The 69,956-nt window shown below is 44.4% G+C and overlaps 9 protein-coding genes across 9 annotated transcripts; 4 read left to right on the top strand and 5 right to left on the bottom strand.

Annotated features, from left to right (window-relative positions):
- Window positions 1–39,656: 39,656 nt before the first annotated feature.
- Window positions 39,657–41,829, top strand: LOC102452489 (uncharacterized). The gene has a single exon (XM_006125915.5). It carries the CDS (start codon window positions 39,708–39,710, stop codon window positions 40,371–40,373), a length of 666 nt encoding a protein of 221 aa, XP_006125977.3. The 5' UTR covers window positions 39,657–39,707; the 3' UTR covers window positions 40,374–41,829.
- Window positions 41,830–41,980: 151 nt separating this feature from the next.
- LOC102454723 (histone H3) lies at window positions 41,981–42,500 on the bottom strand. Its single transcript, XM_075934928.2, has one exon. It carries the CDS (start codon window positions 42,449–42,451, stop codon window positions 42,041–42,043), a length of 411 nt encoding a protein of 136 aa, XP_075791043.1. The 5' UTR covers window positions 42,452–42,500; the 3' UTR covers window positions 41,981–42,040.
- A 5,022-nt stretch (window positions 42,501–47,522) lies between these two features.
- LOC102452232 (histone H2A.J) lies at window positions 47,523–49,771 on the bottom strand. Its single transcript, XM_006125914.5, has one exon. The coding sequence runs from the start codon at window positions 49,489–49,491 to the stop codon at window positions 49,102–49,104; it is 390 nt and encodes a 129-aa protein (XP_006125976.1). The 5' UTR covers window positions 49,492–49,771; the 3' UTR covers window positions 47,523–49,101.
- A 614-nt stretch (window positions 49,772–50,385) lies between these two features.
- Window positions 50,386–50,899, bottom strand: LOC142830393 (histone H3). Its single transcript, XM_075934921.2, has one exon. It carries the CDS (start codon window positions 50,854–50,856, stop codon window positions 50,446–50,448), a length of 411 nt encoding a protein of 136 aa, XP_075791036.1. The 5' UTR covers window positions 50,857–50,899; the 3' UTR covers window positions 50,386–50,445.
- Window positions 50,900–54,861: 3,962 nt separating this feature from the next.
- Window positions 54,862–55,383, top strand: LOC102451988 (histone H2B 8-like). The gene has a single exon (XM_006125913.5). The coding sequence runs from the start codon at window positions 54,951–54,953 to the stop codon at window positions 55,329–55,331; it is 381 nt and encodes a 126-aa protein (XP_006125975.1). The 5' UTR covers window positions 54,862–54,950; the 3' UTR covers window positions 55,332–55,383.
- A 7,567-nt stretch (window positions 55,384–62,950) lies between these two features.
- Window positions 62,951–63,719, bottom strand: LOC102451747 (histone H2B 1/2/3/4/6). Its single transcript, XM_025186055.3, has one exon. The coding sequence runs from the start codon at window positions 63,639–63,641 to the stop codon at window positions 63,261–63,263; it is 381 nt and encodes a 126-aa protein (XP_025041840.1). The 5' UTR covers window positions 63,642–63,719; the 3' UTR covers window positions 62,951–63,260.
- A 203-nt stretch (window positions 63,720–63,922) lies between these two features.
- On the top strand, window positions 63,923–64,430 carry LOC102451028 (histone H2A type 2-C). The gene has a single exon (XM_006125909.5). It carries the CDS (start codon window positions 63,980–63,982, stop codon window positions 64,367–64,369), a length of 390 nt encoding a protein of 129 aa, XP_006125971.1. The 5' UTR covers window positions 63,923–63,979; the 3' UTR covers window positions 64,370–64,430.
- Window positions 64,431–64,787: 357 nt separating this feature from the next.
- On the bottom strand, window positions 64,788–65,670 carry LOC102451269 (histone H1.01-like). The gene has a single exon (XM_075934867.2). It carries the CDS (start codon window positions 65,625–65,627, stop codon window positions 64,974–64,976), a length of 654 nt encoding a protein of 217 aa, XP_075790982.2. The 5' UTR covers window positions 65,628–65,670; the 3' UTR covers window positions 64,788–64,973.
- A 2,783-nt stretch (window positions 65,671–68,453) lies between these two features.
- Window positions 68,454–69,147, top strand: LOC102451513 (histone H3). The gene has a single exon (XM_006125911.4). The coding sequence runs from the start codon at window positions 68,664–68,666 to the stop codon at window positions 69,072–69,074; it is 411 nt and encodes a 136-aa protein (XP_006125973.1). The 5' UTR covers window positions 68,454–68,663; the 3' UTR covers window positions 69,075–69,147.
- Window positions 69,148–69,956: the final 809 nt, after the last annotated feature.

Below are 69,956 nucleotides of genomic sequence, written 5' to 3'. Positions count from 1 at the left end.
CTGCCAAAGCACATCAAAGAAGCGATTTGCTTTCTCAAAAGATAGCACCCACACTGAATGGACACTATCTCGCATGTAAGCTGTGATTACTATGGACAGAGGGGCCACCAGAGCATCTGTGCTTTTTCCTCTTTCCTCTTCTTTCGAAAGAACTCCCTCTTCCCCATCCACACACACCTTTTCGGGAAAGAACTCTTTTGGAAAAAGGCTTCTTCCTTGTAGAAAGAGGTTTACAAATGTCAGAAACTCCTCTGTACTTTCGATTTTTTGTTTGTGAAAGAACACGATTGTAGTGTGGACGTAAGTGAAGTTTTTTTTTGGGAAAACAGCCATTTTTCTGAAGAAACTCTATAGTGTAGACATAGCCTTATATGTCATAATCATCCAGGAACCCACCCCTGCAATCAGCCTTGGTGCCAACTCTGCCCACACATCTATACAAGCGATTTCATCACTGGACCCAACCACATCAGTAACTACCACATCATAATGACTTAACCAACCAACCAAGGGAGGTGCTAATTATTCTTATTAGCCTCTGGTAACTACTTCAACTATCTACTCACTATCTCTCCCCCCCTTTTTTCTCTTCCTCCTTTTTTTCCCCTTATTTATTTTTGGATCTGGACTTCTAATACTCCAGTGATCTGAAGAAGTGGGTTGTGCCCATGGAAGCTCATGACACCATTTACATGTTTTGTTAGTCTATAAGGTGCTAACTTTTTGTTGTTTTTTTAAGTTTTTCCTGTTACAGACTAACTCGGCTACCCCTCTGAAAGATATGTAGACAGAGAGACTAAATTAGAAGCTCCACTTGATGGCAGCATTGCACAACAAATGCTAAAAGAATCCCTGAGTTAAAGAGGATTGCGGAATGGCTTTAATATTCTGTCACTTGTCTACAGGTTGCTTCAGATCAGGATTCAGATAAAGCTGCAGAACTGGAGGTAGAAGCAACAGGTACTGCAGTAAACTTCACACTATAGCATGTTTACATCTGACCTCTAGGACTGTATTTGAAGCCCATATTCTCTCCTCCTCTCACAAGATGGCTGCCAGTCTAGTTACTGTGTTGGTTGTAGTGTGACATGATTTAACCCCTTGCTTTGAACCATCATATCCTACCAACTTCATTAAAATGCCATTCTGCCCTGAGAATACATGTATGAACATAACCCTTACTCAAGAGATCTGCCCCTTTATAAATTGAATTGTTACTTTAATGACTAAATTTGTGTTTCTTTAACAGATTTTTACTCCTTAACCACCAAGTTCTGTTGATCCCACATGTCACTGAGGGATTGCTATGAGGTAATAAATATGAATAATTGGGCTCATTTTCTGGCTGAACTTTTATTGCTGGTGATGTGAAAGAAACGAAGAGTCCAGCTTGATTCTCAGATCCCAGGCTGAGTTTGAAGGTTTGGAAATTTGGTGTGGAGAAGGGGTAGTGTTTTTACTTGTAAATTAATCCATTTTTCTCTGGAAATGACACCTGAAAGCCCATGTTGTCAGCTGCACAGTAACTCAGAATACAAGTACATTTTAAGGTTGTGGTCAGTAGTGTTTTGCAGGGGATATGCTGGAAAGGTGTGCTAAAGGCCAGTGTGATGAGTGCTAATCTCTAAGGGTATGTCTACACTACCCTCCTAGTTCGAACATTCCATGAGGAGTAACGGTAGTTCGAACTAGGAAGCCTAGTTTGAACTACCTAGTTCGTGCCCCGTGTAGCCGCGCTGCACGGGGTTCGAACGAGCAGGGTTTTAAAAATGGCGGCGCCCGCTTATGCAAATGAAGCCCGGGAAATTCAAATCCCGGGCTTCATTTGCAAGTGTGGTATGCCTACATTACCCCGCTAGTTTGAACTAGCGGGGTAGTGTAGACATACCCAAAGGCTGTGTCTAGACTGCATCCCTTTTCTGTAAAAGGGAGGCAGATTAGACACATCGCAATTGCAAATGAAGCGGGGATTTAAATCTCCCACATTTCATTTGCATAAACATGGCTGCCACTTTTTTCCGTCTCAGAGCTTTGCCAGAAAAAAGCGCCAGTCTAGACGCGGATCTTTCGGAAAATAAAGCCTTTTCTGAAAGATCCCTTATTCCTCTTAAAATAAGGGATAAGGAATCTTTCGGAAAAGGCTTTATTTTCCGAAAGATCCGCGTCTAGACTGGTGCTTTTTTCCGGCAAAGCTCCGAGCTGGAAAAAAGCAGCAACTACGTTTATGCAAATGAAGCGGAGGGGATTTAAATCCCCGCTTCATTTGCAATTGCGATGTGTCTAATTTGCATCCCATTTACGGAAAAGGGATGCAGTCTAGACACAGCCTAAGGGTACGTCTACACTACAACGTTAATTCAAGTTAGGTTAATTTGAATTATTTCAAATTAATCTAACTCGAATTAACGCATTTACACAGAAAACCTATTTCAAAATAGCGTTTTGCTATTTCAAAATAGAGCTTCCACACTGAGTGGACCCTGAACCGAAGCTAAGGCTTGCCGGAACCAGTGCTGGCAGGGCATCAGGTTAGGACTTAGTGTGTGGGGCTGCTGCCTGAGGCTAACTGAGCTCCGTGCTTAAAGGGACCCTACCCTCACCCCGGACAGTCAGTTCTCAGGATTCCCTGCTTGCTTGTCTACCTCAATGAGGGACAGCAAAGCAGTCCTGGCTTAGAGTGCCCTGAGTGCCCGCACTTGGGACACTACAGCATTCAGCCACATGGAGCCAGAGCTGCCCCTGGGCACGGCAGTGCATATCGTGGGGTCATTGCTATCAGCCTGGCTGCACTTGCTGCAGGCTGCCATCCAGGGGGTCCATCGCAGGGCTGTCAGGATCCAAAAGGCCCTGCGGGAGAGCGTCCACCCTGACGAGCCCTCAGAGCCACCTCTGTCCTCCCCACTGGGGGCTCGTGCCCCATTCCTCCCTCACATCCTTCAACTTACCCCTCCCTAACCCCCCTTCCTGATGTCAAACAAAAGACACATGTTCAAAAATAGAAACTGGGTTTATTGAACAAAACTGGCGAGGATGAACCTCTGGGGAGACTGGGAAAAGGAGGTGGGAGAGGGGAAAAGAGAGGGTGGGAGAGGGGAGGGGGAAACCTGTGAGGAGGAAGCTAGAAGGGGGAAAGAAGGGGAAGAAGCGGGAGGGGAAGCTCAGGGCCCAGGGTTCAGGGTCTCGCCGGACCAACTTGATTTTCATGCAAACTGGCTCCTGGATTTGCATGTGGCCTTAGGTGGCCAGGCTGGCAGCTATCCTGCCATAGACAGCCTCATTCCTCCATCTTGTGCGGACATCATGGACATTGGGGGCATCTACCCCAAGCCTGAATGAGGTCCATGATCTCCACCCTGGACCAGGTAGGCGCCCACCTTCTCCAGCTTGTCAGGCTTCTGGGAGCTGGCAGACTGCTCCTGGGGAGCGGTGGAGGGCTGGCTGCCAGTGGCTTGCTGGCTCATGGTTTGGGGCCACTGGATCAGGTGCCCCGGTGGCCACTACTGGCTGTGGGCTGGCAGGCTTGGAGCTGGCACAGGCACTGTGGCCATGGTCTATCCCTTTAATGGCTCTGGGGCTGGGGGAGAGGAGAGTAAGTTTTCCTGGTTGTGCCCAGAGTGGCCAGCCACCAGGGCTCCCTGGGAAGGGCTGGAGGCCCCCTATTTCGAATTAAGTGTCTACACAGCACTTAATTCGAAATAGCTATTTCAAATTTGGCATTACTCCTCGTAGAAAGAGGTTTACCAAATTCGAATTAAGTGCTCCGCTATTTTGAATTAATTTTGAAATAGCGGTTTGCATGTATAGACGCTATTAAAGTTAATTCGAAATAATGCCTGTTATTTCAAATTAACTTTGCAGTGTAGACATACCCTGAGGCTTTGTCTACACTCACTTTGTCTACATTATATTTTATAAAATATAAAGTGTGTGTGTGTGTGTGTGTGTGTGTGTGTGTGTGTGTGTGTGGGAGGAGGAATGGTGCCAGAGACATATGACCCCCTGTGACGGGGCAGCCAGCCTCGCCACGCTGCCCTGTACTGTCAGGAGCGGCGGGGGAACCGCGGGGGAGCCCGGGGCTGCTCTGACCACGGCGGGCGCGGCCATGGTGGTGGGGCCACAGCCCGGGCCAGCGCGCCTGGATGACGTCCCCCTTGACGTCACCCCGGGACTCCCGGGGAGCCGGATGACGTGGCCGGGGGCGGAGCCAGCAGGAGACGCTGAATGGCGGCCCTTTTGAAAGGGCCGAGAGGGACAGGCGGGGGGGGGGGGGGGGGGCGGAAGACGGAGGAGCCAAAAACCCCTGCTGTGGCTCAGAGGAGGCAGCGTGCGGTGAGTCTCTCCCCACGGTGGGGGGTGAACTAGTTCGGACCGGGGAGAGAAGGCCCAGGGCAGGGCCGTGGACCCCGTGAATGGAGGGTTAAGGGGTCTCAACCCCCTCCATTGGCAAGGGAGAGCTTCCCCTGCCTTAGGGCCCTGGGCTGGGACTCGGAGAGAGGGAGGACCCGAGTCCCCTCCCCGGTCTCCCCGTCCGACCCGCCTTGTGACCGATCTCGGCAGCTATGACAAAAGGCTGGCCAGGGGCCCCGCGATACGAGGGGACCGTATTGCCTCCTCCCGGACTTGGGTGGGGTGCGAGAGACTAATCAGTTACACCCCCCCACACACTTTTTAACATGGGCGTTGTTTGGAGGCCTCTTGGTTAAGATACAACCTGGTGATGTGAGGGCTAGTCATTGTGGCAAACAGCATGGCAGAAGGTCATGGGTGCATCGGGAAAGTGACGTAGGACCAAGCAGCACACCTCTGTTGTAGGGAGCCCCACTGAGCTGGAACTCCCACCTCTGGATTTCCTGGTTCTGTGCCAGTGCCAGGGATCAAAGATCTGTGAGGCTGTTAGCCTTATTGTAGTGATGGACTCCCCTTAATAGAAGGTCACATTGTAGGCACTGGGAATTCAGCTAATGGGGCTGGTCACTGGGACATGATTGACAGACCAGCTATTTCCACCTCCTTGGCTATTTGCATATCCAATTAGCTAGAGTTAAAATGTTACCAATACAGGTGATTGCAAATCTTTGCACCACAAGTCTGCACAGCATCTTTGGTCTGAAGGTGTCTAAAGATAATACATTAAATACAAGCCTGGTGTCAACATATTTGGGTATGGAGCTAGCCTGCCTATAAGGGCTCTGCCATCTCTAATATCTATCTTGTAAAAAATACCCACACGTTTCTAGAGTGTTTCACTCTATTTCTTGTTCTGTTTTATTTCACATGCTTTTATAGGAGAAATGAAAGGTTGGCACATCAGAAGCCTCTTTGTTCACATTACACATCACATCACTCCACAATCACATTTCCTGTACATTCATATGATAACGATTGCCAGTCAAAAATATTTGCCTTGGGAAACGAGTGGTCAAGGAACACATGCTGGATAATGCAGGGTGATAACACATGGTCCCACATACAAAGGTTGCTGATTTCTCCCACAAAGCTTTGGACCTTCTCAAAACTACATAAGAAAGAATCTGGATCTTGTCCCAGTATAACAGTGCCCTGTGGTGAGATCCTGTGTCCTGGCCTCAAGAATTTTCTTACACTCCTTTTACCATTTACCCAAAGGGCCGTGTGACCGGATTTGGAATCCCATGTCACACAGATATGGCTCCCAAAGGTGTTGAGTCCTGGGACAGTGAAGTGCACCCCTGGACTGCTCAGGTACAAACTGAAGGTACCATTAAACTCTTGCCACACATTGAGTTCATCCTAGTCCTTGGTGCGGTAGGCAAAAAGAATGACTTCCCGATTGGATGATAACTCTGAGGCCACCTTCATGCAAAGTGTAAATGCTTCAAGATTCAAGGGATGATCCGGAGACAGGACAACATAGCTAGTATCTGTTTCCTCTGGGAAAATAAAGGCTTTGCCAAAGAGATCTAGAGCAGAAATTATAGCTAGTTATAATCAAACCCATCCCATAGTGACTGTACTTTACTCATCATTTGAAGACAATGTGTGTGTTTGAGTCAGAATAGAATCAGGAAAGAAGACAGGAAGTGATTAAGGCAAAAGTAATGAAAGACCACTCCACAAATATTTGTCTAAGGAATCCATGTCTTCCACAATCTCTCTGACAGACAGGCAGCCTTACTTTAAGATTCACACCTTTCCTCAGGCTCAGAGTTTCAGTGAGTGCGAAGGACTGAGTTACAGGAGTTGGAGTCAGAAGTCTTCCAGCTTGACAGTATTTTGACATTATTTCAAAAGAACTGCCTGCTGTGTAGACATGGACTGTTCTTTTGAAATAATGTTGCCATGTAGATGAACCCTAAGGTGTCACAGGAATACTCATTTCAGAACCTGGAATACTGTATGTCATGGCTATGAGGGTTAGCCAGCAGCCTGGGGATTAAGGGGTTAACTACACCTAGCCAGGTGGAGTGACCAGTAGGAATGTAGGTGGGACTTTCAAACTGGGACAAAGGAATTTGGGTTTTTTCCTTTCTCCCTTTTGTCTCTCTGGGTGTGTTCTCTACAGCTACAGAGAGGGACAAGCATGTCTCTCTCTCTCCAAGACACCATTCTTCATTTTCTGTAAGTAGGGTAAAGTTTAGGTAGTTTCGTTAGGCTTTATTGTTTTAAGGGTTGGGTATGGGATCTGATGTCTGGCACTGCTTAAAAGATGTTTTGGCTTTTCTTTGTAACTAAGGGTATGTCTACACTACCCTCCTAGTTCGAACTAGGAGGGTAATGTAGGCATACCGCACTTGCAAATGAAGCCCGGGATTTGAATTTCCCGGGTTTCATTTGCATAAGCGGGGAGCCGCCATTTTTAAAACCCCGCTGGTTCGAACCCCGTGTGTGTGTGTGTGTGTGTGTGTGTGTGTGTGTGTGTGTGTGTGTGTGTGTGCGTGTGTGTGGTGGGACTCAGGGGCCAAGTCTGAGGGAAGCTGTTTCATGACCCACCCATTCTTCTAAGTTCCTGCAGTGTATGGGGAACAACTCTGTGTTTGAGAAAGAGGAGGAAGTAAACAGGGGCACCCTCATTTAGGATTTGATTCAGATCAGCAAGGATAAAATGGATAGTGAATCTGAAGGTAGAAAGCAACATGGGTGAAAACAATCATGAAATACATTTCAAGATTCTGAGACCATGTCTCTTTTGTGGGATGATCGACATTGCGGCGGTCGATCTTTCAGCAGTTGATTTAGCAGGTCTAGTAAAGAACTGCTAAATTGAACGCTGACAGTATCCTCATTGGCACAGGTACTCCTACTCCCAGGGGCAGATGACTGTTTTGCGGGGCCCTGGGCAGCATAACTCTTCAGGGCACCCCCTTTGCCACGGCGCATGTGCCGTGACGCCATGAGCATGCGCGGTGGCGCCACGGCACATGCACGGGGCTTTTTTAAGTGCGGGGCCCGGGGCGGCCGCCCCGTTCGCCCTGCCCTATATCCGCCCCTGCCTACTCCTCGTGAGTACAAGTACCTCCCATCAATCTCCCACTGTGAGGTTTGCACCAAAGTTTGGCTTAAGGTACATCAACTCCAGCTATGTTTTTTATGTAGCTGGAACTGCATATCTTAAGTTAACCCTCCCCTGTAGTGTCGACCTGGCCTATGGAAAGAAAGGAGAGAGGGTAACAGAATATAAAAAAATGGTCTTCAGCTAACTCAGAGAACTAGTAGACGAGGTCCCATGGAAAGACAATCTTAAGGCAGATGTGGACAAAGTTTTTTGCAGGAGACTACTCCAAGAATATTGGTAAGTGATCACAGGCTGCACTTTTCTTTTATATTAAAAGAGGAGATGTGGATCTGGGATGGAGTTTGAGTGCAGGAGGAAGATCCAGGCAGGGGATTGTTGTGTAGGAGGGGGTACAGGACCTGGGAGTAAGTTTGAGTGCAGGAGAGAGGCAGAAAGTTGGAGAGCAGAAGTGGGTGCGAGGTGCAGGCTCTGGCCCTGGTTGTGAGGGCCTTACCACAGGCAGCTCCCAACCAGTTGTTACCAGCAAAGGCGCACTAGTAAACTAATTTAGGATGGGCTGACTAGATGGTGAATGCCTTTGTCTCAGAAGGTGGTCCGACCTGGAACCCACCGTATCTGTCACCAGCAGATTTCTCAGATGGAAACAAACAGACTCTGATTTCAATTTTAAAAGGTGTATTGAATACAACAGATAACCAATAAATTGAATAACCCCAAACACAACACTATATAACCAACCCTACACCCTTGAAATAATAAGGTGTTAAGCAGTGCGTAAAGAAAATTATACTCAGTCTATCCAGAGATGGTAGACGGCAGCCGAGGCTCAGGACCTACGACCCTTTAGCCCAGACAGCCTCAGGGGAGGAACACTGAGGAATCCTTGGTGTTGCTTCGTCGACGATATGACAGTCAGTTCGTGAACGGAACACACACAAGAAGGTTTTCCCAGCTCTGGAGTAAAGGGTATTCACTGTGGGAGAAAAATCAAATAACTCCAATTGTGTCTAATGGGGGACTGTGCAGGAAATCAAAACTCTCTAAAAGAAAACTGCTGTAAGGGTTAAAAGTTTTCCAGACCTCTCTCCCTGTAACAGAGAGAAATCAAATTAACTCTAATCAAGACCCTTACAATGCCTATCTCAAGTTCATGGATACTCCTAGTCTGTCACAATTTGTCATGTAAACCCTTATCTTTGTCACAGTTTGCCTTGTAGACTCCTCTACTCAAGTTCTCATGTGGCTTTGTACTGTAAAACTTACTTCTAGCACTCCTGGGGTACGTCTAGACTACAGGCTTCTGTCGACAGAAGTTTTGTCGACAGATACTGTCGACAAAACTTCTGTCGACAAAGAGCGTCTAGACTACATTGAGTTCTGTCGACAACGCAAGCTGCTTTGTCGACATGGTAGTGTAGACGCAAAGGACAGTTTACATTCAATAACACCTTCTGTCGACAGAAACTCTGTCGACAGAAGGCGTTATGCCTCGTAAAATGAGGTTTACCAGCGTCGACAAAACTGCTGAGTTCTGTCGACGTTATGTCGACAGAACTCAGCGGTAGTGTGGACGCAGGTATAGTTTTGTTGACAAAAGTCCACTTTTGTCGACAAAACCCTGTAGTCTAGACACACCGCTGGTGTGAACAGAAACATCTAAGAGTACTTCTGCTGCGACTTTGATATGTTAAAGAAAACAATCAACAACTAAACTGTCTGAACACATTGTATAAAGAATCCCTGAACCTGTCTCTCAATGCTGGCTGCTCTCACTCTGGTAGCGGTCAGCCTGCATGCATGCATAATAAAGTTTTCCTTCTAGGTTTCTCTCCTGCTTCACTGCTTTGACCTCCAGCCTCGGACCCTTCTGGGGGCTCTGTACCCCAGGGGAGCGAGATTTCCCCCACATCACCACAACACTTGGAGTTAGGCGGTGTGTCCAGTTTGTCAGGACAGGTAGCTAGAGTCCACTTACACTGGGCTTTCGCCACAGTGGGTGAACCAGAGCACCCTGCTAGCTGATGGATGCTGGTCTGCTATCAGGATAGGTCCAGGCCTTTGCCACGGTCCTGGAGACAGCAAGCTAGGCGAATGATGAATCCACGAAGAGACAGACGAAGGAGGAACCAGAAGAAGGAAGGAACCCGAGCTCTCTTGGGGTCCGAGCTTATAAGTGTCTCTATGCGGGAAAACAGCTGGAGTGCCGAGTGCAGAGAATGGTGCTGGGTGCAGGCAAACTGGTGCAGTGTGCAAAAGATGGTTTTGGGGGCAAAAGTCCTCTCAGTCTGTTGGGTTCCATTTTAAAATCCCATCATGCACCACAACTCCATCTTGAATTGTTCCTTCAAGCACGGTCTCCATTTTGATTTTAGTGGATCTCTAATTATATTAGTCTCCTGCTAACACAGTGGCACAGTGGGGCACTCAGGCACAGGGGCAGATATAGGGCAGGGCAAGCAGGGTGGCCGCCCCGGGCCCTGCGCTTCAAGAAGCCCCGCGCATGCACCGTGTCAAATGGGGGGCCCCGTGAAATTGTGCTGCCCTGGGCCCCGCAAAATCCTCATCTGCCCCTGCTCAGGCAGGCAGGCTGCTTGCATGCCATGATGGCGCCACACCGTCCAAAGCACCTGGCATCTACTGGCAATCATGTCTCTGGGTGTCTCTTGGTGGGAGAGGGGAAGGGATGACAAAGCTGATTTCCACATGCTGTCTGTGCTCTCAAGCACAATCCCTGCAGCTCCAATTGGCCAGTTCCCCTCCAAGGGGCACAGAGAGACAAGGTGATGATGCGCTGGAGACAAATGCTTGGTAAGCTGGATCTAGCCCGGGGGCCATATTTTGTGCACCCCTGATCTAAGGAAAAGGAGTTCAGGAGAGTTTCTCAAAGAGATAATATTAAACACACAATTGCAAACTAGCCTGATGCAAAGAAAAGATGGGAAGAGGCCAATATGTCTCCATCAAGAGCACTGTAATGATTCAAAAAAATGAAGAAGAAATCCTACAAAAAGTGGAAACATGGATGAATGATTTAGGAGGAATACAAAAGAACAGCACACACGTGGAGACAAAATCAGTGTGGCCCAGCCATAACATGAATGATAATTGCCTACTCCACTGGGTAATAGTGAGGGCTCAGCTGGAGTACTGAGTCCCTTCTGGAAGCTACACTTGGAAGAGATGTGGAGAAATTGGAGAGAGTCCAGTGGGTGGTATCCCAATAACTGAGAGGTGAAAATGGGCTGGTGCAGGCTTGGGATGTTAAATTTAGATTAATTGACTAATTGAATAGTTGATGCAATTTGCATTGACTATTTGATTAGTCGATAAGGGCGCCTCCGCCTTTGAAGTGCAGCAACTGTCCCAGGGCTGTTGCTACACTTCAAAGGCAAAAGTGCTGTGGAGAGCACAGGGCCAGCAGGGGACTCAAGGGGTACGTCTAAACTACATGGCTCTGTCGACGGAGCCATGTAGATTTGTTTGTTCAGCAAAGGGAAATGAAGCCGTGATTTAAATAATCGCGGCTTCATTTAAATTTAAATGGCTGCCACACTGAGCCGACAAACAGCTCATCAGCTGTTTGTCAGCTCAGCGCTCTAGTCTGGACGCTCCCCTGCCGACATGAAAGCCCTTTATCGACCTCCCCAGTAAACCTCATCCTATGAGGCATAACGGGGAGCTCGATAAAGGGCTTTCAGGTCGGCGCGGGAGCGTTCAGACTAGCACGCTGAGCTGACAAACAGCTGATCAGTGTCGTGAGAATCACAGGTCCGATAATGAATACCCAAGGGGGGAAGGACAGAACCAGGTGGACAGTTTTATCAAATAAAAAATATTTATTTATGACAGTGGTGAATTTATAGTATTTATTCTAAGATTTTTAATAGACCGTGTTAATAATGAATTTACAGTATTTATTATATTTATTCTATGGTTTCTAGTAAAACGTGTCAGAGATATAGGGATGGGAATGGCAAGGGGAATAGTCTCTAATCTTAAAATATCCAGTTACAGTAATAAAATAACAGTGATAACTACTAACTCTTATGTACTACCCACAAGCAACTACAACACTAAGCTTATACAACAAGAAAAAATCAAATCATACATACCAACTTACACAGCACACGGAACATTTCACAGATATCGGTTCTGTTGCGAAGGCCTTGGTTATGCCCGAGAGTCGGGGGAGGTGGCTGGTCAGTTGATCAGGCCGGCAGCACTTTGAAGTGTACGAGAAGGCACACGCACGGTGGTATGTGCGTTGCGAAGACCCCCTCAAGCGAACTGTGCGATGGGTATTTATCCCCAAATCTGCACATCGCTTTCCCGTGCTTGCATATTACCATATATGGCCCAATGGTCACCAAGTGGGGGGGTCGGTGTCCCAGGGGTTGGGCCGAAACTGTGCAGGTTTCATGCGACCAGGTAAGCCCCGCAGTTCTCACGCCAAGGTGACGGGTGGGAGAGTCTGAGGCTATTTTCCCCTTTTCACACCTTTCCTTTTTCTAAAGGCAATGGTATGCAGGAAGGGTGCGGCTGGTTTCTCTCAAGGAGTAATGCAAAACAAGAGTGGCCTGGCCAAACTTTTTTACTGGGGGGGGAGCAGTTTCTTTTCTCTAACAATCAGCTGTTTGTTGGCTCAGGGCAGCCATTTAAATTTAAATGAAGCCGCGATTATTTAAATCGCGGCTTCATTTCCCTTTGCCTATCAGCCTAATCTACATGGCTCCATTGATGGAGCCATGTAGTTTAGACACACCCAAGCAGTCCCCCTCTGGCCCCATGCTCCCCATGGCATTTCAAAGCGGCAGCGCTGCCTGGAGCCCAGGGTTAGCGGGGGAATCCCTAGCTGACTCTGGGCTGCATGTGGCATTTCAAAGTGGCAGACCCAGGGCTCCATGTGGTACTGCCGCTTTGAAGCACCCCTGCTCTTCTGCAACCCTGATTTGGGGCACAGAGCCCCTCTCTCCCCCCCGCCAAAGATGCTGGTCCTGGGCACATCGATAAGTCCTCCCTTTTACCTTCGCCCCTGCAATAACTTGAGAGCACAGCCAGGTTTCAATGCAAACAAGAACAAACTGCATTCCAGGGGTCTTCCACACCTCATAAGCAACTATTTCCAGATACTACGCAGAGGAGAGCAACTAAAATGATATAATATTTAGAAAACCTGACTTTTAGGAAAGGTTAAAAAAAATGGATGTCTTTAGTGACAGGAAAAGAAGATTGAAGGACGAATGGGATAGCAGTCCTGTGAACTGTTAAGGGGTGTTATGAAAAGGACTGTGATCATTTGTCCCCTGTGTCTACTGAAGGAAGTTATGGGCTTTATCTGCAACAAGGGAGATTACAATTAGCTATTAGGAAAAATTCAGGAAAAGACTTCTGATTATGAGGGTAATTAAGTTCTGGAATAGGCTTCTCATGGAGGCTGTGGAATCTCCGTCACTGGAGGCTTTTAAGAACAGGTCCTGCCTCAGCACAAGGTCCTACACCTGAAGATTTCTCGAAGTCCCTTCCAGCCCTATGTTTCTATGACTGTATAATTATAAAGGGAAATGGAATGATCATAAATGTGAATCATAAAGAAACACTACCAATAACACACAAGATTCTTTTTTAAAAAAATCTCTTTTAAACATTTAGCATCATCTTGGGGGGATTTTGTGGGGGAGGGGGAGAGGAAGCAAATATAGGTCTTCTGAAAAATAGGGGGGGGGGGGGTTTACTGGGTAACAACCAGACATAATGCATTAAATAATTGTTTCCCAAATAGTACTTCGCGGAACCCCGGGGTTCCATCAAGTGAAAGTAAGGATTCCATAAAAACCTCATTCTTGGCTCTGGCTGAGCTGAATTGGGGGCTGACTTGGTATGCGGAAAACATGGTGACCTTTGTGGCTCCCCAATTTTTAAGTCACCCAGGAGCCAAGTTAATCCCTAAGGGTATGTCTACACTACCCCGCTAGTTCGAACTAGCGGGGTAATGTATGCATACCGCACTTGCAAATGAAGCCCGGGATTTGAATTTCCCGGGCTTCATTTGCATAAGCGGGGAGCTGCCATATTTAAAACCCAGCTGGTTCGAACCCCGTGCAGCGCGGCTACACGGGTCTCGAACTAGGTAGTTCGGACTAGGGTGCCTATTCCGAACTACCGGTACACCTCATTTCACGAGGAGTAACGGTAGTTCGGAGTAGGAACCTAGTCCGAACTACCTAGTTCAAGCCCCGTGTAGCCGCGCTACACGGGGTTCGAACCAGCGGGGATTTAAAAATGGCGGCTCCCCGCTTATGCAAATGAAGCCCGGGAAATTCAAATCCCGGGCTTCATTTGCAAGTGCGGTATGCCTACATTACCCTCCTAGTTCGAACTAGGAGGGTAGTGTAGACATACCCTCAGGGTATGTCTACACTACCACCCTAGTTTGAACTAGGGTGGTTAATGTAGGCAACCGGAGTTGCAAATGAAGCCCGGGATTTGAATTTCCCGGGCTTCATTTCCATGTTGCCGGGCGCCGCCATTTTTAAATGCCAGCTAGTTTGGACTCCATGCCCGCGCGGCTACACGTGGCATGGACTAAGTAGTTCGGATTAGGCTTCCTATTCCTATTCCGAACTACCTGTACTCCTCGTGGAACGAGGTATGGCTTTGATTGACTTAGGTAAAACTCAGGTAACTCAAGTGGATGTGTGGCGCCACCTGCTGTCATGTTGGGTGATGACGGGCCTGGTGAGGCTGGCTGTATCTCCAACAAAATATGTTAGAATGGTATTTTCCAAATGGTGTTCCGTGGAACCCCGGGGTTCCGCGAAGTGAAAATAAGGGTTCAGCAAGAAAATTCCATTACAATAACATTTTATGATTAAAAAATAATAATTAATATTTAAGCATTTATACATTTTATTGAAAACAATTTTCATTTGTGTTTGCCACAATATATGTCCCTGTGTATGCCAGTTTAGCCAAAGAGTGGGGACGATGATGTCACTACTCAGTGCTGCGCGCGCAGTCAATCAGTGGTGCGATTGCCTGTTATATAGCACTGTAAATCCCCATACTCACTCTCGTGGTCTACTTTTTCAGCTCCATGTATTAGATTGTTAAGGGTTCTGCAAAATTCTTTTGAGTTTAAAAGGGTTCTGTGGCCAAATAAAATTGGGAAACACTGTCTTAGAGAGATCTGTCCAATTGGCGGGTTAGAGAGAGCACACAGCTGTTCTCAGTGCTCCCAGATTTCTCCCTGGGGTGACAGCCCAGTACACATCACTCTTTGTGTAATACATGCTAATAAACAGTGGTGCCTGAAACAACCTCTTCCTGCACACATCCCAGACTTGTTATTTAGTGAGATGGGGCAAAGTTACATTTACAGCAAATGCTCTTGATTCACTACTGAGGCTGCAGAGTGTGTGATTTGGATGTCCCTTGACATGGGACACTGCTGTGTTCTGTTGAAAAAAAAAGAGCACTTAATTAGGCACTTGATCCAAAACCTACTGCAGTCACTGGACATCTTTTCATTTACTTTAGTTGTCACAGACTGTGGATTATATGAGTCAAAACAGGAGACATTTCAGAAGACAGTACATAATACTGTAATGAAATGGTTAGCATCTCTGCTGTCTAGAAAGTAGAATTAGCTACTTAGCTCTGTGCCACCAGCCCTATATTGCTGATGGCTGAGGAGTTTAATGTTCAGTTCTGGCAGTAAGGACCTGTACTTTTGGAACATGAGACACTGAATTAGATTTTTGCTTCTTCTGCGGGGCTCAGTGCATGCTGCAAACTAACAGCTAGGAAGTTTGTAAGTGGCTATGGCTTTGATATTCCATAGAGTTACATCTGGTGGGAAAGGAACATTTAAAATGAGTGTTGTTTAAATGAGAATGGCCACGTGAGGGCAGCATTGCATAACAAATGCAAAAAGACTCCATGAGTTTATGGTGAATATGTGAAGGATCTAATACAAGGTTCTCAGTGTAGAGCTGTTAGCAAAACACTCAAAACTCCAGCACTGCCACTGCAGCAGCCCTGGGTCTGTTGTTCCCATGGTCAGTCTTCCACTATTTGATCTGAGGAAGTGGGTCTGACCCACGAAAGCTCATCATCTAATAAACCATCTTGTTAGTCTTTAAAGTGCTACATAGTCCTGCATTTTGCTTCAGCTACCTCAGACTAACATGGCTACATTTCTATTACTGAAGGATCTAATGTCATTTGTATGCAGGTTGCTTCAGATTAATATATAGGGGAAGCAGCAGACCTGGAGGCAGGAGCAACAGAAAGTTTCACACTATAGCATTTGTACCTCTGCAGTCTAGGATTGTGTCTCAAGCTAATTTTCTCTCCTCTCACAAGATGGCTGCCAGCCTAGCTACTACTGTTGGTTGAGGTGTGACATTTGACCCCTATTTGGAACCATGACATCCTGCCAAATTCATTAAATGCAATTCTGACCTGACAGTAAATAGATGCATATGACCCTTGCTCATGATATTTCCCCCTTTAGGAATGAAGTGATTACATTTATAGCTAAAACCAGAGGTATTTTACAGGATTTTTTATTCCTTAACTGCTAAGTTCTATTGCTTGCAATGGGATCTCCCAGGTGTTACTGAGGGACTGTTCTGGGATTGTAAAAATGTAGTAAATGGGCTTATTTGCTGGTGACAAAGGGCAGAAAGATTCCAGCTCGATTCTTGAGAACCCAGGTTAAATCGGGAGTGGGAAGGGATAGTGCTTTTCCTTGTTAATTGAGTATGTTTGCTTTGGAAATGGCTAAAAATAAACCTGGAGATCCCTGCAGCTTCAGAGACTAGAAACACATTTAAAGGTTTCTGTCAATAATGCTTTGTAATGGATATGCTGGAAATGAGTGCTGAAGACCAGTGTGATGTGTGCTCCTCCCTAGGGAATTACCTGACCCGTCTTTGGGATACAATCTCCCCTCCTGCCCCCCCCCCCCCCGGTTTTATAGAGGTCACCAAATTCAGTCTTTGGGTAACTCCATTGAAGTTAAGTGCTGAGTTTGACCTACAGGCTCCTGAGGTTGGCTGAAAACTACAGCTTCAAGAACTAGTTATGAATCATGTTCTTTGGCACTTCGGCAAAGTTTTCTCTATAAAAGTGAAAATTCCAGTTTTCTGTGGCAAACAAATTTCTAGAATGCCCAGTCATTACTCACTTACATGAACTTACAAGTTCATGAGGTAAAAATATGCTAACTGACATTATCTAATTTTCATGGGGTTTTCCTCCACATTTGGCATTTTCCTATTTTTTCAGCAGAGACCACAGACTGAGACCACAGACAATGTTAACCTTCCATTGCTGATGAAGCTGAAGCCTTTTATGCACTGTGTGCTTTTCCTTTCTAAATCATTCCACAGGAAAGTCTCCACAGCTTGGGATGTCATTAATGAATGGTCCCTTTCCCCTAAACTCACTCCTCAGTAGGAATCTTTTCCTTTTTATGATAGTAGGTGGTAAGAATAGATATTCATAGTAGGAATTCTAGTGTTTGATTCTTTTTGTACTCCAGGAGACATATGCTGGACGATATGTGATTTTCATGAACCTGCTCTGTTCACGAAAATCACATGAATTTAGATTCAAGACCTCTACTCACCACCACAAAGCCATGGCTGGCCAAGCACTTGCACTTCACAGAGAACTAGGAACCCTTTTCTCCCAAGGATTGTCAAAGTCCTATGGTATACCAGTCCTGTAGGCAGGAATTTCTGAGGGGTGAGGATGCTTTTTTGTAAATGTGGACTGCAATTTTTTTAAATATAAAGGAGTTCAAAATAGTCATGCAAGGGGTATACATGAGAGGTTAATGAAAAATGTGAGTGGAAATAGTGATTGGTAAAATGATTTTGTTATAACATACTAAAAATGCATACACTAATAACCGTTTTATAGAAATTACCTTCTGGTATCATAGCGGGCAGCACAGCCGCCATGGCTCCCCGCTCCCTCAGCTGCCTGCCTGCTGCTGCTCTACCTGCTTGGCGGGGCCAGTGTTGGGTGAGTTCAGACAGGGCTTCCAGCCAATGGGCTGAGCTCAAGATACTCCTCGCAGGTGGGGAACGCCTTCTCCAGCCTGGCTGCACTGCCACCAGCCCTGCCTTCCCCTTTCTCCCCCCCCCCCCCCGCCCGCCTGCCTCGACACAGTGCTCTCCCATCCCCCTAACACAGTGGTTCTCAAACTTTTTGGCTCGTGGCTCACCTGGCTCAATGCAAATCTTTCTGTAGACCACCAGGTGCTAATGGAAACTTGACGTTAATTACGTAATTATATCTGAACCATTTTGCTAGTGCTGCCACTAGGGAGAACAGTTTAATTTAATCAGTAAGAAAGGAGATATTAATTAAAATGATTTAAACAGACTAAGCGCTTTAACTTTCTCATGTTAGTTTATCAAACTTCATGGTAAATAAAGTAAAATATTAATTTATGTCCAACAGAAAAGGTTTCTATGGTTTTTTTTATTTATGACAGGGATAGGGAACCTTTTTGGGTAGGGGGTCATTGACCTACAGAAAAAAAAATCAGTTGGGGACCACACAAGTGAGAAATAAAAAAAAAACCCAAAGAACAAACCAAACCAAACAAACAAAATAAAAAAACCCCAACAAACTCCCAAGCCCCAGTGATGTGCCCCCCAACTGAGACACTTCACTCCTTTGGCAGCAAGAGGAATGGGGATGCAGGATCTGGGCGGGAGGTGGGGTGCAGTAGAGTGTCTGGCCAAGGGGAGGGAGCAAGAGCAAGGGAAGGTGCAGTGTGTGGCCAGGAGGGAGGGTGCAGGAGCAAGGGCAAGTGCAGGAGTGGGCTGGGGGTAGTGTCTGGCTAGCGGGGATGGTGCAGGAGCTGGATGGGGGTAGGGTGTCTAACCAGGGGGAGGGTGTAGGAGTAGGCTGGGGGTGCATTTTTCCTCAATTAAATGGAATGCTGAACTTTAGTTTCCCTAGTAATAGAGATGCAGCCGTGTTAGTCTGGTCTTGCTGAGGAAGTGGGTCTGGCCCACAAAAGCTCATTACCTAATAAACCATCTTGTTGGTCTTTAAAGTGCTGCATAATCCTGTTTTTTGTTTTAGTTTCCCTAAACAGTCTAGTTACTACTGTTGGTATCAAATGAACACAATGTTTTATTGATATGGTTTACAATTTTACGCATGTTTGAAGCTTACCAGTAATCATTACATGATTGAAACATGTATTCTGCCTGGTCCCAAATAGTTCAAGTGGACATTTTGGTGAATAAACAAACACTCTGTTCATTTAGGCTTCTTGGGAACTGGAGATGAAGAACAGGAGCTTTCACTAAAGCTTTATGTATACTTACTGGGAAGATCAACGCTCTGTAGATCGATCTTCCGGTGTTCAATTTAGTGGGTCTAGTAAAGAACCACTAAATTGAACTCTGTTGGCTTCTCTGTCAAACCTCGGAATTCCCCTGGGTCACAAGGAACAAGGGAAGTCGATGGGACAGTTTCTCCCATTGACCTGCAGTGGGGATGCCGGAGAAATCTGATTTAAGGTATGTCGACACCAGCTATGCAATTCTCATAGCTGAAGTTGCGTATCTTAAATTGAATTTATTGTGTAATGTAGACCTGCCCTAAAGGTGACTTCAACATGACAAAGCGACCTACTTGGTTAAAGGTATCTTGCCAATTGTTTCCTGGCAGGATGACAATATACATTCACCTGAAGAAATGGGTTGTACCCATGAAAACTCATGATACCATCTACATTTTTTGTTAGTCTCTAAGGTGCTGCTAGACTATTCATTATTTTAAAGGTTTTTATATGTACACAGCAACAACTATGTACACAGTTTGACCACAGGTTTCAAAGCACACAATTCCAAGCCTTTGCTGTGGATCTTGCCTGTTACAAATGCTAATAATCAATCAAGGTGCATTCCACATACAAGATATCAAGGCATGATGAAGTTTTCAGAGGTGAACTGTGTTTACAAGGTGTGGTGGAGTAACATCAGCATGCTTAGGAGGGTCTGCATTGAGCCCCTGAAATAAAATGCTGAAAACTGCTCTATTTTGGAAGGCAGTGGCATTTCCTTTTAGGTCATTGAGAAAGTGCTGTTTTTCCTCTGCAAAAAGGCCTGGTAAGTAATGGGAATATCATTGATTTGACTTGGGAATGGCACCATCTTCCTTTAAGTGATTGCTCAAAAAACTGAGAAGAGATACATCTATTTTATGCAGAGGAGTATCTGCTTTTATACACATTCAAACAACATCTACAGTAGGGTGACTAGAGATCCTGATTTCATAGAGACAGTCCTGCTATTTGGGGCTTTTATATATATATAATTTGGGGAGGCTATTACCCTCCCAGCCTCTGTCCCAATTTTTCATTTTTGTAATGTAGTCATCTGAATCTGAAGTGACAGTTTTACGCTGTTCTTTGGCTATTGTAAAACACTGCAGTGATCCTAGTGAATTGTTTCTCTACTCTTGTCGTTGGCCCTGCTGTTTCGCCCTCTTGATTTCATTTCTTTTCATTCAGTTTATATTTAGAGCTTTCCACAAGTGTCTGTCTTCAAACATAGTCTACAGTCTTGCTGCATAGACTACAGAAGAGCACATTTCCATCAATGTGAAATCTGTCCTTGCCATGGCCAGTGGGTGAAGGCTCACCTGTGAAAGGCAAACCGAAACCCCACCCCTTCCACTTGAAGCCACACCCCTCTCCCTCCAAATTATGCCCCTTCAACAATCTCTTCTCTGCAGCCCCTCCTCGCCTGTTGAGGAGCTGCACCTGTGAAAGCCGCATATACAGCACCAGAAGGAGGATGCTGGACGAGGAGGTGCTCTGCGACTGTGGGGCCGACTGTGGGGCCTACTTCGCTCCTCCCTGGTCTCATGCATCCAGGCAGAGTTCCTCTGGGCAGCATCCACTGGCTCCCTGGACAGCTTCGAGGATTGTTACACAACACAGTGTGCCACTTCAGACACTGAAGGATTCGGCATTTACCTCCAGCAGCAATTAAAGATTTGGTGACCATATTTTCTGAACCTTAGCCACACCCTCTGAAACCACTAGTCACACCCCTGACCCTTTAGGACCCTCCCACCTGCCACAGGAAGTCCCACCCCCTGGGTAATACTTCCAGGGTCAAGATGAACACATGACTGGAAGTAAAAGGTGTCATGTGACTCCTCTAAGAACTCTTCCCACCATCCTCTACCAATAGGGCTGGGTTTGGGCCCCACAGAAGCCTCTCATGCAACTATACTGCAATTGCATTAACCCAGGGTCCAGGCCTAGGGGCCCAACCTCGATTCAAGATGAGATCCAGGATCTAAGACCTATTACTTTGCAGTGTAGATGCAGTCCCATTGACTAAGAGCCTGGGAATCATCCAGAACTATCCCACAATTTCATGGGACAATGTCCATAATCCTCTTAATGGATGATGCTTACTGGTTCCAATTCACTTGTAATCAGAGGGGGCAGGAGCAGCTCCCCACTTGCTGCAGGAAGGGAGCTGTTCCAGCCCCACAGAGAGCCCACTGCACAGGGGTTGCTCTTGTCTGGAGCAGCCCCTGTCTCTGGGGAACCTGGGGGTCCCACAGGCAGTGACTGCGCCAGTGTCCAGAGCAGCCTCTCTATGGGGAGTCCAGCTTGTTATGGACAGGGGCTGGTCTGGAGAGGGTTGAGAGCTGGTGGCAGCCCCAGTCTGACCCAACAATAACTGGTTAACTGATGAATGGGAATTTTCATCCCTAATGAGATGTAGTGCAACAGCATTTTTTTAAGCTACTGCAAAATCATCAAGTGTCCTCTGTTTCCACAAGCCAGAATGACAATACTGAACTAACCATGAAAATTACAGGGTGGAGAAGACCATGTCACTAACCCTCACCAGCACTGCTTGAAAGGTATATTGCCCATGGAGATCAATGGAGCTGGGCTATTTTATATGTAAAACTACTGAGAAATGTATATGTCAATACTATGATGGCAATGCCTATATTATATAAATAATACCTAATAATAATTGCCAAATTAGACCATTTCCTAACCTGCTTACAAAGGGCCTGATCCAATTTAATTTTAAGCTAGGGTTGGGCTCAAAGCAATCTGTTGATATTACCCAAGAAGATCCAGTTAATATTTAGGCATCCCTCCAAAATATAAGGGTATGTCTACACTGCAAAGTTAATTCGAAATAACAGCCGTTATTTCGAATTAACTTCAATAGCGCCTATACATGCACTTAATTCAGATTTGGTAAACCTCATTCTACAAGGAGTAACGCCAAATTCGAAATAGCTAATTTGAAATAAGTGCTGTGTAGACACTTAATTCAAATTAGCTGGCCTCCAGCCCTTCCCAGTTTCCCCTAGTGGCCACTCTGGGACAAACCAGGAAAACTCTTCTCCTCTCCCCCAGCCCCGGAGCCCTTAAAGGGGTAGACTCTGGTCAGACTGCACGTGCCAGAGCCAGACCTTCCAGCTGTCTCTGCCCCTGACCCATTGGCCTCATAATGAGCCAGGAAGCCAGTGCCAGCCAGCCATCCCCCTCCCAGTCCCCCAGCACCCAGGAACCAGCCAGGGCCATAGATGGCACATGCCCTCCTGGACTGGTGCAGAGATCATGGACCTCATAGAGGTTTGGGGGGAGGCCCCCAATGTCCATGATCTCCGCACCAGGTGGAGGAATGCGGCCATCTATGGCCGCATAGCGGCCACCAGGGCCCAGAAAGGCTGCAGGTGCACCTGAAAATTAAAGAGCTGCAGCAGGGATTCGCCAGGGCCACCAGGGGCAGCGCCGCAGCAGGGACTGACACCTACCCCTACTTCCCCACCCTCGACCGCATCCTGGGGGGTGGGACGGTCCACGCCACCCCAGGGGGCATCAAGCTGGGACCAGAGGGCCCTGACCCAGGTGCGGCAGAGGGGCCAGCATGGAGGGTGCCACGCCAGCGGGACCCCCAAGCTGTCCTGGCACCAGAGTCAGCAAGGTCATCAGGTGAGGCCACACCAGGTAAGTGCCATCACTGTCCCCTACCCGGGGAGAGGAAGGGGGACAGGGAGGGAGACCAGGGACTGCGCGCATGGGCCATGCCTCCTACGGATCACACATCCACTTGTGCACGTGCAGACACGTGCTGTGCCACCCTTGGGCAGGTGGCTCCAGCTGCATGCCACACAGGGGCCATAGCCTGATAGCCACACGTGTGTGTGAAGAGACCTGACATGCTCCCGACTCCGGGGCGAGACCCAGCAGGATGCCCTCCCTTCACACGCCCCCTCTACACAGAGGCAGGGGACATCTCCCCCCCGCCTCGGCCGCATTATACATGGCACAAGGGCATGGGTACGGTCTTGAGGCAGCTCCCACTCCTGGGGAGAGCCAGACTTCCCGACCATGGCCTCTGTGCAAGCACGTCAGCTCTGACGGTGCAGAGCACGGTCGTCCTCACCTTGCAGGGGGTGCTGGGCATCATCCACTGCATCCCCAGGGAGAACTGACCACTCCCCTTCTTCCTCCACAGCCGCACCAGCTGCACGTGAAGGGTGCACCACCCCGCCTGGGACATGCTCCCGCACCCGAGGGCTCCACAGGACCACCGCAACATGGCAGGGGTACCGGGAGCATCACTTGGGGACCCTGCAAGCTCTGCACCGCACCATCCAGGGCAGGATTAAGGAGCAGCTAACCCAGGACCATGCCATGTGCTAACATCAGTGTGGATGTGCTATTTTGAAATAGGTTTTGTATGTAGCTGTGTTAATTCGAATTAGCTATTTCGAATTAAGTTAACTTGAATTAACGCAGTAGTGTAGACATACCCTAAGGGACCAATCAGTCAAAGACCCACTGCTTGGTAGAGGTGATCTTTAAAGAAATTTGGACAAACTTTAAATTTACTTCTTCTGATATCAGCACTTTCTCTCACTGGACATGGGGTCTTTAGCACAGGTTTCACTCTGTGTCAGAATGACTGAAAAATGTGTTGTCACAGCTAACTCCATTTAAGTTTAGGTAACGTGCAGCTCAAAGACAGAAGAACAAATCCCTTGAAGCTGGAAGTTAAAACATCTCACCTCTTCACATAGTTCATAAAGGGCTTGTTCACTATAACACAACCCTCTCTGGAGAGAGACAATACACCCTGCCTCTCTGTGGATGCATCAAGTGTTTTCACGTGGCATCTTAAAACATTGTTTAAATCATCAACTTCTTGGATGAGGAAAACTCACAAAAAGTCTGTCATCATCCACACCGGAGTGCCACAGTGATTTCACTACCGTAACAGACCCGATCTCTCTGTGGGCTCTTGTGGAGCAACAGGGAGCTTGGGGAGGTCTCTTGGGGGGGAGAGAGAGAAAGGCCAGGGAAACCTCTATTTCTGTGATTCTCAACCTTGTTGGCTTGTGAACCCTCGGGTTCAATGTAAACCTTTCCATGGAACATCAGTTGCTAATGGAAACTCACCATTAATTACATAATTACACCTGAGCCATTTTTCTAGTGCTGGAGCTTGGGAAAATGGTTTAATTTAAATTATTAAGCAGATTAAGTGCTTTAAATTTCTCATGTTAGTTTATCAAACTTCATTTTAAATAAAATAAAATATTAATTTGTCCAATACAAAAGGTTTCAATGTTTTCTTTATTTATGGTAGGGGTGCGGAACATTTTTTGGGTCAGGGGCCATTGATCCATTACTTTTTTCAAAACCATTATTTGGAACCATATACTCTGGAATGGTGGCTGTAGGGGCATAAGAATGTTTAGCATCTCTGGCAGTAAATACCTTCCTAGCCAGATAAGAAAGTGCCCTGCAAATGCCTGTTTTCACTTTCTGGTGACATTCTAAATAAGCAGTGGTGACTGCTGTGGAGGGACACGAGGAGGACATAATTCACGTGACCGCGTCCTCCCCCCATGAGACTTCTCCCCTTGCTATTCCAAAGAGTGCCCATCCTACTGAACTATGTGCTGGTTTTGCTATATAGAATGTAGCGGCTTCCTTTATAACAGAATGCTGCATAGTTTGTTTAATTTATTTAAATGTTTTGGGCATAGACTGTCTAAGAAGATCTGAATTAGATACTTGAAGTGTAATTAGGAAGGTACTGGCAACAGGGGTTCATGTCCTTCCCCCTCCCCCGCCCCCGCATTCCCCGGCAGCCCCAGCTTGCACTGCTATCCAGCCATTCTGCTCCACTCCTGCCAGAGAGCACTGGGGTATTCTCGCTCTCTTCCCAAAGCAGCATGGCCAGTGATCAGAGAAGCTGGGGCCACCTTGTTGTACTTGCCCAACCACTGCCAGTGAGTGGGTGTGTGTGGAGTCCCAGATTCCTATTGCTGGCACTCCCCCTCTCCCCTCCTCCAACTAGTCTCCCCATTGGCTGGCTGGCCAGCCCCTTCTGCCCACAGCATTTGGGGGCACACATGACCTCTCATGTCCCCCCTCATGTGTCGTCCCTAAGAACATGATAAGCAGGAGGCCGGCTAACAACTAGCAGAGCCATTAGACAATTAAAATGCTAAAGAAGCACTTGAGGACAATAAGGCCAGTGCAGAGAAATTAAATTAATTTTTGCACTGGGCTTCACAGCTCAGGATCTGAGGGAGAGTCCCAAACTGGAGCCAATCTTTTTAGGAGACAAATCTGAGAAACTGGCCCAGATTGAGGTGTCATTACAGGAGGTTTTGGAAGAAACTGATGTTGTTTAGTTTAAGTCACCAAAATCAAAACATATTCACCAAAGAGTTCTTAAGGAACTACTAATTGTGGTTTGCAACCTATCATTTAAATCAGCTTATGTACAAGGTAACTGGAAGATAATTAATGGACACCAATTGAAAAAAAAAATGGTTCGAGAGGTGATTCTGGCAATTACAGACCAGTAACTCTAACTTCAGGACTGTACAAATTGACTGATACTATAGTAAAGGACAGAATTATCAGACATAGATGAACATGACTTGTTGGGAAAGAGTCAAGATGTTTATTGTAAAGGAAAATCATGCATCACCAATCTACTAGATAGAATTCTTTGAGGGGGTCAAAAAGCACGTGGAAAAGGATGACCCAGGGGATATAGTGTACTTAGATTTTCAGAAAGCCTTTGAAAAGGTCCCTTACCAAAGGCTCTTGAGCAAAGTAAGCATGATCACCTCATGGAGAAGTAATTGGTTGAAAAGATAGGAAAAATGAGTAAGAATAAATGGCCACTGTTCAGAATGGAGAATCTTTGTCTCTCAGAGGTCTATACTGGGACCAATACTGTTTAACATTCATAAATGATTTGGAAAAGAGGTAAACAGTAATGTGGCAAAATTTGCAGATGATACAAAACTACTCAAGAAAGTTAAATCCAAAGTACACTGTGAAAGTTACAAGGGGATCTCACCAAACTGGGCAACAAAATGGCAGATGAAATTCTGTGTTGATAAATGCGAGGTAAAGCAAACTAGAAAACATAATCCCAACTATACATATAAAATGATTAGCTGCTACCACTTAAAAAAGTGATCTTGAAGTAATTGTGTATAGTTCACTGAAAACATCCTCTCAATATGCAGTGGCCATCAAAAGAGCTAACAAAACACCGGGACTCATTAAGAAAGGGATACATAATAAGTCAGTAAATATCATATTGTATTTGTATAAATCCAAGGTACACAAATATCCTGAATACTTTGTGCAGATGTGGCTGCCCCATCTAAAAAAAGATATATTGGAATTTTGAAAGTATCAGAAAAGGGCAACAAAATTGATTAAGGGTATGGAACAGCTTCTATGTGAGGCGGGATTAATATGACTGGGAATTTTCAGCTTGGAAAAAAAAGAGTGAGAAACGGTTAAGAGGGAATATGATAGAGGCCTATAAAACCATGACTGATGTGGAGAAATTGTTAATTATTCCTTCTCATAACATAAGAACTACAAGCTACCAAATGAAATTAAGAAGTAGAAGGGTTAAAAGAACCCAAAGGAAGTACTTCTTTATGCAGTGCATGTGATATGCAGAACAGAACCTAGCCCCCAGTGAGTCCAAAGTATGAAGCTCATAGGAGAGAAAAATGTCATCACTAAGGGTATGTCTACACTACCCCGCTAGTTTGAACTAGCGGGGTAATGTAGGCATACCGCACTTGCAAATGAAGCCCGGGATTTGAATTTCCCGGGCTTCATTTGCATAAGCGGGGAGCCGCCATTTTTAAAACCCCGCTGGTTCGAACCCCGTGCAGCGCGGCTACACGGGGCTTGAACTAGGTAGTTCGGACTAGGGTGCCTATTCCGAACTACCGGTACACCTCGTGAAACTGGGAATCCCGGGCTTCATTTGCAAGTACGGTATGCCTACATTACCCTCCTAGTTCGAACTAGCGGGGTAGTGTAGACATACCCTAAGTGTACAACAGCTCTAGAAATGGCTGCTTTTAAGGAACTAACCAAATCATGATCTCCAAGCCCATTATTTCAGGGACCAGAAATAAAAGCTGGGAATCAACCTTCCCCTCTGGCTTAGTCAACAGGATGTGAGATACAGTATCAGAGATTAAAGACATGACATGTATGTGCCAATAGCCCAGGATGAATCTTTCTGTGTATCAGGCTGTGGGCAGGTAGGTGTCTTTTGGAAGGAGAAAGCAGCTAGGAATTCCATATTTGAGTGGGTCTGGGGAGGTTAAGAAAGTTTGTAAGGCTGTTGGAAACTGCTCATGGGCTCAGAATGTTTGAATAAGTCCTAGGGGAGTGGAACTAGTTGGCAGAGGCACAGTACATTTATTTATCACAGGGACCATAATTTGTCATTACCTGCCTGTCACCCACACATCCTGTTGGGCGCACAACTATACTACCACTGCCAACCATTAATAAAAATCTTCCCCAGCCCAGTAAATGTCTACTCATCTGGGAACATACACATCTTCACCAGTTTTCACGGATTGAATGATATCATGGTTTCTTTACCCAGTGGTAGTACTTCAATTGTAGGGGTGACACATCTCTACAAATTTTTCCCTTTTAAGAATTGGCAGGTAAGTAGACTGAATATAAAGCTCCCTACAGTGGCAAATTTAGACAGACTTTAGACTTCCTCTCAACAGCCAAACAGATGGTGTTAAATGGTTGTAACTTGGATTGACAGACCTTCTAGTCAATTACTGCTTCCCTGTACCTCTGCTTGACTGACAGAGTGTATGTCTACACTACAAAGTTAATTCGAACTAACAGCTGTTAGTTTGAATTAACTTTAATAGGCGCTACACATACAAACCGCTAGTTCGAACTTAATTCGAGCCAGCGGAGCGCTTAATTCGAACTAGGTAAACCTCATTCTATGAGGACTAACCCCTAGTTCGAATTAAGTAGTTCGAATTAAGGGCTGTGTAGCCACTTAATTCGAACTAGTGGGAGGCTAGCCCTCCCCAGATTTCCCTGGTGGCCACTCTGGGCACCACCAGGGAAACTCTTCTGCCCCCCTCCTGGCCCCGGAGCCCTTAAAGGGGCACGGTCTGGCCACGGTGCCCGTGCCAGGTGCAAGCCTGCCAGCACCCAGCCAGCAGACCCTGCACCTGGCACGGCACGAGCCAGCCATCCGCTGCCACTCAGCCCTCCGCCTCTTCCCGGGACCAGGCTGGTGGCTCGCAGGAGCCTGCCCAGGGCCGCAAGAGGCGGGCGCCCGCCTGGTCTACTGTGGAGATCGTGGACCTCATCGAGGTTTGGGGGGAAGCCTCCAACGTCCACGACCTCCGCACTAGGCACAGGAAAGTGGCCATCTAGGATAGGATAGCTGCCAGATTGGCCACCCAGGAGCAGGTTTGCATGAAAATCAAGGTGGTCCAATGAAACCCCCGACCCTGAGTCTTGAGCTTAGAACATAAGAATGGCCGTACTGGGTTAGACCAAAGGTCCATCTAGCCCAGTAGCCTGTCTGCCAACAGCGGCCAACACCAGATACCCCGGAGGGGATAGACCAAAGACAATAACCAAGCCATTTGTCTCGTGCCATCCATCTCCAGCCTTCCACAAACAGAGGCCAGAGACACCATTTCTACCCCCTGGCTAATACCACTCCATGGACCCAACCTCCATGACTTTATCTCACTTCTCTTTAAACTCTGTTCTAGTTGTAGCCTTCACAGCCTCCTGCAGCAAGGAGTTCCACAGGTTGACTATTTGCTTTGTGAAGAAGAACTTTCTGTTATTAGTTTGAAGCCTGCTACCCATTCATTTCATTTGGTGTCCTCTAGTCCTTCTATTATGGGAACTAATGAAGAACTTTTCTTTATGCACCCTCTCCACACCACTCATGCTTTTATAGACCTCTATCATATCTCCCCTCAGTCTCCTCTTTTCTAAGCTGAAAAGTCCCAGTCTCTTTAGCCTCTCTTCATATGAAACCTGTTCCAAGTCCCTCATCATTGTAGTTGCCCTCCCCTCTCCCACCCTCTCTCTTCCCCTTTCCCACCTCCTTTTCTCAGTCTCCCTGAGTTTTGTTCAATAAAGAGAGTTTCTATTTTTGAACACACGTGTCCTTTATTTTGTACATCAGGAAGAGGGGATAGGGAGGGGTAAGTGGAAGGAGGTGAGGGAGGAATGGGGTACGAGCCCCCGATGGGGAGGACTGGGGTGGCTCTGCGGGCTCCTTGGGGGGGAAGCTCTCCTGCAGACCCCTGATTGACCCCCCCCCCTCCGCCCGATGGCAGCCTGCAGCAAGTGCAGCCGGGCTGATGGCCGAGTGCTGTGATGTGCCGAGTGTGGGCACTCAGGGCACTCCAAACCAGGACTGCTTTGCAAGCGGGGAACCCCTGAGAACTCTCTGTCCGGGGTGGGGGTCAGGTCCCTTTAAGCCCTCGGCTAGCCTGAGACAGCAGCTCCACGCTCTAAGTCCTAATCTGATGCCCTGCCTGCACTGCTTCTGGCCATCCTTAACCTCGGTTCAGGGTCCACTCAATGTGGACATGCTAGTTCGAATTAGCAAAATGCTAATTCGAACTAGTTTTTAGGTCGAGCTGCACTAGTTCGAATTAGCTTAGTTTGAATTAACTAATTCGAATTAAGTTAGTTCGAATTAGTGCTGTAGTGTAGACATACCCAGATAGTCAGACCAGTCTCTAGTCAAATGTTTATAAAATAGGAATTCTTCCCTTCCTTTGCCAAGGCTGCATCCCACAGAGAAAAGCTCCAGTGTCCTCAGGAGAGGAATTAAAAAGGATTGTGATTAGCCAGTGCTTCTGAGGGGAGAAAGACTTGGATTAAGACAGCAGGCAACAAGATAGCCATGAACAATAAGGAATCCGGTGGCACTTTAAATACTAACATGTTTATTAGGGCAGAAGCTCTTGTGAGATACAACTCACTTAGGCTGTGTCCAGACTCAGGGGTTTTTTCGAAAAAAGTAGCCTTTTTTCGAAAAAACATCACCTGCGTCTAGACTGCAGCTGCGTTCCTTCGAAATTAAATCAAAAGAACACGGCTTTTCTTTCAACGGCGGTAAACCTCATTTCACGAGGAAGAATGCCTTTTTTTGAAAGTGCTTTTTCGAAAAAAGGCGTTCTTGAATGCCAACAGGGCTTTTTAGAAAGAGAGCATCCAGACTCACTCGCTGCTTTCTTTCGAAAAAGCGGCTTGCTTTTTCGAAAGTACTGCTTGCAGTCTAGACGCTCTTTTTCGAAAGAAGCTTTTTCGAAAGATACTCTTGAAAAAGCCTCTTTCGAAAGAGGCTTGCAGTCTAGACATAGCCTTAGGGTATGTCTACACTACCGCCCTAGTTCGAATTAGGAGGGTAATGTAGTCATTCGGAATTGCAAATGAAGCCCGGGATTTGAATTTCCCGGGCTTCATTTGCATGAAGCCGGCCGGAGCCATTTTTAAATTCCGGCTAGGTCGGACCCCGTGCCGTGCGGCTACACGCGGCACGGACTAGCTAGTTCGGATTAGGCTTCCTATTCCGAACTAGCAGTACACCTCATTCCAGTTTAAGAAGTGAGTTGTATCTCACGAAAGCTTCTGCCCTAATAAATGTATTAGTCTGTTTCAGCAACAACAAGGAGTCCCTGGTACTTTAAAGACTAATACAACTACCCCTCTGAAAGCTAACCATGGTATTTGCACCCTCTGTTGGCTGCTAACTGTACAGCTCTCTGAACCTCCCTTTTTACACCAGCCTGAACAGTGCAGCTGCCATTCCAGTGTGTGAGTAAGAGATTTCTGGAACTCACTGCCCCATCTTGTGCTCCCTTAAGGGTGTTCTACTTAAGGGAGTGTCTGTTTGTAAAGCACTGGAAAGGACCAATTAAGGCACAAGGACTTTAGGCTCATTCTTAGGAACCTGCTCCTCCTCCTCCCCTGCCCTGCAAGTCATGTGATTGCATCAATATCTTACTTTTTTGATTTGGAGAGAATAATGAAAATTAAGTCTGTAGTTGTTATGATTGCAAAGAAAAGCCCAATAATTTCAGTGAGGTCTGATTGAATCTACAGGCAACCTGAAACAATAGTTCTGAGATGTGTGAACAGCCCCTTTCATCTCAATAGGGTGTTAACTTCCAAACTCATTATTCTGTCACTATGACTGACCACAGGACTATGTGGGAAGAGAGAAAAGGGCAGCAGGTTTGGACCACTCACCCACCAAAACAGCTGCATTATGGCTACCAGGATAAGTAATGCATCACCCCATTTTACCACCTCTTTCTCTCCAAGGATGAGAGAGAACCTCTACTGCTACCCCTGGAAGATGAGAGGGGAGGGATGAGACTCTGCCACCCCTCAATATGAATTGGGCCAATTGTCCAGGGGTCCTTGTGTCTCATTATATTCTGAAATTAACTTCATCTGTTTTTGCCAGCACTTTCCTCTGATGCCACATCATATCACACCTCCTTTCTGTGAGTGAGTTGTCACCATATTTTAAAGATGTTAAACTAGATTTCAAGAGAGCCACACCAAGACAAAAGTAATGTAATGGCAAATCTGGCCTGTAATCTGTAGTAAATGGTGTAAATGCAGTTTGCAATTTCAGAAAAAAATAGACGTTCATACACTATGTGACTTATGCCAAGGAATACGCAGTATTAGAAGACCCCTACAAATATTTATCTACAATTGTAGAAATGGTATATTTTGTTGGATTATTTTACTTTCAGTATGGCTGGGTCTATGCTATAAGGTTTGTCATCATAACTCTGCTGGTTTTGCATAAAGGGATTTTTCCTTCACCTCTTGACCAACATAGCTGTGAATTTTTTAAAAAAAGTTTAGAAATGTAGATGCAGCTGGGCTACTGTAAGAATGCATCTGGCAGCATAGGTACAATCATTCTGAGAGATGATGTTATGTCAACAGAAAGCTCCTTTGTACTGTACCCGCAAAGTATTTGTAGTATAGACGGGATGTAAATAATCATAGGATTAAAGTTTGTATCAAAATACTCACAAAGACAGTAGAATTAAAGTTGCACTAGAAACTTAACTTCAAAAAAACTTTTAGCTAGAAGTGGTCTGATCTACAGAGCTAGATTCCTGAGCAGTGTAGTTCAGTCACTGTGAAAAATGTCATGCTCTGATATAATTAAACTGACCTAACCCCTGGTGTAGAAACAACTATTGATAGAAGGATTTTTCTATCAATCTCGTGATTGCCTTTTGGAGGTGTGGATTTTACTACAATGATGGAGGAACCCCTTCCATCACTGCAGTGTCTACACTATAGTGATTCAGTGGCAGTTTCTACTGTAGACATACACTTACCACTTACTAAGCAATTTTTAACTATGCAACCCTAGCATTCTGTTAAAGTACATTTTCTATGGGATTTCCTAGGGATTAAAAAAAAAGATAACAACAATTATGAAAGAAGAGCTACTCTCAAATTCTTCAGTACTCTGACTTGCAAAAAGTACATAAGGACTGAAAATAATATGGGTAAATTCCACAATGGGAAATTATTTGGCTAGATGCCACTAGAATATCCTACCTAGAAGTGAGGGGAGAATGATAATTGTTGTGCATGGATGGTTTCACAAAGTGATTTCATTATGATTCACAATGAAAAGAAACAAACAAAAACAAAAAAGTTCTTTGTGAAACGGAATTACCATTCCCTACCCAGTTCTACTGGGAGCAAAAACCCCTGGAAGCCCAAAAATTTCTGGCAGAAGTTCAAACTATTTATTTATTTATTTTGAATGACCATCTGTAGCCCTGTCCTAGAGAAATGAAAAACCGGGGGAAGTCACCAGCTGCAAAGCTGCTAAGGTACATTTGAGCAAAGGTTCCCTCTGTGAATCTTTTAAAATCCACGGGAGAACTTCTTATTCCCCTTTATGTTTTACAAGAGGGGTGGGCAAGTACCAGGCCCATATCTGGTTCACCAGCGTTAGCCTCCAGCTGGCTGCCACCGCTATATTTACCTGCATCTCTGCAGGTACTGGCAATTGCAGCTCCTGTTGGCTGCTGATCACCATTGCCAGCCAATGGGAGCTGCAGGAAGGAGTGTCCCAGCCTACACCACTTTCTGCAACTCCCATTAGCTGGGAATGGCAATCCAAGGTCAACGAGAGCTGCAATCACCAGTACTTGTAGAGGCACAGTTAAATATGGCAGAAGCAGCCTGCCAAGGGTAACCATGGCAAATTGGATCTGGCCCGCAGGGCAGTATTTGCCCATCTTTGTTTTACAATATGCTCAGAAGCTCAGCCCCTGTTGTTCCTACTGACTGGTAGCAATATATCAGACTAGTCTCTTAACTGTGCAGCTATCATAGCTTCTCTATGCTTCACTGCATGGCCCATCGGTATGCCAGTGCTTCAGATCCTTCCTATGTACCAAAACCCAGCCATCTTGATTCCTTATGTTTGGGGGTACAGAATTTTCAGACTTAAAAGTTGAAGCAACACAAAGCCAAAGAACAAGGAATATCATTAACTGTCAGTTCAACTTTCATCTCTCAACGTCCAGCTATTTTCCCTGTGTAACATTTTAAAGCAATGCTGACCTGTCCATAGGGCTGGTCCCCCATATTGATGGTAACTTGTGGAGCCCAGCGCAGCCTGGGGGATATCCTGGGGGCCCTGACACAGGGTGGCAGCCGGAGTCAGGGCCCCCCCCCACTCCCCCACACTCACCGCTGTCATGGGAACCATGATAAATGAAGTGATGCAGCAACCTGCTCCATTCTGCTGCCAATCTCCCAGCCAGGTTGCTCCACTTCACTGCCTCAGTGGCAAGTGGAGCACCCCGGCTGTCTTCATGCCTAGAGTTGCCAGGTGTCCGGTTTTGAACTGGACAGTCCAGTATTTGAGCTTTCTGTTCGGGAAACAAATTGAGAAAATATAAATGTCCAGTATTTTCCCAATCTGATGGAATGTAGATTGTGATGTAATGTCAAGTGTGTCCGGTATTTTTGTTGAAACCATCTGGCAACCTTATCCATGCCCCTCAGTGATTCTCAGAGGAGTGGAATGCAGCAGGCTGGGACCATGGTGCTCTGCTTCCTGCAGCTGTCACTGCCACAGTGAGTGTGGGCTGGCTAACCCCTGCTGCCATCGAATGCCAGACCCGCCGGTAATCTTCCAGGTCCCATAGCTCAGAGGAAGGGGCTATGATGAAGGATGCAATGGAAGTGAAAGGGGGCGAAGCAAGGGAGGAAGATGTAGGGGTGGTGCCTGTTTGGGTTGTCCAACCTATTATCAAAAGTGGATGAGCTGTTTCCCCTGAAAGCTTTACAGATGTCATCTTTGGGCAGAGACCCAGCATGGAAAGTACCACTGAAAAGATGGCCATTTCAGAAACTTACCAGTAACTGACAACAGGGCTAGAATGGAACCCACTAAGGCTACGATTTTATGTGGGTATTTTTAGCATTAAACACCCATGACAAAAAATACACCCCACCCCAACACTTCCCCACCCATCAACTCGTTCCTGCCCCCGCAGCACTTCCAGCAAGGCGCCAAGCAGCTGATGGTGGCAAACTGGTGAGGGGAGGGACCGGGCCTGGGCAATGCTGGCCCACATGTCAGGCAGAATGGAGGGTGGGGGGGCGGAATCAGCTCCTCGACCCTGAGATGCCTCCCTGTAGCCCTGCATGGAGGCTGTCGGAGCAAGGTAACTTCTACTCCCTGCCAGGCTCATGGGCTGGGGTCACCAGCAGTTGAGCCCGGGCAGGGAGCAGAAGTTCTCTCCTCCCCTTCCAGGCTCTCAGGCAGCCCCTGCATAGGGCTGCAGAGCAGCAATTGGGAGGGTCGGCATGAAGAGCGACTCAGACCTACTCCATGCCTGGCGCCCTGCCTGCCAGGGAGAGCGGCACAAAGTCTTCCCTCCCCCCGCCCGCAAGTACCATGGGGCAGGGCGAGCACAGTGGCCCAGAGCTGGGCATGTTGGGTGGTAGTGGTGGCTTGTGACCTGCCCTTTAGCTCATGGTCCTCTTCCCCCACTATCAAGAGGCACCAGTTGAATAGAGGCACCTGGGAGGAGGAGAGGAAGAAGTGGGGCAGGGGTGGGGTATTGCGGAGAGGAGTGGAGCGGGGGCAGGGCCACAGGTGGGGTGGAGGAGGATTGAGCAACCCGTGGGGAATCAGAATTGGCGCCCATGATTAAGTCACGGACTGGAGCGGGCAACACACAATGTATCACAGAAGCTCAATCCCTGCTGTCTGGGGCTGAAGTCACAGAGATCTCATCAAATTATGGAATCCGTGACCTTCATGACCAACCTGTAGCCTTATGAATAATGTAATTACAATATAATGGTCTCTATCACTTCCACTCTAATAAATAGCGATCTTGTCTGTCTCCCAAGGCTTCCATTTGGGGTTTGCCTTCCTCTGTGTGCTGAGCTTATGTGATGGATAATGGGAACGAGTGAAAGGTCTTAAAAACCAAGTCTCCTGCAAATTGAGCAAATGGTATAATGGGAATGAGTCACCAATAACTTGATATTAAATCCGCATTAACTTAAAAAAAGTGTAATAATGTTGTGAGAGTTTCTGTTAATATAGCATGGCCACTCACTCCAGAGCTCCCCCTTGTGTTAATGCTGGCATTAACCTGCACAAACCTTGGGCAGCTTAATGGGGAGCAACAAGCTCTGCTCCTGCCTCAGTTTGCTCTCACAGGCTAGCCCCAAGTTCAGTGTGGTTTGTATACAGTAAATGGAACTATTGCAGTGGTCTAATTTTATTTAATCATTGGCCACACAGACTTGCAAGTAGGTCTTCATCCCCACTGCCCTCCTCAGGGAAGGTGTGTATTAAGCTCAGTTTATCTGTCCTCACCAGACTCCATCCAGTTCCTCTGTCCAGGCTTTTCACCAGTAAGGCCCTTTCAACTGAGAATCCTCTTCTGGAGGCAGGCTCTTGCCATCAGCTGGGAAAGGACATACAGCTGTAAGTTTCCTCTGAAGTGGCACAGAGTTCCTCAGCTACCTGAACTGCTTGCAACCATCTGCTAAGGGCCTTTCACTGTGGTTGATCTTCCTAGCACTCTCAAATTCTGCTGTCTCTAGGAACACCATTCCTAAGCACTCTTTTTGTAGTAAGCTCTCTAAACCAGCATTGGCAACCTATGGCCTGCGGGCCCACATGTAGCCCACTGGGATTCTATGCATAGCCAGCAAGACATTTTGTTTAGTGTTGCCTCCATGCAGAGCTGCCAGATTCTATTGGCTTCTTGTCCTGCAAGGTTCTGCTGTCAGCTAGGAAGGAGAAACCTCCTCATAGCAAAAGGGTGTCAGGAAGAAGGGCCATGGGAAGGGACTCAGAGGTATGTCTAGACTACAGGGTTTTTTCGAAAAAAGTGGCCTTTTTTCGAAAAAACCTCCCCTGTGTCTAGACTGCTGCCATGTTCTTTCAAAAGTAAATCAAAAGAACGAGGCAGTTTTTTTTGTGCTCTTTCAAAAAAGACGCTATGTAATGCAAACTATGCTTTTTCAAAAGAGAGCATCCAGACTGCCTGGGTGCTCTCTTTCGAAAAAGCAGTTTGCTTTTTCAAAAGTATTGATTGTAGTCTAGACGCTCTTTTCCGAAAGAGGATTTTTCGAAAGTATATTTTGAAAAAGCCTCTTTCGAAAGAGGCTTGCAGTCTAGACATAGCCAGACAGTTTTTGTATTAGGAAAAATATCCAGACTATTAAATTCTCACTCAGACTGAACCAAACTGTCATTACATGGTATTATAGTACCAGGCAATGTACCATACTGTTCAGGAAATAATATAAACCATGCATTGTTACTGAAACAAAAAAATAGAGATGTGATATTTATTTACATAGTAAAAACATTTGTTATATTGGATGCACTAAATAAATGTGGGGTACATTACCATCTCTCTTCTTTATTATACAAATCATTTATGAATTGTGCATTATTATTATAATATATTGGCTGTAACCATTCCAATAACCCCCTCCCACCCTCATTGGGAGTGAGAAGTCCATGGGATTGGTAACGGACAACAGAATCCTTTCACCTCTAAGTTGCTCTTGCCAAGCGAGCTTATGTTAGTAGCAATGGAAAGCTTCTTCTCTCTGGTGGCTGCTAGCACTCTCAGGGGATTTTGCATTAGCAATCCCCATCCTTATATTGCTGTGGTGCCCATGGAAAGTGGCAGAGTGGAATACCATAAGGAGGTTAAGCGTTTTTGTTTATTTTTTGTGTTGTCTGATCACCTCTGCACCACTAAGAGCCTTTTAGGATAGAGATATGAACTGTGTTACTTTTAGGACCAAGCATGCCAGCTTTCTTGTGCAGAGAAGGGCTTTGGGAGACCTCAGGCCACATCCTCCTAATTGGCCTCTGCATCACAGAGGAATGTGCATTGTTTGAGTTTCTATTTCCATACATGTCAACCAGAGAATGGGCAACCTCCCTGTGCTCTGTCTATTAAAGCTGAAATTGCCCACATCTCCTTGTTACACTGCCTCATGACTGAGATACAAGCCATCATATATGCCCACAGACCTGCTGAGTTTTTCCATGACACAAAACAGAACGGCTGCATTTGAAAAAAGACATTGCTGCCTTTTGCACACTTTCATAAAAGAGGAAGTGTTGTCTGTCTATTGGTTTTCCCTCCACTACTTAAGAACCCTTCCCAGCCCCTGCTGTTTCTTCTGAACAGATCATTCATTTATTGTAATAATAAATAACAAAAGTGGAACTTTCCGAATTGGCTGTTTTTTAAGGGATGGGAACACTTATACAAATGTGTGTTTGTCAGAAAAAAGGAGTGTGTTTTGGGGGAGATTTGAATCAACATTGATGAGATTTCCCAAACTGGTTCATTAACAAATATACTCTCTTCCATAGCTAGGCTGGGGGCTCCATTGATGAAAGGAGAGGGGGAAAAGGAAAAAATGAACAAGAAAATAGAGACATGGAAGAGGAGAATGCTTTTAACTAATTGCATTATACTGTGAAAATAGAGGGGGAAATTGATTTATTCCAGTTACACTAACCCAAACCTCCTATACACAACCTCTTAAAAATCCACAGTTTGAAGACAACAGCTCACTTGAGACTTCAGGGCACTCCAAGTGCTTTCCTTACCTAGTTTGATTGGGATAAGAATAAAGAAGAAAAATTCTGCCTTGGTTTAAAGAAACCCTTCTCAGGCCTACTACCATTTCTGGCCCCACAAGCTCAAGGAGTGTTACACATTTCTGAAGAAGCCATTTTGCAGAAGCAAAAATAATAACTGGCCATGCAAATAATATGCACACACTGCTTAGGCATTGAATGAATGCAATTCTTTTAAGCACAGCTTTTGATCCTCATGGATACCACACTACTTTATTACATTACATGGGTCAGGCACTTGAGCCGATTATGAATGAATAAATAAATATATTTTTTTCTTTAAGGAAAGAAGTATGATTAATATTGCTAGTACAATTTACTCAGATTCACTTGAATACAATTATTCAGTTTCTACAGCTTGGTACTATTGACACAGACTTGACCTACAGAAATCTCCCTATTCACTGATCTGAGACCAAGCAAACTGTATTGTCCTGAAATAAGCAACATTTCTCCCTATTTTGGAAGCTAAAGGAGGATAGTAATTGTGCTTTTAGATCATTTTAATAAAAGAGGTCATGCACCACACACTTTCACATTTACCACTTTGTTCAGATTAATGGATGTTTTCTAGTTATTTTACTGAAAATAATCTTTTTTATCTAAAGCATGATTTTTTCTTTGTAATTTAGAATTTCAAAAATAGCCAGTGATGATGATTTAATATTTTAATATCTCCATTGCTCATCAGGCTAACATATGCACCCCTGTTAGGGTTGCCAGGTGTCCGGTTTTGAACCGGACAGTCCAGTATTTGAGCTTTCTGTTCTGGAAACTAATTGAGAAAATATAAATGTCCAGTATTTTGTAAATAAGATGTAATGTCAATTATGATGTAATGTCAGGTGTGTCTGGTAGTTTTGTTGAAACTATCTGGCAACCCTAACCCCTCTCCTATTTTACAAGAACTAGAATCCAGACTTTGTACTTAGAGTAGCCAATTTGTGGGAGATAATATCACAAAGCACACATAATTTCCATATGGGAAGTAAACAGCCCCTCACAGAACTTTAATCTGGGTGGTATGGGAAGCTCCATTTAGTTAACTCAGTACTATTTCCTAGTAGTCTAGGGTTATAGACCTTGGTGAGCAAAGCTGAAATCTAGTTTGTGGGAATTTGTGCTACCTCTGTCCCTTTTAAATCAGTTTATAATGAGCACATTGATACAAACCACTTACTTTCTTATAGGAGGTGGAGAAGACCCTCTAAAGATTAGTACTGCGTTCTTTTTCTGACCTTACTGCTAAAAGGCTATTATTAATTTACAAAGAAAAACAAAACTTTCTCTCTCCCGAGGTCCATCAAGCACTAGGACGCAAGATTTATTGGGTCTTCTTTAACGCAGTATTGTTATTTGCAACAGAAAACACTGACAGATGAAAATGTCCTATTTCAACTTCTCTTGATTGAAAAATGGGGTGATTCGGTGTAAGATATTGTGCAAAAAATACATTTTATTTCCTCCGAAGAAACACAAACTGAGCGGGGAGAAGAGCTCTTTCTGCCTTGCAGCTGGGCGGGCTCTTTAACTCACCAATCAGAGAGCAGCTTGTCTCTATAAATACAAGGCGTCTGAGCCGTGCTGTACTCTTGTGGAGCGTTTGTAAACTGTCTGCGATCATGTCGGAAACTGCGCCCGCTGTTGCAGTGACAGCAGCTGCTGCTGCAGCTCCTGTTCCAGCTTCAAAGGCTCCTGCTAAAAAGCCGAGGAAAGCGGCAGGAGGAACCAAAGCCCGGAAGGCAGCGGGTCCTAGCGTGTCCGAGCTGATCACTAAAGCTGTGTCTGCTTCCAAGGAGCGCAAAGGGGTCTCGTTGGCCGCTCTTAAGAAGTCTTTGGCTGCCGGAGGATATGATGTAGAGAAGAATAACAGCCGCATCAAGCTGGGGCTCAAGAGCTTGGTGAATAAGGGCACCTTGGTTCATACTAAGGGAATCGGCGCTTCCGGCTCTTTTAAACTCAGTAAGAAGCCGGGAGAGACTAAGGAAAAGGTACCCAAGAGGAAGCCCGCGGCAAAGCCTAAGAAACCTGCTGCCAAGAAACCCGCCAGCGCCGCCAAGAAACCTAAGAAGGCTGCTGTGGCGAAAAAGAGCCCGAAGAAAGCTAAGAAACCAGCTTCTGCCGTCAAGAAAGCTGCCAAGAGCCCGAAGAAGGTGAAAGCCGCCAAGCCAAAGAAGGCAGCTAAGAGCCCTGCTAAAGCCAAAGCGGTGAAGCCCAAAGCAGCCAAGCCCAAACCAACGAAACCCAAGACCGTGAAGGCCAAGAAAGCCGCGCCTAAAAAGAAGTGAATTGGTTTGAAGACATTTGACATAAAAAAAACCCAACGGCTCTTTTAAGAGCCACCCATCCTTTCCCAAAAGGAGCTTGTAACACTCGATTTACTTACTAATGTGATATGAGTCACTAAAAGGGTAAATAAATGCTTGTGTATAATTATAAAGAAACATAGACGGGAAGGGGAGGAGGTAAAATTTTTGCCTTTTTTAAGAATAAAGAAAACTACTTGTAACAGTTGCAGTTACAGGGAAACTTAGACTTACATGGGGCGGCCCTATATAAATCGTGCTATTGCTGTAAGGGAAAACAGGAGTTTGTGTGGGAGGACATTTATGACCTTAATTCCTGTAACAGCTTGTCTCGGAGGAGAAAGGCTAAAGTACAGTGCGTTAAACTGCGATCGATTGAGAGTACAGTTGAACGAGTTGTAGTTTAAAAAACCCACTCTGTGCGAGGATTGGTCAGTAACAACTTTTTTTCTTAAGGGGGAGTTAGTGTTACATAGATTCTCCTTGACTTCTTTGGGGTAATGTTACATCGATTCTCCTTGGCCTCTTTGGGGTAAGATGAGTAATCTTAAGAATCAGACCTTAATACAACTCTCGTAAATATTATAAGGCAACCCCTAAATGGTGGCGGTAATGGTTTTGAATGAATAATATCGGGGTACATTTGAATTAACATATTTTCACTATATTCGGGAGTCAAGTAGTGAGACTTTTTAAGCTTCATTTCCTTTATTTCCGTGGCCGGGTATGGTGACTTGTGCTCTAATACATAGCTATTTAGTAAAAGAGCAGTGACAAAAGTGGCATTCTTCAGCCCGCGCTCATACTAGTTCTTGAAAGTGAAACGAGTTATGATTGGCTGTTTGGACAGTAACAATTTTTCAACCTATGGTGATGCAGATCTAACTCTGACCAATAGAGCTGTACAAATTCCCCGATGAGACGGAGTTTACTTCTCACATCCAATAACAAAAGGAAAATGAAACGCCTAATTTGCATAAGGCGTCCATAAGTAGAGGGGTCGTCGCTTTTTAAAAATGTGTTCTTGTTAGGATTTCAGGGATTGAGTCAGAGTATATAGATACAGCGGATACTTTTATCAAAATGTCTGAACCAGCAAAATCTGTTCCCGCTCCTAAGAGAGGCTCTAAAAAAAGCTGTTATTAAAACTCAGAAGAGCGATAAGAAACGAAGGAAGAGCAGGAAGGAAAGCTACTCTATCTACATGTACAATGTGCTACAACAAGCTCACCCAGACACCGGTATTTCTTCAAAGGCCATTTTCATCATGAACTCCTTTGTAAATGACACTTTCGAGTGCATTGCGAGGGGGGAAGCCTCTCGCCTGGCTCATTACAACACGCGCTCAACCATCGCTTTCCGTGAGATCCACACTGCGGTGCGTGTACTTCTGCCAGGGGAGACAGGGTGTCTGAGGTCACTAAGTACACTAGTTCTAAATAACCATTGTTTTTTTCAGCAATAACTTAAAAGGCTTACGAACCACCCACCTTTTCAGTTAAGAACGATGATCCTGTGAACGAATAATAGGCATAAGACCTTAGAACACATTTCAATTACGAGTGTGCTACAACTCCTTTAAGTGTACATTTAGTGGCTCTTAAAAGAGCCTTTGGGTCGTTTGGAAGTTGCAGGACAGTGAGCTGCCTTTAAGCCCTCTCACCACGGATACGGCGAGCTAACTGGATGTCCTTGGGCATGATGGTGACTCGCTTAGCGTGAATGGCGCACAGGTTGGTGTCCTCAAAGAGCCCCACCAAGTAGGCTTCACTCGCCTCCTGCAAGGCCATAACAGCCGAGCTCTGGAAGCGCAAGTCGGTCTTGAAGTCCTGGGCGATTTCTCGCACCAGGCGCTGGAAGGGCAGCTTGCGGATCAGCAGCTCGGTAGATTTCTGGTAGCGGCGGATTTCTCGCAGGGCGACGGTACCGGGGCGATACCGATGAGGCTTTTTCACTCCCCCGGTGGCAGGCGCGCTCTTTCGAGCAGCTTTAGTGGCCAGCTGCTTACGGGGGGCTTTGCCACCGGTGGATTTACGGGCGGTCTGCTTGGTTCTTGCCATTTTAACAGAATGAGATGCTATTAGCTCTGAAACAAAGCAGGAAAAAAAGCAATTGGAGTACTAGCTGTATTTATAGGCAAACTCTCCTGCTTGATTGGCTGATGGAACTAGTCATATTTCATTGGGTAATTTGAAAAGCCCGCCTTTGTAATATTGAAATACGATATTCCCGCCTCACAGACGTCCTCCCAGAATTTAAGGGTTTTCTGAAAGTGACTACATCATCAGTTAATTTCATCAAAATTTACAATTCTTCAGACTACCCGTCACCGAAACCCCCCCCCCCCGTCTTCTCTCTGAAACATCATGAAGTTACAGATTCCACCTTTTCCTTTTCTACACGCTTCAGTTGCTTGTTTGAGGAGGTTCTATGTCTTGCTACTTCGCTTTCAAAATGGCGTTTCTGAATGTCATTCCTGCTCCCTATTTCTCTTACAACCGGACACCCAGGAAGAGCACTCATGCCCAGATACAGGGAAGAATAATAGCTAAACCACAGAACGTATAGAAAAATCTGCCTGCGATATAGCATTTTATGTTTCAGTTTGTGGTTCTACGCCCATTCCCCCTTTACACTGAGAGCACTGTACCCTTTATTTGTCTTTTTTTCTTGCCTGAAACCTTCATTAAATGTATGCCAGATGGAATATGAAATTCTTAAACAAGTAATCAATCACTTGCATTTCAATACTTACATAGTAAGAGTAAAGTTTCATTTTTACAGCTAACTTGTTATTGTGGATTAAGAAGTAACAATAAAGGGTGGAAAAATAGGAAACAAATAATTAGACCCTACCTCCCCCTCCACACTACCTTTCCCCTTTTGTCTCTGAGGGAACATACACTATGTTAGGAGTACTGAAACCCCCACCTCCATTCCAGACTTGCAGGGGTAGAGACAGTTTAATAGTTATGAATAGTCTTTGGAAGGAAATAGTGGGGAGGGTTAACAACTCATCTGTTAAAAGGTATTTTAAAATTAATCAGTGCATCAGCTCATGGTCCTACTAGGCAGAAAAGGTATTTTGGTCTCTAACTCATCCGCAACTTCATTTCCCTCATTAAGTGTCCTTAGTATTCTTTGGAGGCGGAAATTGCTGTGTGAGGAACAGTCTTTACTAAGGAAAAAAATTTAGCCTGGAAGTGAAAGTGCTGGGCTAGTCTTTCCTAGAGATATAGCTTGCTATGCCTGCCCAAACAGAATTGGTCTGAAAGCACCAAGCCTACCTCAGTTCTCTAGAGATTGTTCAGAGCCAACTATCTCTTATTAAAATAACTTCAAAACTTTAATTTAATTCTATTATCTGAATATGGTATAGATCAGTGTTTCTCAACCTATTTTTAGAAAGTACCCCTTTAAAAATTATAAGTACCCCCCAGCACCTACAATTTTCAGAAACATAAATATTTTTTCTACCATTGCAACACATTTATTTGAACAACTTAAATCGTAGCTGGGCAGGCGATGAAAATTTTGGGTGCACAAAGTACAAAAATAATAAAACGCTGTAAAACTTAAAACAAAAATTCAGTTTTCTCCAAATTTCAGTAGTGTGGACGTACCCCTAGAGACTTCCTTTTAAGGGTACTCGTACCACTAGTTGAGAAAAACTGGTATAGATTAAAAATTAAGTATTACATGTAACAGGAAGGAAATTAATTAGACTTTATGGCTGTGTCTAGACTGGCAAGTTTTTCCGCAAAATTATCTGCTTTTGCGGAAAAACTTGCCAGCTGTCTACACTGGCCACTTGAATTTCCACAAAAGCACTGACAATCTCATGTAAGATTGTCAGTGTTCTTGCGGAAATACTATGCTGCTCCCGTTTGGGCAAAAGTCTTTTTCCGAAAAACTTTTGCGTAAAAGGGCCAGTGTAGACAGCAGAGATTTGTTTTCCACAAAAAAGCCCCGATTGCGAAAATGGCGATTGGGGCTATTTTGCGCAAAATCGCGTCTAGATTGGCATGGACGCTTTTCCGCAAAAAGTGCTTTTGTGGAAAAGCATCCGTGCCAATCTAGACACTTTTTTCCAAAAATGCTTTTAACGAAAAATTTCTCCGTTAAAAGCATTGCGGAAAATCATGCCAGTCTAGACGTAGCCTATGTGTTTTCTGATTTCTCACACTTGTCAGCTAAAGTTTAATTTTCTGTTTCATATATATAACTAGAGAAGAGATGCTTTCATATAAAGCTTCTCAGATCAAGGACTGCACATAGATTGCTGGTAATGAATACAATATTGGGTGTTATAAAATAATAAACAACTTGAGGTAAAAGTATTTTCCCCCAATTTTGAATAAAGCTATTAAAAGTGATATTTCTTATTGTGAAAGTTTGGGGAGGCTCTGAGAAGGCTTTAGCATTATTGATGTTTTGAACTGATTGGGAGAAGGAAAAAATAAAGCTGCTTAATAAAAATACTTGCATCATGAATCATGTTCTTCAAGTCCAGAAAGAGATTTTATATTCTTAGGTCGATCTAAGCTTTGAAATACCGTAGACATTGTGAACTATCTTCTGATGGCCCTTCAACTGTTTCCCAAACCCTTACTACTGCCACTTTACACTGCAATTTGTGCAATGATTAATCATCACTTGTGATCTGTGGGAGAGGACCTGATTGAAAACTGTCAAGACAAAACAAGGGTGAGGTCTAGTCTGTGTTATCCTCTCCCACTAGCCTCTGACTTCCTGAGGCTTGAATTAGAAGAAAAGTGGCGGGTTATTAGCCTGGTCCTTCTGCTTGTCATTGTCTGAACATTGCTCTGTTTAGACTCTGATATATATAATATAGATAGATAGATTCGATTAGATAGATATTTGGCAGACCATGATTTTGTGGTAATTCTTGGTGTTTCTGTGAATTGTTTAAAATAAGAGCAGTAGTCAAATGGCATTTTTCATTTGCCATTACTGCATTTTGTCCTCTTGAGAATCTTCTGGTAAAACTCCTTCACATTTGTGCCTCTCTCGGTTTCAAAGTGCTCCTTAGATTTTTATGGATTCGCAATCTGCGGTAAAATCTGACCAATCAGGTTTTGTGACACATCACCTTTCTCTTGCTCCCCAACATTTGCTGCCATCCCCCCGGAGTACTCCAAGTGAGAACTAATGTGATGATAAGTGCACATTTACTGTAGATCATCCCAAGATAGAGCAGGGCCCTCCTGTATCATCAGATACTGTTGTCTTGTCTTTCGTTCATTACGGTCGTTCATAAAGGGGTATGTTCCTTTTCCATTATTACTCTTCCTTGCAGTACATGCTGTAAATAGCCTGGCTATTGAGGTGAATAGTTATACAAATAAGCCTGCAGAAATCACAATTCATTCATATAACTGATAAGTCGAACTAATTATTTCACATAGGAAAGTCTTAAATTGCTTAAAAGTAAACGAGAAAGAGTACTTATAATTTGTTCTGTATACACGTGTGACAGCAAAAAATCAATATCTCTTAATGCTAATTATGTTCTACTATTACAATTTAACCTTGTGTCTGCAGACCTATAGAAAGCATGGACTAAAACAGTAACTAAGACTAAAGGGTTCTAAGAAACAGAAAAAAAGTAATCTTTTATCATTTATTGTCCTCTGCTGCCATCTAATGGGCACTTCCTTTCAAGCTACAGAAGTTTAGAATACTATAGCATTGCAGTATTTACTATTTAACAGTATTTAACAAAAAAAGCCATAAAATCCATAGCAATATATTAATAACTATCATTTGTTCATATCTGTAACTCTCACATTAAGATTATTTGTAATTTGAATACCAGATTATTTTTCTCTGACAACAAGCAAAAAAGAGAACTTTCCTGCAGAAACTCAGGTTTTCCTATAAAGGTACTGGAAAGACAGCAAGTGGCAAGCTCCACTGTAAAAATGTCTAAAATGCAACATACATATCTATTACATAACAAATGAAAACAGCATGTTATACCTTGCCAAAATACAGCCTTGACATAACATTTGAACTGAACAAGAAGAAAAAAAAACTCTTGGAAATATTTTTATTTACTACACACTCTTCAGATCTTCCTCTGAACACAGAATTATTAATTTCTCTTGGTCTTTCTTGCATCACCAAAATATTATAATGCTCCCCAAATAGTACTTAATCTTCAAGAATCTTACTGTGTGTTGAAGTGACATGATTAATCCCATTTGACTGATGAGGAGTCAAATAACACAGATAAAAGAAAAAATAATCCATTAATTTTAGAGTGCCTGATTCCAGATGGCTAAGCCCTGATTCCTCAGAATACTTGTTATTATATATTCAAGCACAACTCCCATTGACTTCAGATGCAGTTATGAGCTCTCAGCACTTCTGGAAATCAGACCAAGTGGCTCAAGTGAGGCTAGAAAAAATAAGGAAGACACAATTCATGACCATCTCACCTAGCATCATATAGAAAATCTATGAGGCTATGTCTATCCTGGTGGCTTCTTGCGCAAGGGTTCTTGTGCAAGAACTCTTGTGCAAGAAAACATCCACATTGCCATGTACGAGCTGTGCTTTTGTGCAAGAGCATCCATGGCAGTGTGGATGCTCTTTTGCGCAAGAAAGCTCTGATGGCCATTTTAGCCATAGGGATTTCTTGCGCAAGAAATCCCTGCTGAGCATCCACACTGCCATCTTGTGCAAGAGCTCCTGCTCAAGAGAGCTTACACCTGTTAAAAAAGAGCATACCTCTTGCACAAGAAGCCCTCTCTTACCACGCCCTACTGTAAATCTTCTTGCGCAAGAATGGGTGGGCAGTGTGGATGCTTTCCGGAAGAACGGCTTTTCTTGTGCAATAACCTGCCAGTGTAGACATAGACTGAGAGAGGTAAAGATAAAATCTAGTTCTCCAGGGTAGTATTCAACCCTCTTAACCATGAGGCCTTCACTCCTCCTCTTGGAAGGGGGAGTAAGGAAGGAGGGACATGGCAAGCAGGGAACATCAACAGGGGAGGAGGTGGGACCCTCTGGTCAGGGGCTTGTCCTGGCTCTGTGGCCCGGTTGGTACTCGGTTGATTGGTAGCTTGACCTGGTGCTCAGAGAACAAAGCGCTCGACCCACTGTTGTGACTTATGGCTCTTGGGGTGGGGATGTTGGCATCTCAGCCCATACATGGGGGCAGAAGGGTCAGTCCAGTTCTGGGGCTGACATGGTGCTTGGGAAGGCTGGTTTCTCAGCACTGCACTGAGCCTTGGGGACTGGCTACTTAGCACAGCACTTTGGCTCAGCACTGGGGCTCAGGACTTCAGGGTGGGGAGGTTGGGTCAGCCTGCACTCAGAGAAAGGGGCGGTGGGTTGATGATTTGTTCTGGTGCTGGAGCCAGCCCAGTACTCAGGGAGCCAGTTGCTTGATCTGGCTTGGTGCCTTCACCCATCACTGGGTCTTGGAGGCCAGTGATTCAGCCAGGCTTGGCTAAAGGGGTTTCAGGAGAGGCCAGTAGCTCAGCCTATGCTCAGGGATAGGGGCTCGGGCAGTGCCGTGGTGCAGCGTGGCATGGTTGTGGGGTGGCCTGGTGCTCAGTTAGCTAGTGGATCAGTTCGGTGCTCAGGGAGCCAGTGTTCAGATGAGCACACGGGGAGCCAGTGGTTCAGCCCAGCACTGGAACTAGTCTGGCTAAACTGGGGAGAGGAGCTTCAGAGGCAGTGGGCTAGTGGCTCGGTCCAGGGTGACTGGCGTGGAGAGGCCAGGGGCTGCTCTGGTTGCAATAAGGGCCTGCAGGGCTCCTCTATTAAGGGGGATTTTTCAGTGTTCTGGTGTGTGTGAAGGTAGGGGGCCAGGGCCTCAAGCAGAAGGGGCAGGACCAGCAGGTTAACTTCCACAAACAGGGTTCACCTGCCACCCGTTTTGTTACTGAGATTTTAGCTGCACTTCTTTCCATTCTGCCTCATCTGGGCACACTTCATCTGTGGTTCTGCAGTTATGAGAGCTCCTCCTGAATCTCCTTCTGGCACTGGCCCAAATGGCCATGCATATAGAATACAGAATATACTGACATAGGTAATACAGCATACATTGTGTATACATTCTGTATGCATCATATTAGGAGAAAGCTGCATGGAGGGGAGGGTACTCTGCACCTAGGAGGGACCTATGTCACAGAATATACACAGAAAAATCACGAGACCATTAAAAATACTTTTGTCACCCAATGGGAACATGAAGCAGCCCCCAGAAAAAATGTCTTTCACACAGCAGGGCAAACAATCTTGTTTAGAAAGCAAATAGTTGCTTTGAAAGTGTTTTTACATGTTTAATGGTTTTTTGCACTAACAAAACTACTAAGATACAATAGGAGTGTTGGACCCAACCATCTTTTATAAATTCTGTAATATGCTTGTTTTGACAAGGCATAGGAAAACAGAAGTGCATGAGAAGTATAAAGACAATCACTACATTTCAAGATTCATTCTCTGGTATTTTGGTGAGAGGAGGGTTATTTAGAAAGCCTACTTCAGTGTTCCTGGGTTGCTCCTTAAAATTCTGCAGCTTGCTCTTTTTGGAGAAAATTCAACATTATAAATTTTTAGCCATTAAGAGGAAAAAAGTTAAAATGAGCAATAAAACTCTTTTTTGATCTTTGTGTGTGGCTCTAAAAAGAGCCTTTATGAAAGAGGAAAGAACCTAGTTTATTTTCGCCGGATTTTATTTGCTCTTAGCCTTGTGACTCTCGGTTTTCTTAGGCAGTAGCACTGCCTGGATGTTGGGGAGGACACCACCTTGAGCAATGGTGACTTTCCCCAGCAGTTTGTTGAGCTCCTCGTCGTTACGGATGGCGAGCTGCAGGTGACGGGGGATGATCCTGGTTTTCTTGTTATCTCGAGCAGCGTTTCCAGCTAACTCGAGGATCTCAGCGGTCAGATACTCCAGCACGGCGGCCATATAGACCGGGGCTCCTGCCCCTACGCGCTCAGCATAGTTACCTTTGCGGAGCAAGCGATGCACTCGACCCACCGGGAACTGCAACCCAGCTCGCGAAGAACGAGACTTCGCCTTAGCTCGCACTTTACCTCCCTGTTTTCCTCTGCCAGACATTACTAGCGATGTTTAAACGACACCCACCAGAATAGAAAAAGAAAAAGACTATTATTCAACCCACTCTTATATCCTTTCTGTTTGCAAAAGTCAGCGCTTTTTCATAGGCTGAAAAGGGAGTTGATAACCAAACAGCCAATGGTGACACAGATCCAACTTTGGCCAATGGTGGGATTCTATGGCGACCGCTTATGTGCATTCCACCCAATAGGAACTTACTGAGGAAAGTTTTCAAGTTTGCATAAACACTGCGGTAGCCGCGAGAGGTTCATGTATTTGAACTGAATAACAATAGTAGGAGTTTTAGTGAAAGAAACTTGTACTTAAGTAGACGCTGTCAAAATGCCCGAGCCAACGAAATCTAAGGTCCAAAAAAATGAGAAGTAATTTACATATACTAAGTGCTAAAACAAGTTGTCTCAGATACTGGCGTCTCTTCTAACGCTATGAACTGAAAAACCATCTTTGAACATATCGCTGGGAACCGTCTCGCCTGGTACATTACAACAAGCGCTTGAAAGAAATTCCCGGGCGATCCAGACTGCAGTGTTCTTGTTACTCCCGGGAGAGATGGCCAAATATGCAATGTCTAAGGGCACCCAGGCTGTCACTAAATACACCACCTCTTTGCAAATGTTTTACTAGGAGATCGCTAAAACTATAACCCACAAGGCTCTTTTAAGAGCTGTCAGGCTTTAAAGAGCCATGCTGTTATCAATGGAGCATAATACGGTAGTCTCCAAAACAGATTTCAAGTAACAAGTTCATCCTACAGTGAAAACATACTTCAAAACATGAGTAACGTCTGATTTTTACTGGAAGTGTTTAAAGGCAAACATGTAAATAATATATCGTACCCAGTTCTGGGCGCATTACAGCTCCTTTCAATGTGAACGTAGGGGCCCTTAAAAGAGCCGTTGGGTCGTTTGGAAGTTGCAGGACAGTGAGCTGCCTTTAAGCCCTCTCACCACGGATACGGCGAGCTAACTGGATGTCCTTGGGCATGATGGTGACTCGCTTAGCGTGAATGGCGCACAGGTTGGTGTCCTCAAAGAGCCCCACCAAATAGGCTTCACTCGCCTCCTGCAGGGCCATAACAGCCGAGCTCTGGAAGCGCAAGTCGGTCTTGAAGTCCTGGGCGATTTCTCGCACCAGGCGCTGGAAGGGCAGCTTGCGGATCAGCAGCTCGGTAGATTTCTGGTAGCGGCGGATTTCTCGCAGGGCGACGGTACCGGGGCGATACCGATGAGGCTTTTTCACTCCCCCAGTGGCAGGCGCGCTCTTTCGAGCAGCTTTAGTGGCCAGCTGCTTACGGGGGGCTTTGCCACCGGTGGACTTACGGGCGGTCTGCTTAGTCCTGGCCATTTTCACACACAAGCTTGCCTCAAAAATAACTAAAACGAGAATACCTCTAGCCACAGTTTTCCACCGGATGTATTTATAGGCAAGCTGTCCTTTCTGATTGGCTGTTGGGGAGGAGCCAGACATCATTGGATATTTTGAAGATTTGAAAAGCCCGCGCTGTTGAAGAGTCCTGAGAGCCTTCTTCCTCCTCCACTGTTCTGCTTGCTCGTATCACTGTTTTTTATTTTGGGAAATAGCTTATTCTCTGAAATCCACTACCCTTAGACCACATCAACGTAGGTTTTTTTTAATGTCCTCCCTGTGAAATATCACATTACAAAATCATTCCTTATTCTCACGAACGGATTTTTTTTTTACCTCCTCTTACTATTAGTCTTGTAAAATTTCCAGCCTGCAGGAAGTCTGTCTGCCAGGCACACTGTGATGAACTGGTCATACAGACTGTGATGCTGCATGTAAGACACCAATCCTTGTGAAGCTGAAGATTTTCTTACTGCAGAAAGTGTTCGGAACTGCCTGTCTTTCAGTAAAAGAAATGTAATACTGTACTTTTCATCGAGTATTTGCATATATAAAGTAAGTTATAAAGTGTCACATATTTGGAGCCAAATTAGGCTTTTATATATTTTCCTGAGCTCTTCCATGTATTGTTTAGCATTTTAATTGTTTCGAGCCAACAATGTTTTTTCAGACATGTGATGAAGGAAATTGAGAACACAAGTTTCCTACCTTTCTTATAAGTCAATAGACATTTTTGTAATGAAAAATTTAAGTTTAATAAGTGGGTAGTTTTGGTTGGCTGTTATTACTATGGAATGTGTCCAGTAGCTGAAAATCTTTTCTTTTCTTTTCTTTTCTTTTCTTTTCTTTTCTTTTCTTTTCTTTTCTTTTCTTTTGCCGGAGGGTGGGGGGTGGGGTTGGGTGGTTGAACAAATATACTTCATTTCTTCCCCTTTCAAATTTAGGGGCACTTTGCATTCTCCAGGACTTCTTTACTCTCCTTCCTTCCTGCCTTAAACTTTAATTAAGCAGAGGAGACACTGAAGGCATTCTTACATGGTAATCACTTGAAAAACTTTAGTAAAAGACAGTAGTTTTTCTGTCAACATTTCCATTGTGATATATCTTTGCTGACAAGGTTCTACCTGGATTAAAATGTTCTTTGAAGCAAAAGACAAATAGGACACAAATCAAGAGATACCAATTTCCCTTTCTTCCTCTGCTTTATATCTTATGGTTCTCCTGGTTGGGGCCCAGAGATATGTATGATATTGAGTAATCACCACCAACCTTATGGCTGTGTCTAGACCTGAAAGTTTTTCCACAAAATCATCTGCTTTTGCGGAAAAACTTGCCCGCTGTCTACACTGGCCACTTGAATTTCGGAAAAGCACTGATGATCTCATGTAAGATCGTCAGTGCTTTTCCGGAAATACTATGCTGCTCCCATTCAGGCAAAAGTCTTTTTCCGAAAGACTTTTGCGCAAAAGGGCCAGTGTAGACAGCACAGTACTGTTTTCCGCAAAAAAGCCCCGATCACGAAAATGGCAATCGGGGCGCTTTTTTGCCGAAAACCGTGTCTAGATTGGCCACGGATGCTTTTCCACAAAAAGTGCGTTTGCTGAAAAGCATCCTGCCAATCTAGACGTGCTTTTCCGAAAACGCTTTTAACGGAAAACTTTTCCGTTAAAAGCATTTTCGGAAAATCATGCCAGTGTAGACGTAGCCTAAGAGTATATGGATTATATTTTAATATTTTTTACAGATTAAAAATTTATCTTCACATCCCTCCCTTGCCATTTATACCCTGCACACATGCTTCATCCACTCTCTGATCAGTTCTATAGCCAATCTCCACTATATTACTGATGGCCTATATCAGGTTCACATTTTCCTTAATGATGCATTGTGGAATCCTTATTCTCAATCCGTGTTCCCTTCCTAATGCCTTTATAGAGATACAGTAATTCCTCATTTAACACGTGTCCACTTAACACGTTTTCACAATAGCACGATTTTTTTTTTAGGGAACATTTTGAATTACATGGCCATCCCCAGAACAACACAATTTCCCCAGCTGGCCCGTTGCTGGCGGCTGTGTGGGGCTTCCCCCGCCACCCTGCAAAATGGCAGAGGGTTCACCGCTCGCCGTGCCGTTCCCCGCTGACTCCCCCTCGCCGGACGCCTTGCCCCCTCTCCTCCGTCCCTGCTTGCAGGCCGACGGCTGGGTTTCCCCAGCCGGCTGGTCACCAGTGGTTGCGCAGGGCTTTCCCCGGCTCCCTGCAAAGCGGCAGAGGGTTCGCTGCTTGCTGCACTGTTCCCCAGCGACCCCTCCTCTCACTGGACGCAGTGCAGGTCCCAGCAGACCCGTCACAGGGGAATACTCCCAACCTAACCCCCCTTTCCTCTCCTCCCCGTCCCTTCCCCAGAGCCAAACACCTCCCCTCCCTGCTGTAACCCAGTTCCCTTTCTCCCCCAACCTCGTGTCCCAGTCCCAACAGACACCACCGCTTGAAACACAACCCCCACCTTTTCCATTATTTTCAATGGGAAAATTGACCCTGCATAACACGTTTTCACTTAACATGATCATTTTCTGAAACATATCTATAGTATTAAATGAGGGATTACTGTATAGATAGATAAATCATATGAAACTGTGATGGTACCTACAAAGCATGCTACAATGTAAAGGAAGCAGTAAAACGGACGATATAAAGATAAGTGAAACTTCCCACTTGTATTATATCTTGTGCAAGTCTTTAACTAGCTTTGTGTGGTGTTGAATGAGGAACAAGAGTATTTTCAATAGAATGTAGTGCAGTTAAAAGGAAAAAAGCCTGGTAAAAGAAACCATTTTAACCAGTGTTCAAAGCTCAAACATTACTTCCTTTATTCACAACCAATTTAGATTGATAAGATCAATTCAAATAATTTCTTTCTACTGTGATTCGGAGAAACCCCTATAAAGAAAAAAAAATGTCATTGTATATTTGATTTTGTTGATGATAAACCAAAAGGTTCCCTCTTCCCAGGTTTCTCCAGCCCCAGGATATAAATTTTACTGGTTCTTGTTTAACCCACCATTAGTCTCTAAAAGGGAATATCTAATCGCTGCAAAATGAAGTAATTTGGTTGTAGCTACTGTGCAAAGGCGAGAGACCGAGAGTACAACGCTCAAGGGGAAATTATGGTGAGCTGTAGAAAAAAAATCAGTTCTGAGCCTGGAGGGAGGGCTTCACGCCATTTGATGTTTTGAAAAGCCCGCGCGGTGCCACGATTGGATAGTGACACGCACACATCTTTTCCTCCCATAACGGTTTCGGCATTACTCAGATTTTTGTTCCTCCAATCAGAGAATGGGACAATCCGAGATGCAGGTTGGGGATATTGAAGTCATTGTTACTATGCCCAACAGAAATTACTTGCGAAGAGATTTTTGTTTCCAGTGGGATTCGTCGGTCATTAGGAATTATTTGTAAAATCTACACACACAGAGAAAACATGCAAAGGAAGGCGAGAGAAGAGAGTAATTTATCATATGGCTAGTACACTCGTTAATATAATTCATTACTTGTTAGTATTCCAATTCACCCGTATCCCAATGGCACCGCTATATGTTGTTTTAAAAATAGGTAACATATTTATTTACATTAAGGTTTCCGTTACAAGACTTACAAAATAGAATAAAATTTTGGTTTGAAACTATGTTATTTCCCTGCTTTCTCCGGCCGGCCAGTGTAAATTGCATTAACAGCTATCCGTATGGGGGAAAAAAGGTAGAAAAAAATGCATCGCCCTTGCCTTCCTTCCATCGTCGGCGAGTTAAATGATTTTCGATAGGCTAAAAAAGATGTGACTGTCTGATCAGCCAATAGTAATTCGGATCTAAATCTGATCAATAGAGAGACAGGCTATGCAATACCGACTTTTCAAGTCCAATAGGAAAGCAGGAAAGAGAGCTTCATTATTGCACAAGGTTAGATAAAAGAGAGACACGACTGAGAGTTTGTTACCATTTTCACTGCTTTTGCTAAGCATAGGCGAAGCATAAAAGAGCTTTAAGAAACAGTGATCTACGTCATAGTCGGAAGATGCCTGAGCCTGCAAAATCTGCTCCAGCTGCGAAGAAGGGGTCTAAAAAAGCCGTGACTAAGACCCAGAAGAAAGGTGATAAGAAGCGCAAGAAGACCAGGAAGGAAAGTTATTCTATTTACGTGTATAAAGTGCTGAAGCAAGTTCACCCAGATACTGGTATTTCTTCTAAGGCAATGGGTATAATGAACTCTTTTGTAAACGACATCTTTGAACGTATCGCTGGGGAAGCATCTCGTTTGGCTCATTACAACAAGCGCTCAACTATAACGTCCCGGGAGATCCAGACTGCGGTGCGCTTGTTGCTGCCCGGAGAGTTAGCTAAGCACGCTGTTTCTGAAGGTACTAAGGCTGTTACGAAGTACACCAGCTCTAAGTAAAGCTTTGAGTAGATGACATAAATTTATAAATCCAAAGGCTCTTTTAAGAGCCAACCACCTTTTCATTGAAAGAGCTTAGCGTCACTAACAATCACCAAATACATAATGTCCTTTTAAAAATAGAACATCCCTTCCCTTCCGAAAAAAAGCTACCAAGTATTGAGTTTTAGGTAACTGCATTTAAAATACTTTGTTAGCAAACTTCCAAATTTATAGAGAGATCAATTCAGGATTCTTTATTGATTAGAGACAGCTTCAGGAAAACATCCAATGATTTTTTTTAATGTGTAGCAAGCACTACACAATCCTGGCAGTATCCAGTGCTCCAGGCCCAGAGAAGTGTCCAGAATGGTACTGTGTTTGGCTGTTAAGGGCTCTTTCAAAGATTCCCTTAGCTTGTGGCATGGTGAGCTGATGTCAAAACAGGATGCACATGCCATGTAAAGCCTCACCACAGTTCAGGAATCCCATACCAGGAAATATATTCCCTATTTCCTGCACTTTGCTAAGAATTATTATCCTGCATAGGAAGAAATGATTAATGGTCCTACTCATTTGCATTACAATGGTCCCCCATTGTGGAGTTTCCAACTTCAAAATGTTTTGTCACTGGCTGGTAGCACTTCGGCCTTGCCAGCTTCCAAAGTGTAATAATCACTCACTTCTCCACTGTCAACCCAACTCTCTTTCTGGTGTCCCTGCACTGGAGGGCTGGGGTGAGCTTGACACACAGATCTAGGAATATGGCATTTTTCATATGAAAATTTTCCAGCCACTTATTGCTCCAAACCTGCATTATGATGGCATCCCACCTGTCAGTGCTCATGTCTCATGCCTAGCTTCACCATCTGTTGTTCCATGAATGCTACCAGTAACCTTGGTTTTTGCTATATCCTTTAGTGAACTGACCTCAAATAAATCATCATGTCCACTGGTGTTGTCGTATTTCCCGTGTATCTGCAAATACCAGAGACAAACACGTCCTATGTTAAAAATATCCATGAGTACAGTTTAGGGCTGTGTGGGCTTCATGCATCTACAGAGATGGAATTAAACAAATAGTGTTGTGTGGGTTGAAGGATTTTTTTTAAAAAAAAGCACTTAAATGTATGGACTATGGATGACATTATGGGATGGAGAAAGTTGCATGCTGGGAGCTTAACCTCTTAGTTGTGAGAGATCTCTGGGTGAATCATTTCTATCAAATAACATTTTTCTCGGGTACTCTCTAGGTCGGGGTGGCCAACGTGAGGCTCCAGAGCCACATGTGGCTCTTCAGAAGTTAATATGCGGCTCCTTATATAGGTACCAAATCCAGGGCTGGAGCTACAGGTTCCAACTTTCCACTTGGTCAGAGGGTGCTCACTGTTCCATCCCCAGCTCTGCACTAGGCACTGTCCCCCTGCACCCTTTCCCCCTAGGTTCCTGCCACTTCCTACCCTCTCCCCTGAGCCTGTCATACCCATGCTTCCCCCCTCCAGTGTCTCTGACTGAGAGAGAGCGGATCACAGTGGGAGGAGGAAAAAGAGGAGGTGGCACTGACCAGTGGAGCTGCCAGTGGGCGAGATGTGCTTTGATTGGTGGTGGGGAGATGATCAGGGCTGGTGACATAGAACTGTTGCTCTTTGGCAATATGCATTGGTAAATTATGGCTTCTTCTCAGGCTTAGATTGGCCACTCCTGCTCTAGGTGAATATCTCCAGTGCTTATACAAGCTGCCAAGTAAACATGTCCATGAGCGATATACAAACATTGGTGGTTTGTCATGAATAATGGCAATCAAAGTTTGTAGTATAGACATGTCCTCCATTGATGAAAGCTACAGTCATATCACTAAGTCTTATTGGGTGCTCTAGATTATGTCAAACTTTCACTAGAATTCAGTTACTGAAGTATCATTCCAGCTTGCCACTCTGTTACACCAAAGTGTGGCTTGATTATACGCTGCTCAAAATCTGTATTAACTCACAGAGCAGTTTGACTGACAGTTCCTCAGACCTTTATAGAAAATCAAAACCATCCATCTTGAAACCTCAGAAAACCAGGAAATACAGGCTATGTTTACACTACCAGGTTATTTTGAAATAATAACTCCCGATCTAACTATTTTGAAATAAGCTTATTCCTCTTCACAAGCAGGAGTTATTTCAAAATAACAAGCCCACAATTTAGAAATAACAGGCTTGGTAATGTGCACACTCACTTTGTTATTTCAAAATAAGGGGAGAGATATTTTGAAATAACTCCCCAGGGTAGACATGCCCACATAGTTATGGCATACCCCATTCACACCAGACGTAACCACCTCCTCAGAGCTGACAACTGACATTGTTGATATCTAGAAAGTACTTTCCAACAAGTGTTTTGTTCTACAATTACTGCACATGGAGAATGATTTACCAAATACACATATTTACGTGGTATGTGTTATGTCTTAAAGGCCTTGTCTACACTAACAAGGAAAGTTGACTTAAGATATGCAACTCCAGCTATGTTAATTACATAGCTGGAGTCGATGTATCTTAAACTGTGTTATCTTAAATTGTGTTTTTGGGTTGTCCACACTAGTGGAAGTCGACAGGAGCAAAGTGTTCCCGTCGACTTCCCTTACTCCTCGTGACAAGCAGGACTACCTGTGCTGATGGAGGTGCCCTCTCAATTTGAATTAGTGGGTTTTCACTAGACTTGCTAATTTGAACAGTAGAAAATTGACCTCCAGAGGGTCCATCTTCTCCATAGTGTAGACAGGCCCTTAGAGAATTGTATCTCCTCATTCATCTGCCTACACCACAACTACCCTTCATTGAGCTGTGGACAGCTGTTTTGACTGATGCAATGACTACTCCCAGAACATTGAAAAAGCTGACTCTCTGATAGGAACAAAGGTCACTTTGCATCAGAAGGAATAATAAGCACCATGTATAGGCGCTGACTGAATTATACGAGGTGTGAAAACAGAGGTGTACAAAGGGAGGATTTGCAGCTGCCTAGTAACATTGAGCGTGGCATAGTGGGATTTAGAGTGTGTTAGTCAAAGGCTCATTAACTGAGTTAATTTAGGGCCTGATCTGATTAGATGGAAACATGCCTTTAGTTCAGAAGTGGGTTCTCCCCGGACCCTATCGTATCTGCCAATGGGGGATTTTTTTTTTAGTCTCTCAATAATCACAGACACAGTGGTAAATTTAATCAATATATTATAAAGCATAACAGATAGAGCAATACAAATGATCCAACAATAATAAATCCAAACCCCGTTCCCACTGATATATGAAGAAGACAGAACAGATTAAACCATGAATTAACAGCTGGATACTATAGTGGCTGGATACTGTAGTGGCTCAGGACCTACTACCTCGTGGCTTCAGTAGCCGAGAGGGAGGAACACTGAGGCGTCCCTGGTGGTAAATGAAGTGACTTAGAACAGTTCAGTCTTTTGGAGAAGCGTGCACCTTCGCAACATTGAATCGAACAGGACTGGCAGCGTTCAGGTCTGACATAGCAGGACAGGTATCTGCTGATTCACAATGTTGGGCATGCACCACAACCATGGATCAGAGAACCCTGGAAGCAGTAGAAGAAGAGCAGGTCTAGAAAAATAGAGATGATCCCGGCCTTCGCCATGGTATCCCGGTCTAGTGTGCCTCTATTCCTCGTTGGATTGGAAAACTGCCAACTCGATCCTCTTACAGGTCATGTTATTTATAAGTTCAAAGGCGGGAAACTTATCAGAGTCCTGTGTGCAATATGCAAGGTAACTTGTGCAAAAAGTTCATACCTGGTGCACAGGATTAGTGATGTGCTCAAAGCTTTAGTGCTGAGTGCATAGAGTCTTTTGGTGGCAACTGTCCCTGTCAATCACACAGCTTCCATTTTGACATCCTCACACACATCCTGACTCCATTTTGATTTAACACTATGATGTTAACAAGTGAGTCTGCTATGGGTAGCAAGCCCAGATGCTGGCCCCCCTCCTCAAACACTGCATGATGTCAGGATCCCTCTCCTGGGCAATCCTAGTACCAAAGCCAGGAGCCAATGCCTAAGCTTCTCTACATTCCGGAGACTGAACTCCTCCAGCAGCAGCTGCTCTTCTCACTCTCCTAATGATGGAGGCTGAATGAGGTTACTGCAGTAGCTGGAGTTTGCTGCAACAAGAGCCCTTTAGACCAGATTGTCCAATCAAAAACTGGATAGTGCCAACCCTAGAGCAGAGGTCTGTGGAACACTTATGAGGGAAGAGCTGGGCAAGGAGCCAGAGAGAGGGTCCCCACTGGAAGACATTGACTGAGACAGACTTGTAAACCAGCACATTTCTATTTGCTTAAATAGAGATGGGACAGGGAAAGCACTAGCTCTGGAAAGCCCTGATCTTTGATCCGAGTGCCTCAGCAACTCAAACACTGTCACTCATACTGCTTCGTTTAAGCATCTATAAATAGGGAACTTGCTACCTTTATCATCCCTGTCAGCCCTAGTAAAATAGTGTTTCCCTTAACCCCATGTCTGAGTAGTTATGAAAGCCACCAAGGTTAGTGCTTACAAGACCTCACTTCTGCTGATGAAGCACCTTCAGTATTTGCATCTGAGTAGAATGGCCACTCACTCATTCCCTGCCCTCACCAATGTGTACCCACCCTTTGTGCATGACCTGGCATGCACAATAATTCAACAAATTGGTGGGTGGTGGTTGATAAAAAGGTGTCATTTGGGTTATACAAAGAGTGCTTTGCCTTTGTTTCTCTACAGAATTTTGTATATGTGTAGATGTAACTAATGCATTGACTGCTCACCACCAACTGATGACTAGGGAGTGGCATTCTGTACCAATGCTGAAAGAAACCTGTTCCTTGGTTCTGAATTTGGCGTTAACTGTGGCCATCTCCTAAAGCTAGCAGTGTTTGTCTGGCATGCTGGTTCATAAGGTAAACTGTGGGCCTGGTTGGTGATCCTGAAATATCTTTACAGATTTTCTCAGAAAAAGTGATGTGCTATGCTTTTATTTACACTGGACATGTTAAGTGGGAAACAGTGACTACCATGGACGTGGTCTATGCTCTAAGACAGTGGTCTCTGACCTTTTTACACCCAAGATCATTTTTTAAATGACAGACCAAGCCAAGATCTACTGCCCCACCCCTTCCTTCAAGCCCCGCCCTCTCTATTCTCCTCCTCTCCATCACTTGCTATCTCCAATCCTTATACTGCTACTTTAAAAAAAATTCCCACCATTTCTCGCAGCTACTCACCTGTGCTGTTGCTCGGTGAGTAGCTGCTCCTCAAATGAGGAAATCTAATGTAAATGTACTGCGCAGGCATGCAGTTCAGAGAGGGCTCAAGAGCTACTCTTAGAGCCTCCGAGATCTACCGGTAGATCACGATCTACTGGTTGGTGACCACAGCTCTAAGAGGTATTCTATTGATTCAGCAAATAAAGATTCTTTTCTTTCCCTCAGAAAGTACCAAAATATTAACACAAAAGTTCTTCTCAGAACCCCATAGGCTTCCACTATAAGAAGTTTTTATTCCATATGCTAAACTTTATATGTAGATTGTCCTACCAAACAAAAGTACTTATTAGTTATTTTAGTAAGCAGTAAATTAATACCGTGACCGGTAAGAAACATTGTATGAAAACAGTTTTATTTATGAGCTTTCATGGGCACAGCCCACTTCAGATGACCTCTTCAGATAATGATACTATCTACATCAGGAGTCTCCAACCTTTTAAAGCATGAGGTCACTTTTTGAATTTAAGTGCAATCCAAGATTTACCTCAAATATAAATACCCTTGCCCTTCCTCTCTCCCTCCCTCCCACGCCTTCTCTAAGGCCCCGCCCCTGCTCACTCCATTCTCCCTCTCTTGCCCATCCTCGCTCACTCTCATCAGGCTGGGGCAGAGGGTTGGGGTGCAGGCTCTGGTCTTGGACTAACAGATCTGTAGTGTGAGAGGGGCTCTGAGATTCTCTTGGAGTAGGCAGTTGGAATGTAGGAGGGGATTGTAGGTGCAGTGTCTGGGGCGGCATTTGGATGCAGGAGTGCTTGGGGTGCAGGAGGGAGTTCATGACTGGGGTAGGAGTTTGGGATGTTGGTGGCTCCTGGTTGGGGGTACAGTGGGGCTAAGGCAGATGCACCCCTCCTCAGCCCTGGAGCACTCCCTAAAGCAGACGGAAAACTCCATCCCAAGTCCTGTTGTGCCCTCTCTCTGCTCTATGGAGAAAGGATACAGAATGGGAGGGGCACATTGACATCAGCACCCGTTTTCTCCCTCCCCAGCCCTGCCCAGCAAGCAGGAGGCTTCCCAGGGGAAGGGACAGCTCCAAGACAAAGGGCAGGAGATGAGCAGAAGTGTGGGGAGGAGCAGCTGAAGTTCAGGCCCTTGTTAGCCTCTTGGCAAATCAGTCAGGATCACCTGTCAGAGGCTCCAAGATCTACCAGTAGATCCTGATCTACTGGTTGGTGACCACTGATCTACATGTTTTGTTAGTCTTTAAGGTGCCACCAGACTTTTTGTTGTTTAAGTTTATCCTGTACAGACTAGCTCGGCTACTCTTATGAAGTTTTATCTATGTTGCGCTGTAGCTCCATGACACGTATTGGGGTGGGGATGCTTGGAGAGCAAGTCACTAGGTGTAAGAGAGCTCAAGACAGCACAAGCTTGATTACTGGTTAGTTATTTCTATATTTCATTTGCTACATTTTCAAATAATATATTTAAAGAAAAGTGTTAAAAGGCCTTAACGAGAGTCGAGGTTGTTCTAGAAACACTTCCTAAAGCACCCTTTAGTTGGAGGTGGTCTTTGATGTCCATGGAGTAGTTTGTTTGGCCCTTTCCTTCAGCAGCAGTCTCCCAGAGGCATAATCTCCCGGGGAAGGAAAGCAGAGCTCTTCCCCATTCCTGTGAGAAAGATTATTTTTAGGCTGTTCCATGAATCACACCAGCTCTGGTCTCCAAAGGATGAGGATGAAGATAGCAAGTGAGTGAACAGGAGAGTGGAGAATTGGGTGATTAATGACCAACTGATCTTCTGTGTGTGGCTATTGGGAGCAAGATTTACCGATTGGTTAGTTGGAAAAGCCTGCGCTGCTAAAGGATTGGTTAATAACTTCCGCAGTATTTCTTCTTTAAAAATATTCAGAACTACAAACTCCTGTACAGTGTGTGTGTGTTTTTTAAAGTATTCTGGGGTTGGCATAATAGTAAATTAACCCTAGACTAGCCTGAAACATCTCTTCATCCTCTTTGTGTTTCATGTTTTAATTTGGTGTCATTTAAAGGGTTGCATAACTATCCCTCATCACTTTTTGAAAGAAAAACAGGGAGACAGGGAGTGATATAAAAAAATATATGCCCAACGTGGCAGAGAAAGGAAGGCGGTTTTGTAGAACTGAGTGTTGAGGGGACAGCAGAGGAACACATTAATGGGTAGTTCCAAGATCCTGAATTTCAAACAAAATACCTGGCATGTGGCAACTGCTTTTGAGCTGTGCTTTCAGAGTTGGGCTGCTAGTAGGAGGCCAGTAAACCTACTTGCTGTTATATATTAAGGGAAAAGCATTTCTACTACACATAAGCCAATTATTCAGGTAGATGGGATTTTTATTATTTGAAATAAGGTATTCATGCTAGCCGAGTTTGTGATTATTCTGCAAGAGTACTGAAGAGCATATTAGCCGGTTTTCTAAAGTGTTATTTACAGGAAACTAACAGAGATCTTTACATTGAAAGAGACAATGGAATTCAGAAGAGTCCACTACAGGCATACGCAAAGGTCACAAGTAACCTGAGAATAAAACATTTAAAGTATACAGTACTCTTATAAATTGAAAAACACAAGCAACAACGGTTTGTGATTAAAACTCTTCCAATGAGAAAATAAGCGGCTCTTAAAAGAGCCTTTGGATTATAAATGTAGTCTGGCAAGATATTATTTGGAGCTAGTGTACTTGGTAACAGCCTTAGTACCCTCAGATACAGCATGTTTAGCCAGCTCTCCTGGTAGTAGTAGGCGCACAGCAGTCTGGATTTCCCGTGAAGTGATAGTTGAGCGTTTGTTGTAGTGCGCTAAACGAGACGCTTCCCCAGCGATTCGCTCAAATATGTCATTTACAAAGGAGTTCATGATACCCATGGCTTTCGAAGAAATACCGGTGTCTGGATGAACTTGCTTCAGCACTTTGTATACGTAGATGGAATAACTTTCCTTCCTGCTCTTCTTGCGCTTTTTATCGCCCTTCTTCTGAGTCTTAGTAACAGCCTTCTTAGACCCTTTCTTAGGCGCAGGAGCAGATTTCGCTGGCTCCGGCATTTTTACCCTATTAACGCCAACAAATAGTAATTAAAGAACAAACGTGCAGTAACAAAAGCAGTCAAGGCTGTATTTATTGAACTTTGTGCACAATGACGTTTAACTGTTCTGATTTCCTATTGGATCCCAGACAATAGATGAATTCCAAAGTATGAAGAAACTTCTCATTGGTCAGAATTGCATCTCTTCCACTATTGGCTGTTGAGACAATTACTACTTTTCAGCCTATCACAATGTTTTAAGACTGCATATAGAGAAGGTATAAAGGCAGGCAGTGGGGTGTATGGAACTCAATTTGTTTGTTACTCGAGTAGTGTTGTTTCAGTTTCTGATTTATAATGTCTGGCAGAGGCAAACAAGGAGGCAAAGCGAGAGCAAAGGCAAAGTCTCGCTCTTCGCGAGCTGGGTTGCAGTTCCCGGTGGGTCGAGTGCATCGCTTGCTCCGTAAAGGTAATTATGCTGAGCGCGTGGGAGCAGGAGCCCCGGTCTATATGGCCGCTGTGCTGGAGTATCTGACCGCTGAGATCCTCGAGTTAGCTGGAAACGCTGCTCGGGACAACAAGAAAACCAGGATCATCCCCCGTCACCTGCAACTCGCCATCCGTAACGACGAGGAGCTCAACAAGCTGCTGGGGAAAGTCACAATCGCTCAAGGTGGTGTTCTCCCCAACATTCAGGCAGTGCTGCTGCCTAAGAAAACCGAGAGTCATAAAGCCAAGAGTAAATGAAGTTGATCAGGAAAACAAACCTCTAATCCAAAACCAACCCAAAGGCTCTTTTCAGAGCCACTCACAAAATCAAAAAAGGGCACATTCACACCAATACTCTAGATAGATTGAGAGCTCGAATGGCTAGAACATAGTTATAATAAGTTAACGTATACTATAGGTCTGTAGTCGCTGCATAATTTCAACAGAATATTCCTTGCTTTGAAACACATGTTCATAGGAGACAACTCAGTGCTTTTGAAAATCGGCTTGGTTTCCAATGCAAAAAGGCGGGAATTTTGCAATATAGACCATAGAACGACAACTTTGAAATTTTAACGTGGCTTCAGTATGGCCAATCCTTGCACAGAGCGGGTTTTTCAAATTTACTAACTTGAAGTCCCTCCTACCAGCAAAGATTTGTTCACATACAAACTCATTTTAGTGGGCAAAAGCAGAGGCCACATATGTACTGACTGTTTCTGACACAGAACAGTTAATACAAAGGGAATTTGTTGGAAAGCAATGTGAGGTTACCGGTAAGTGAATTTGCTATTTCAGCTCTTTTTTGAAAGGGATAGGTGGCTCTTAAAAGAGCCGTTTGGTTCATGTAGAAGACAAATATTTACTTCTTCTTGGGAGCCGCCTTTTTAGCCTTTGTTAGTTTAGGCTTGGTTGGCTTAGGCTTAGCCACCTTCGGTTTCAATGTCTTGGCTTTAGCCGGACTCTTTACTACTTTCTTGGGCTTAGCCACTCTAACCTTGTGTGGGCTTTTGGCGGCTTTCTTAGCCACGGCAGCTACTGGCTTCTTGGGCTTTTTTGGACTTTTTTTCGCGATGGCAGCCTTTTTGGGTTTCTTGGCTGTGCTGGCGGGCTTCTTGGTAGCTGGTTTCTTGGGCTTTGCCGTGGGCTTTTTTTTCGGAGCCTTTTCCTTGGTCTCAGCGTTCATCTTGCCAAGTTTGAAAGAGCCAGAGGCGCCGGTGCCTTTGGTCTGCACTAATGTACCTTTGCTCACCAAGGTCTTGAGACCTAATTTGATGCGGTTGTTACTCTTTTCCACATCGTATCCTCCAGCTGCCAGAGCCTTCTTGAGAGCGGCCAAGGAGAGCCCTTTGCGTTCCTTGGAAGCGGACACCGCCTTGGTGATCAGCTCGGTGACGCTGGGACCGGAGGGCTTGCGGGCTTTAGCGCTGGCTCCCGCCTTCTTCGGCTTCTTAGCAGGGGCTTTTGTCTCAGTAGCAGAAACAGCAGGCGCAGCAACAGGCGCTGTCTCGGACATAGTGACGTATATACCTTAAACTACCAAGAATAAACAAAAGAACTTATTGGACTGGTCAGGATTAGTTCAGTTGCCTGGTATTTATACACGAGAGGAGTCTTGTGATTGGTGCTTTAGGAATCCGCCCAGCTAGGCAGATAGGACTCGTCTCCGCGCTCTATTTGTGTGGGTTTCTTTTCCAAACAAGTGGTTTTTTTTACCCCAAAGGTACCTTATAAATTTCTTATCTCAGTGACGAGAAAACGCGATATTTTATTAGGTAGATTTCAAATTGAGGAGAGTAAATGCGGGTTTAAAGAAGTTTCAATAAATAATTGAACCTTGGAATTGTAAAGATTTAGGGAAAAGAAAACTTTTTTTCTTGTGAAATAAAATGGTATAGTTGTTCATAAAATCACAACTAAAATTAAATCTTATTCTTGGCTCTTTTGTGCACACCAAAGGGTAGAAAGCCTGTGATTTGAATCAATTTTGTATAAAATGATTTTGAAGCTGAAATTTCTTTGAGGCTTTGAAAATGGATTGAGAACTATCTCCATGAACTATATCTTTTATTTCTAATTCTATGACACAAATAACTAGTTAGAGATTTCTGCAGAGATGTTTGTGCTAGAAATACTTATGGGAGTATTTTGTATATCTAAGTATTCCTGTATCCAATATATTTTCATTCTTGTAAAAGTTTCAAATTATATTGTTGCTATTTGAATAAATTACATTCCCTGGACAATCACTTAGTTTCTATACTCTGTGAATGCAATACTAAGAAAGTTCCTAATGTGATTTTCTGTATTTCAGTTTGGTATGAAAAAGGGGTATTTCACATCATGCTTTGTTAAAATATATTGTGTCAGAAATTGTAGTGTAGTTTAGCTTTTCCTGAGTGTGGGGGGGGGGGGCTGATTTTTTTGGAGATTATGGTCCGTTGTCCTGTCATCTATACGGAACACATTAAACTGAAGGATGGTAATGTAGTCTATGGTGAGAGCCACCAGGACCAACTCTACAGAACTGGTGGCTGTTCTTCCCGCCACCCCATTAAAAGCAAATCAGAGATTCTTCACTTTCCTAATAAGAACTAATATTTTAGTAGCTTCTTCTTTAACTGGGAGGGGAGTACATTCTATATTTTAAATAAAGAACTCAGTAAAAATACTTTTAGTACTCCTACCTGTGTATTGGAAGCTAGAAATTATTCTCAGTGGGCTGGATTAGAAATAGTTGCATCACAGCAGTTATCTTTTTATTTTTCACCTTCATGTCAAATATGTGGGAAAAAGGTGGATCCTTGATAAGTTGAAACTTATTATATGTTTGTGATGAGATTTAAAATGTTAAACCTTTTATTGAGAAAAGGATTTTTCTAAATAATTTCTGAGGTACATAATACTGTGACTGGGGATATCTGTAGGGCCTTACAAAACATTATTTTGCAAAAACAATGAATAGTCCTGTGGCATCAAAACTAACAAATCTGAGAGAGAGAGAGAAAGAATCATGAGCCTTCCTGAGCAAAATTCAGATGAGCAGAGTGGAATAAAGTTGAGTGACAGTAGACTCTCATCAACTGGATCCTTGCTCAGGCTAGAAAGAAAGCATTGCTGAAGTATTTAAAACAATTTGCATTTGAAATAATGTTTCAAGAAACAGACTTGTAAGATACATTCATACTCACCTTGTTTGAATGATGTAAGAGCCAACCATTCTGTCTCTCTAAAACGGCCTTACAGGAGAATTGCCGTAATGTAATTGTATAAAGGGGTTAGAATGGTTTTGGACATTCTTTGCACATGGGCTGGCTCAGGTCCATGGTTCAAAGGTGAGAACTGAGTGAGGGAAAGGGGTCAAATTCTTTGTGATTTCTATCTGGGTACTGGGAAAGGTATAAAACCTATGATTGAATTTGAAAATCCCTACCTCTATAAAGATTAGCTAGTGAAAATCCTCTGGTTTTGCTTAACAGAGAATATTAGAAATATATAAACAATTTATAGCATTTGTAGAATGCCTTAACTACTCGTTCAGAATGTACTATGTGACTTTCAAAAACAAAACAAAAACATTTCTTCTCCAGTCTTTTCAAAACCCTTATTCTGATAAATCTGAAGAAAATAACATTTTTAAAAAAAGCAATGATTGTATATATTTCGGGATGAGGTATGTAAAAAAAAATAAGCAAATGCCCTGAGCAGTTTTTATGTGATGTTTGATCTAATTGAAAAATAAATGTGATTCTGTTGTTTGTATTAAGAGGGAAGAAAGAGAAAGAAAGCAAAATTTATAACTGAGTTGTGCACTATTTTCTTGCTCCTGAAGGAGCATGTTTAAACACGTGATTTCTTCTGAAAGAAGATAGATCAAGATGAAAGTGCAGATAAAAATGTTTATACTATTTAAACGTTGCAAGAGATTAGTATTTAAAACGTCCCGGGTCGTAATATCTTGGAAGTTTAAACCAGTATGGAAGGACAGTAAAGAGATTATTTAATTAAAAATATTATGCCCTTCGGTATGAAAGGGAGACGAGTAGTCTGGAGTAGTGCTTCATCTTCTGAAAAATCTGCTAACTAAAATAAGAACTAAAACAAAGTACCCAGAGATTCGCTGTTCCTTAAATATTTTGTGATTTAATTCCCTTCTTCTGAGATCGGTGCGCCTGACGATAGATCATCTTGAGAGGACGCGGATGTATACAGATTAACAAACCGTTCCATGTTAAAATAAATATAAATACAAAAAGATAAATCTGGGAGATAAGGATTTTGTATGGCGATGGGGTTTCACCAAGAAAAAAAATTGCAGAAAAACGGGACGCTGGTGTGCACCAAGAATCGTAAATTTCGGACTATCAGGTAATGTTGGCGGGAATAGAGACTAATGATCGTTTTTCTTTTCAAAGCAAGGCGCGGGTTTTACAAATTTTCAAATCAGCCAATGAAGTTTGGCTTCTTCTCAAGCCAATCAAAGAGATGGATTTTTCTATAAATACCTCCGGAGCAAATACTCATCTCAGGTTGAGAAGTTTTATTGCCCGAAATGGCCAGGACCAAGCAGACCGCCCGTAAGTCCACCGGTGGCAAAGCCCCCCGTAAGCAGCTGGCCACTAAAGCTGCTCGGAAGAGCGCGCCTGCCACTGGGGGAGTGAAAAAGCCTCATCGGTATCGCCCCGGTACCGTCGCCCTGCGAGAAATCCGCCGCTACCAGAAATCTACCGAGCTGCTGATCCGCAAGCTGCCCTTCCAGCGCCTGGTGCGAGAAATCGCCCAGGACTTCAAGACCGACTTGCGCTTCCAGAGCTCGGCTGTTATGGCCTTGCAGGAGGCGAGTGAAGCCTACTTGGTGGGGCTCTTTGAGGACACCAACCTGTGCGCCATTCACGCTAAGCGAGTCACCATCATGCCCAAGGACATCCAGTTAGCTCGGCGTATCCGTGGCGAGAGGGCTTAAAAGCTGCATCCCTGCATGATGGCTATGCGAAAACTATTGCAAACACTTCAAGGCTCTTTTAAGAGCCACCACATGCACATTGAAAAGAGCTGTAACACGTCCGTAACTTGTGATTGAAGAGCAAAAATCACAAATTGCGAAAACAATGTAAAACATTCAATAGTAATATTAATACATGCGTCATATTAATGTATTTATTACTATAGTACTAGCATTTTTAAAAAAGGTGTGGGGAAAAAGCAGAATGTAAGGAGCAAAGAGACAGGAAAGTTCAATTGATTTTAGAGCAGTGTTTCTCAACCAGTGGTATGAGAGAAATCTGGGGCGTAACTCAACTGAAATCTGGAGAAAACTTAATTTTTGTTTTAAGTTTTACAGCGCTTAATATAGCTTTTGTGCTTTTTACCTGCCAAAAATTTCATCCCCACCCAGCTATTATTCACTTGCTTAAACAAATGTGTTGCAATGGTAGAAAAATGTGTCTGAAAACCATAGGTACTGGGGGTACTTACTATTTATTGTTTTTTAAAAAGGGATACTTTAATATTAAAAAAAAGGTTTGAAACACTGTTCTAGAGGACAAGAGATTTTTCTAGACTTAAGCTACATTAGAAACTTTTGTGTAATAATGTAGAGATAGTCTTAATATCTTCTCTCCCCTGCCACGCTGCTCACTTACCAGCCATCTTTTCTTGTGACACCTGACCTTGTGACTGTCCTCTCCCTAGGTTTCTTCCATGGAAAGCCACACACTTTTTAGTTACTCCTTCAAGCTATCTCTCTCATCCTATTCTTGTTGGTGAGGCCTTAGTTCCTGTGAGATTTTTCCTTCTACACCCTCTTCTACTGCCTTTTCCCAAAAAACAAGACCCAGCAAAAGCT

Source organism: Pelodiscus sinensis, chromosome 1 (genome assembly GCF_052426305.1).
Source record: "Pelodiscus sinensis isolate ZL-2025 chromosome 1, ASM5242630v1, whole genome shotgun sequence".
Classification (NCBI taxonomy): Eukaryota; Metazoa; Chordata; order Testudines; family Trionychidae; genus Pelodiscus; species Pelodiscus sinensis.
This window is presented reverse-complemented; position numbering and strand designations above follow the sequence as displayed.

Bases quoted from the DNA above. Each gene is read 5' to 3' on its own strand.
- LOC102452232 (XM_006125914.5), bottom strand. From the start codon at position 49,491: ATGTCTGGCAGAGGAAAACAGGGAGGTAAAGTGCGAGCTAAGGCGAAG.
- LOC142830393 (XM_075934921.2), bottom strand. From the start codon at position 50,856: ATGGCCAGGACTAAGCAGACCGCCCGTAAGTCCACCGGTGGCAAAGCC.
- LOC102454723 (XM_075934928.2), bottom strand. From the start codon at position 42,451: ATGGCAAGAACCAAGCAGACCGCCCGTAAATCCACCGGTGGCAAAGCC.
- LOC102452489 (XM_006125915.5), top strand. From the start codon at position 39,708: ATGTCGGAAACTGCGCCCGCTGTTGCAGTGACAGCAGCTGCTGCTGCA.
- LOC102451028 (XM_006125909.5), top strand. From the start codon at position 63,980: ATGTCTGGCAGAGGCAAACAAGGAGGCAAAGCGAGAGCAAAGGCAAAG.
- LOC102451513 (XM_006125911.4), top strand. From the start codon at position 68,664: ATGGCCAGGACCAAGCAGACCGCCCGTAAGTCCACCGGTGGCAAAGCC.
- LOC102451988 (XM_006125913.5), top strand. From the start codon at position 54,951: ATGCCTGAGCCTGCAAAATCTGCTCCAGCTGCGAAGAAGGGGTCTAAA.
- LOC102451747 (XM_025186055.3), bottom strand. From the start codon at position 63,641: ATGCCGGAGCCAGCGAAATCTGCTCCTGCGCCTAAGAAAGGGTCTAAG.
- LOC102451269 (XM_075934867.2), bottom strand. From the start codon at position 65,627: ATGTCCGAGACAGCGCCTGTTGCTGCGCCTGCTGTTTCTGCTACTGAG.